This window comes from Castor canadensis, chromosome 12 (assembly GCF_047511655.1).
Source record: "Castor canadensis chromosome 12, mCasCan1.hap1v2, whole genome shotgun sequence".
Classification (NCBI taxonomy): domain Eukaryota; kingdom Metazoa; phylum Chordata; class Mammalia; order Rodentia; family Castoridae; genus Castor; species Castor canadensis.
The window spans coordinates 64,968,595-65,040,683 of record NC_133397.1 but is presented as its reverse complement, the minus strand read 5'-3'; the positions used below and the strand labels follow the sequence as shown (position 1 = coordinate 65,040,683).

The 72,089-nt window shown below is 41.0% G+C and overlaps 1 protein-coding gene, 1 long non-coding RNA gene and 1 other non-coding gene across 6 annotated transcripts; 1 reads left to right on the top strand and 2 right to left on the bottom strand.

Moving 5' to 3' along the window:
• Nucleotides 1-26,766: 26,766 nt before the first annotated feature.
• Nucleotides 26,767-26,839, bottom strand: Trnaa-agc (transfer RNA alanine (anticodon AGC)). The gene has a single exon. It is a non-coding gene; the product is annotated as a tRNA-Ala (tRNA).
• A 10,190-nt stretch (nt 26,840-37,029) lies between these two features.
• Sema4f (ssemaphorin 4F) lies at nt 37,030-63,294 on the bottom strand. Of its 4 annotated transcripts, none has more exons than XM_020181753.2 (14): nt 63,028-63,294; nt 60,456-60,607; nt 59,796-59,855; nt 59,464-59,562; nt 55,397-55,490; nt 45,666-45,785; nt 45,417-45,568; nt 44,611-44,789; nt 44,253-44,400; nt 43,923-44,136; nt 43,674-43,783; nt 43,399-43,559; nt 39,926-39,984; nt 37,030-39,326 (listed from the first exon to the last, which is right to left on the bottom strand). In XM_020181753.2, exons 1-14 carry the CDS (start codon nt 63,170-63,172, stop codon nt 38,716-38,718), a joined length of 2,304 nt encoding a protein of 767 aa, XP_020037342.1. In that variant the 5' UTR covers nt 63,173-63,294; the 3' UTR covers nt 37,030-38,715. The 4 variants fall into 4 exon arrangements, with proteins under 4 accessions (XP_020037342.1, XP_073906168.1, XP_020037349.1 ...); XM_074050068.1 differs by lacking the exon at nt 37,030-39,326 and adding an exon at nt 39,343-39,572; XM_074050067.1 differs by lacking the exon at nt 45,666-45,785 and having other exon boundaries at nt 45,417-45,550.
• Nucleotides 63,295-63,418: 124 nt separating this feature from the next.
• Nucleotides 63,419-70,492, top strand: LOC109697873 (uncharacterized). Its single transcript, XR_002213469.2, has 3 exons — nt 63,419-63,545; nt 64,506-64,586; nt 69,179-70,492. It is a non-coding gene; the product is annotated as an uncharacterized lncRNA (long non-coding RNA).
• Nucleotides 70,493-72,089: the final 1,597 nt, after the last annotated feature.

Below are 72,089 nucleotides of genomic sequence, written 5' to 3'. Positions count from 1 at the left end.
CCTGTACTGTGTGTAATTAAGTATTTTCTAGCTTGTAATAATAACAATGGTAATATTGAGAATGGAAGAGTGAGCTGAGATGGAAAGCAAGAAGTTAAAGAAAAGGGGAAAACAAATATACAGACTAGAGGGAGAAAGCAGAACAAGGTATCAGACAAGAGAGTTTCAAAGGTATAAACAGGGAGTGTTAGTGTACTAATCGACAGTAAGCTGAACAGACAATAGAGTGACAGAGAGAGGATTGAAAATCAAAGATAAAAAAATAAAAAATAAGTATATGAAAGTAATATCTATTTATAAAAATGAATTAAAATAAAATGGAAAATAGAAAAAAAAAAAAAAAAAAAAAAAACCAAAAAACTTCCAAGTTTATATGCAATGCAATTTCAGTCTTAATAATTTGGATGTCCGTCTCAATCTCCAGTCCTGGAGTTGGTGCCTCAGATGTTGTTCTGTAGTTGTCTCATCAAAGGGGATGCATAAAGTAGAACAAAACTACACTCACACACACACAGAAGAAAAAGAAAAAAAAAAAAAAAAAAAAGCTCCACCAAGTGTCCCCAGTTCAAATGCAATACAGTTTCAGTAAGTTTTTCGGCTTGCAGGTGTAATTCGGTTGTTCTCTCATCAAAGGTAGGGAGACAAAGAAAAAAAAGCGTCTGGAGGCAGTTCTGAGAGTGGTATCTGCAACTGTGGCTTGCCTGCCTGCTGCTCTCTGCCTGTAGCTGGCGGCGTTATTTATGCAGATCTCTGGGGTGAGCTTAGCACTCACCTGGTCCCACAGGCTTTGTTTGCTCAGAGTTCTGCTGGGGGGGGGGGGGGGGCCAGCCTCTGCCACAGGCTTTTCCCTTTCCAAGCACTGGGAAAGGTGACACTGCCCCGCGTTGTCAGGCCTGCGTGTTTATTTACAGTTCACGTGGGAAGTGGGTCTTCCCTCCTCTCACAAGCGTCCCCGCTCCTGGTTGCTGGGCGCGCGCCCCGCTCCCGCCAGAGCCTCTCCAGCCCGCCCCGGCTCGGCTCGTTTATTTACAGTCCCGGGAAGGATTCCCTTCCCCCAATCTTCAGCGCTCAGGGCGCCCCACCCTCTTTCCTGCGTGTCTTAACTGTTCTTATTGCTTAGTACTCAGTTTCTCTTTTTTTCCCGGGTGGAGGTCAGTCTGTCCAGGGGGCTATGCTGCTCTGGCCCAGGCTTGTCTGTGGGGGAACCGCGGTACCGCGAAGCTCACCTGGTCCGCGTCTTCCCAAGCCGTGTGGGCGCCGGCCACTGGCGGCCCGGGGGCCGTCCTCGGTTCTCCGTTTAACGTGAAGTGGAGATTCTCTGTGCCGGCTGGAGGTGTGGTGGAGTCAAAGTTATGCCTTTTCTCGGTGATTATGCCTGCAAAGTGTGTCTCCAGCGTCTCTCCAAGATTTCACTATAGGAGGCTCGCTTTCTGCTTCCTACCTCTAGCCGCCATCTTGGAATTCTTATGTGAGAATTAAATGAGATAATATGTCTGCCATGCTTAGACACAGTAAAGACTTCATAACTATTAGTCTTTTAAACTTTAACTAGTCTTTGCTATTTTTAACATTCTGCTGTTTGGAAGATTCTGATTTTTAGAATTCCAGGTGACCAATCCTCATCTTTTGTTCATTTTGCATTTATCTCTAGTAAGTCATATGTGACCCTGCCACACTCTTGGGAGGTAGGTGTCCTCATCCCCAGTTTAAAGATGAAGAAACTAAGGCTCAGAGTGGTTTAGTAACTTGCCCGATGTCAGCAGCAAGTGGAAACAGGAGACACACATTTTCCCAGGCCAGGGCTCTGTTTACTATTTCACAGCTGCCTTTATAGTGCATCTAAATGCGATGATACAGATTTTATTTTATAATTCTTTTCCAGATGATTATGCAGTTTTGAAACTTTTCAAGTTATGACAAATTCCTAATCAGACCTCAAAATTTCAACGAAGCTAAAAAAAATACACTTAGCATCTGTAGATTTGGGCCTTGGCCCATCCCCTCCAACACTGAGGGATGACTGTGAAGTTCTCTAGTCACCCTTATTTTACTGATTAAGAAGCAAGCGAGGAGAGCCAGGAGTTAACTTCCCATCTCTGTGCCTCATTGGCATCACACGGCTAGTAAGCAAGCTAATAAGACTGGGACTTGAACCTGAGAGAAAAGACTAACCTCTGTCCTATTCTGCCTCTCAGGAGCACCAGAGCATCTGTGGAAGTGGCAGCCTGCTCAGGAGAAGCGCCTGACATGGAAAAATAAGTGATGTGTGTTTGCACATGCTTCCCACATGAACCATCTTGATTCCTTCTCTTTATTTTCCACCTTAGTGGCCAAGACTTGTACCAGAGTATCTTTGGCTCTTTCCTTGCTGTGTCTGGCATTACTAGCCCTGACTCAAGCCCAAAGTGCTCTCTGCCCTAGTTCCTGGCACGAGGGCAAGGGATAGTATCCAGTGTCATGAGACCACCTCACAGACTGTCACTCATCTTCCCAGCAAATGGCATCCACACTACCAATGAATGGTTTTGATAGCTACCAGCCAGGAGAAAAGACTTGTCTCTCCCTCAGCCAGTCATAAATGCCCAGTCACAGGGAGCAGCTGCTCCCTGTGTGCTCCTGGGCACAAGGGCCAAATGTTTCCACTTGGTTCATGCAGTCCTAAAGCCCCCTCATTCCTTTACCTATGTCCCCATTTGTCCCTTCCCATCAAGCCTTTCAGAACCAGATCTCTTATCATTGGTCAACATAGCTAATTTGCTTCTGGGGTCTGAACAGTCCCAGTACTTTCAGCAGTAACTGTACAGACAGTTCCAGATCATCCCATGGCTTCTGTGCCACTATTTTTTTCAAGTTTTTTAAAGGATTCTTTAGAATTCCAAACTCATTTTCCTGTTATAATTAGATCTAAATAATCAGGAGGCCCTGTGGCAAACCCTGAAAACCACTAATCACATGTTGGACACCTGCAGGAAAGACAGTGGAACATCACTGCTCAATGCCAACATGGTACTTGAGGAAAAGCAACTACAACTGGCAAAGGCCCAGGAGCAGGCAGGGAGGGATTCTGAAGGGGAGTTCAGGGTGACAGCTAAGGCTATACAGCAAGAGCAGAAGAACAGTCAGGAAAGTGTGTTAAAATGCAGATCTGAAGGCCCCTCCGCTAGAGATTCTGATTCCTTGGGTCTGAAGAGAAGCCCAGAACCTACAAGACCAACTGGATCCTCCTCAAAACAAGAGATCCACAAATAACACTCAAAGAAAGGCTACTCAAAAGACCAAGAGCCCCTGAGAGATGGACCCAAAGCAAGAGGAAGCCAGAGTATTCAGAGAGGAAGAAAGACAGAAAGGGGGACAGAGAAAGCATGCTATGAATGAAAACAAATTCAAACACCCTCTCCCCACAATCCCACATACTGGAGGGTTTAAGCTTTTTCTACTGCTCACAAGCTCTACATTCCAAAGAGCAATTATAGCAGCCTCTGTTAAAGGTTTGCAGGACGGGCAACACAACAGCAGGTCATTGCATTTTTCATTCTCTTATTAGAATTACGTTTATTTTTCTATCTCCACAGAATAAACAAGTTTTGAAAACTAGTAAATGCTAATTAATATATAAATGATTCATAGCCCATAATCTTCCTAGAGATAATGTTTACTAAGCAACTTTATTGAGGTATAACTGATATCCAATAAACTCTCCACATCTAAAGAGTACAATTTGATAAGAATCCACATACAGATTCGCCTGAGAAACCATTCTCACAATCAAGATAATAAGCATATCCACCTTCCTCAAAAGTTTTCTCATGTCCTTTTATAATCCCTCTCTCTGCATTGTGCCCTCTACCATGTCTAGGCAACCACTAATCTGATTCCCAATGCAAAGGATTACTTTGGATTTTAGAGAATTTTATATAAACAGGAGTTTATGCATCTTTTTTTGTCTGACTGCTTCCCACCCCATTGCCCTGCCATGCTGTGAATCAAACTCAGAGCTGAGTGCATGCTAGACAAGTGCTCTATCACTGAGAAACACACCCAGCACTTCTCCTCCCCCTTTTATTAGATACAGGGTCTCCATAGAGGCTGGTCTCAAATTTAATCCTCCTGCCTCAGCATCCTGAATGCTGGGATTACAGGTGTGCCACCATACCCCACAATTTTTTTATCCACTCACATATCAAAGGATACTTGGGTTGTTTCCAGTTTTTTTTTTTTCTATGACCAATAAAGCATCTATCAGCTTTTATCTAAATTCTCTATATGGATTTCTGTTTCCATTTCTCTTGGATAAATAGGCATGAAATGATTAGATCTATCCATGCTTGGTATTTGTTAAGTTTTCTAGAAACTGTCAAACTGTTTTCCAAAGTGGCTGTACCATTTTATCCAGCATTGTGTGAGTTCCAGTTGCTCCACATCTTTGCTAACACTTGCTATGGTTTGATGGTTTTAATTTCAGTAATTCTGAAATTATGGTTTTAATTTGTATTTCCTTAACAATGAGTGATGTTGAGATCTTCTCATCTACTCACTTCCCATCCATAGATCATCTTTGATGCTGTCATTGTTCAAATATTTTGGGAGAAGCAAGGTTTGTCTTATTTTAATTAACTTTTCCCCACGATAAAATCAAGAGCAGTGTGCTTAATTTATTGTCTTATAAAAATATTTCACTTTGTGTCCTTTATTCCAAACACACAAAATTGATAAAGAAAATACAAACAAATGAAACTCAGAAGAGTTCCCCATAGAATAGCATTGCATGTTTATATAGTTAATAAACAGCTCAATGATAACTTCTTTTTTCTTTTATTATTCATATGTGCATACAAGGCTTGGGTCATTTCTCCCCCATGCCCCCACCCCCTCCCTTACCACCCACTCCGCCCCCTCCCTCTTCCCCTCACCCCCTCAATACCCAGCAGAAACTATTTTGCCCTTATTTCTAATTTTGTTGTAGAGAGAGTATAAGCAATAATAGGAAGGAACAAGGGTTTTTGCTGGTTGATATAAGGATAGCTATACAGGGAGTTGACTCACATTGATTTCCTGTGTGTGGGTGTTACCTTCTAGGTTAATTCTTTTTGATCTAACCTTTTCTCTAGTTCCTGGTCCCCTTTTCCTATTGGCCTCAGTTGCTTTTAAGGTATCTGCTTTAGTTTCTCTGCGTTAAGGGCAACAAATGCTAGCTTGTTTTTTAGGTGTCTTACCTATCCTCACCCCTCCCTTGTGTGCTCTCACTTTTATCATGTGCTCAAAGTCCAATCCCATTGTTGTGTTTGCCCTTGATCTAATGTCCGTATATGAGGGAGAACATACGATTTTTGGTCTTTTGGGCCAGGCTAACCTCACTCAGAATGATGTTCTCCAATTCCATCCATTTACCAGCGAATGATAACATTTTGTTCTTCTTCATGGCTGCATAAAATTCCATTGTGTATAGATACCACATTTTCTTAATCCATTCGTCAGTGGTGGGACATCTTGGCTGCTTCCATAATTTGGCTATTGTGAATAGTGCTTCAATAAACATGGGTGTGCAGGTGCCTCTGGAGTAACCTGTGTCACAGTCTTTTGGGTATATCCCCAAGAGTGGTTCAATGATAACTTTTAAATCAAATGCTTAGCCAGACCCAACAATTGTACTTGATTCTGCTTCAAAAAGCTTTGTGACCTAATAAATATAATATCTAGGAAAAGGGCATATTCAAAGCTTCAAATTAATAAAGTAAAAGCAAACTCTAGGAAAAATTCAAAATGCAAACAAATAACAAAAAGACTTTCTCAAGAGCCAAATACTGCACAAAATAATTCAAAAACTGGATTACATAGTATGATTGACTATTATAATGGAATGCTTTCAAGTGTGTAATACAAGCATATAACATATGCTGAGCTTACAAAATAGTGTCTTCATTATCCCATATTATCTTATAAAATAACTTTTTTTCTATCTCAAACATCAGAAAGTAGCAAAAAAACTGACCCAAAAAAAAGGCCTGGAAAATTACATTTGGCTCAATCATGATGCTTTCATATCTCCAGACAATAATGAAATCATCCAGGAGGTCCCAGAAAAGCTGTTGACAACTTAGCATCTTCATATTATGTAAATATTCTTTGTTTACCAAAAACAGATCCAGAAATGGTATTCATGCTGAGTAAGACATAGGCCTGCAGAACAAGTGAAATTTGTAGCAACATAAAAATGGTCTCTACAAAATGCAAATATCGCCTGTGGGTGGGTCAGTCTGCCCGAGCTTAAATTTTTGCCAATTCCCTGTCAGCTTAGGCCTGTTTAAAAAACAGGCATGTTGTTCTTGAGTGGCTTGAGATAAGACAATCTTATCTCTGAGCTTGGTGATGTCTTCACAGGGTGAACAGCTGTGCTGTGTTTTTACTTTTTCCATTGTCCTTTCTTCTTTTAACCTTCTGATTTCAAGTACTTTCTTCAGAGAGTGTTAGGATAAGATATAGCTTTCTCCTATCTCAGAATGTTCATTTCCTCCTTTATTCATGAATGGTATTTCCAACAAATATAGGATTCTGGGCTAGCAGTTCTTTTCTTTTGGAACTTGAAAAATACTGTGACACTTCCTTCTGGCCTCCCTAGTTTCTAATGAGAAACTTCTGACTATGGGCAAGATGTCATTTATCTCTTTTTGCTCTGTTTTAATTTTCAAATGTTTATAAGATGCTTAGGGTGGATTTCTTTGGGTTTTTCCTACTTGGGTTTATGCCTCTTGCAAAATTTGGAAGATTTCAGTCATTTTCTCCTCAAATTTTGGTTATAATATCAGTTCTAAATTTTTCATTTGGTTCATCTTTATATAAATTATTTGCTATTACATTATTTTATTTGTTTTAAAAAGCATGTTTAACAACAAGGGGATTGGACTTTGAGCACATGATAAAAGCTTTAGCACACAAGGGAGAGGTGAGGATAGGTAAGACACCTAAAAAATTAGTTAGCATTTGTTGCCCTTAACGCAGAGAAACTAAAGCAGATACCCTAAAAGCAACTGAGGCCAATAGGAAAAGGGGACCAGGAACTAGAGAAAAGGTGAGATCAAAAAGAATTAACCTAGAAGGTAACATATACACACAGGAAATTAATGTGAGTCAACTCCCTGTATAGCTATCCTTATATCAACCAGCAAAAACCCTTGTTCCTTCCTATTATTGCTTATACTCTCTCTACAACAAAATTAGAAATAAGGGCAAAATAGTTTCTGCTGGGTATTGAGGGGGTAGGGGGAGAGGGAGGGGGCGGAGTGGGTGGTAAGGGAGGGGGTGGGGGCATGGGGGAGAAATGACCCAAGCCTTGTATGCACATATGAATAAAAAAAAAAAAAAAAAAAAGCATGTTTATAGGGCTGGCCAAGTGACTCAAGTGGTAGAGCACCTGCCTAGCAAACATGTAGGCCCTGAGTTCAAACTCCCAGTACCAACGGAAAGAAAAAGCATGTTTATAACTACTTTCTTTAAAATTTTGTCATCATCTATGTCATCTCAACATTGGCATTTGTTGATGTCTTTTCTCATTCAAGTTGAGATTTTCCTGATTTAAATTTTCTGTTTCATCAGGCCATTTCTGACACTGTGCCAATAGGAAAAATAGGTTAATGCCTCATTGCTGGCATGTGGGGATGGAAGTCTACATTTCTCACTTGAGCTCCATGAACACTCTGGTGGGAAAGGAGTATCTCATTACTGCTAGGACAGAATAAAGTTTCCAGCTCCCCACATGACCTTCCCTGACATTAAGGGGGTGGGGGTTAAGAGGTATTACAGGGGACATCACTCCAGCAGGAAAGGATGAAAGTGCTTTATTATATACTGGGTATGGGTAGAAATACAGGCTGCTACTTGGCAAAGGTGATAGAGATAAGACCATTGTTTTTATATGGGTTGTATTTTTCTGCTTTTTTAAACACCTGGTAATATTTGTTTGGGTGATAGACATTGTAAATACTACTTTGTTGGGTGTTAATATTTTGGTATTCCTATAAATATTCTTGAACTTAGTTCTGGGTTACAGTTATACTATTTGGAATCAGTTCAGTCCTTAAGTTGTGACTTCACATTTTGGGAGTTCTGGATGGAGGGCTATTTATTCTATACTATGGAGGTAAGACCCTTGCCTTAGATATACTACTGAGTGTCCCATGAATCATGAAGCTTTCTGATCGGGCTGGAGGGAACTGGCACTGTCCCAGCCCTAATTGAGCACTGAATCCAGTTGCTTCTAATCCTCGAAGATGTCTCCTCCCACACATGCTACTCAGTATTCAGCTGAATGGATTTTGAGGAGACTCTCGCAAGAGCTCCTGGGTTCCCTCTAAGTGCAGCTTTCTGCTCTATGGTCATCTGTCCTGCAAACTCTAATTGCTTTGGTCTCCCTAGACTCTTACCTCTTACCTAAAGTTTAGAGAGTTTGCCAGGCTCCACCTGGGTTTCCCTCCCTGAACTGTAGCCTAGGGACTCCTTCAAGGCAGTAAACTGGAACAACTGAAATACTCTTTCATTTGCTTCTCACCACTCAGGAATCACTTTCCTTTATTGCCTGGTGTCCATGTCTTGAAAAACATATGTCTTCCATACATCCTATGTGTTTGTTGTTACTGTTGTTTCAGGCAAGGGGGAGAATCTTAACCTGTCACTCCAACATAAAGCAGAAGTCTCCTAGAGAAGTTAAATTTTTATTTCAAAAAAGGAAACCAATCTTTCCTAAAAGTTGCAAGAGTATTACTGATAACAGTACAAAGAACACTTACTAAATACCCTGTGCCTAGATTCACCAATAGCTAATATTTTGTTTCATTTGTTTTCTAACTACAAAGATAGATATAGATCTACACACATCATTGTTTATGCTAAACAGTTTTAAAGTAGACTGCCAACATCATACTTCTTAACCCTAAATACTTCAGCATCTATCTTCTTTTCTTCTTCTTTTGTGTGTGTGTGTGTGTGTGTGTGTGTGTGTGTGTGTTTTATTTTGTTTTGAGGTGCTGAAGTTTGAACTCAGGTCCTCACACTTGTTAGGCTGGTGTCTACTACCTCAGCTCTTCAACATCTATCTTCTAAGAACAAGGATTCTTTTATATAAATAGAGTATAAATTAACAAATTCAGAAATTTTAGCATTGATAACAAGCTATAATTATTCTATAATATATAATCTTATTTAAATTTTGCCAACATAATTTATAGCATCTAGTTTCCAGTCCAGAATCCAATTCAGAATGAAATACTTTCATTTGTCAAATATATATTTTAAGATATAAGCCAAATCAATCTCTAGTTGGTGAAGTGCCAGGTAGTAGAGTTGGGTGAATGCCAGCCCACTTTGCCAGGCTTAGCCTGGGATTCCACCTCCACAGTCCATATCCCTAATTTGTCCCAGTTTCTCCTACATCTGTCCTCTGTGCCTGTCTCCATCTTCCTCTCCATTGCCCCTGGTGTTCTGAAGGCTTTCAAGTGGTGGGGAAGAGGAATAGTACACCACAGGTCCTACATGGACACTCTACCTAGTTCCTGCAAATAGGATATCTCTCCTTCTTGTTTGGCTTTTTGATGAATGTGAAGTGGAAATGCTCAGTAATGCTCAGTGGAGCTCAAAGGCTAACAGAAAGAAAATGAGGAGATTTTAAACAAATGGACAAACTCAGGACAAACAAAATCAATGAGACAAAAGTTATCTTGCTAGAAAATAAATGAGGTGCAAAGTGATTAGTAGTGCTTATGCCAGAAGCCGCCTACCTACTCCAGACTCCCCATCTGTCCACACCCTTTTTCCTTGCCGTGGCACCCACGCTTTGGCCTTCTGAAAAAAACCTACCCCAACCCTAACCCTGAACTCTGACATCAAGTCCACAAGAGTTCTCCCATCCTGATTACACAACCAGAAGTGCTCCTCTCTCTATGTCTCCACAGCCTTCCGTTTGTGTGACTAGTCTGGGTGGGCCTGGATCTGAAGTCTTGTTTGCAGGTTCTGACCCACTTCTACACTGTAAGTTCCTGTGGCATCTTGGCAAAATTTTTAATATGTGTAATGATAAGTTCTTTGAAGTCAGACCTGTTTTCAAATCCCAAAGGATGTATGACACTGGGGTAGTTCCTAATCTTCCACAGACCTCAGTTTCTTTATCTATAAACAGGGGACTAATATCCCATGAAATAAATTGTGCAAAGGACTCAATCCAGTAGTCTGTACATTAGAAACTTTGAATAAATGTTAGTTCTCCTCTTCTTACTCATTTTTGATTTCCCAAAGCCTAAAAAATGTTGCTAGCAATTTTTATGTATATTATAACGGCTTGTAATTACATAACTAATTCACACTCATCATAGACAAATCAGAAAATATAGAGAAGCAAAAAGAAATAAAAAATAATCTGTTATCTACAAACCCAATGATATTAGTACATAAATTGGTATATATCTTTTTAAACTTTAATAATACAGAGGATCTTCAACTTACCTGGGATTAAGTCCCCATAAATGCTATCTTAAATTGAAAATGCTTTTAGTGCACCTACCCTACTGACCATGATACCTTAGCCTCGCCTGCCTTAAACATGCTCAGAACACTTACATTAGTCTATAGTTGGGCAAAATCGTTAACACAAAGCTTATTTTATAATAGTGTTAAATATCTCATGTAATTTATCTAATACTGACCTGAAAGTGAAAGACAAATGGTTGTATGGTTATGCTCACACTCCATTTTAACGTAAAAAAATCATAGGTTGAATCATTGTAAGTCATATTGTCAATACATAAATATTAATTATTACATACTGTACACAATGCTTTGCAATCTTCTTTATATGTGACAATATATGACAAACATGTTTCATTGTCCATAAATAAACTTATCAGTATCATCCATTGTGACTACAGAGTAATCCTGGAGAGGATGTGTCTCAATTCACTCAGCCAATCCCCTACTCTTGAACATTTAGATCATCTAAAAATTTCCCACTATTTCTAAGCAATTGTTATGATGAACAAGATTGTAAATCGTTATATTCTCATTCTCAATTAAACTCCTAGGAGTGAAATTGCTAGGATAACAGAAAGTGAAAACACACATTGCCAAGTTGTTCTCCAGAAAGATGATATCAATTTTTATTTCTAGTCAGGACACATAGAGATTCCTTTCTTGTCTTTTACATAAGGAAAATGATATTTAAAAAATTTGAGACAGAGTCTGGCTATGTGCTGAGGCTGGTCTCAAACTCATGGCCTCCTGCGTCAGACTCCTGAGTGCTGGGGTAACAGGTGTCTGCCACCACACCCAGTGATATTTGTTATTTTAATTCCCTTTTTGTAAAAGTGATGTCACTTGTGTTTAGCAAATGTTGAACTGCATGATTGTACTTCTCTGTCCATCTTGACCCTCACACCAAGTCCATCTACACATTTGCTAGCTTTGTCCAAACATAATTTGCATGAAGCTGACTGACCCCTGGCTATGAGAGAGCTGAAAAACCCAAAGGATAGAGAAACAAAGACATCTGCAGTGTTGAGAGGAACTGATGGGGAGTAGGGCAAATCATGGGACTCTGGAGCTGGCAGGAATGAAAGTCAGGATTTTGTGGGACCAGGTTTGGAGATGGAGAGAGGATGAGAAAGGACAAATTTAGTGACCTCTAAAGGCACTCAGAGCTTTGCCAGTGGGAGTATTATTGAAGATATCTGGATACATTTGAATCCAGCCCACATTTCTGAACAAGTCACAGTTTTTACCTGCTCTTATGTCAGCTCTTTATGCAACATTTGTTCCTCATAATTGTTTTCCCTCGTTTCCAATTGGCTAGATAATAACAAGGAACATTTCTGGGCGCTTTCCACATGCCAGGTGCTATACTCTTTTCATGCATTATCTAATTTGACCCTTACAATGACCCCATGAAATTTCACTAGCAAGATCCTCATGTTATAGAAAAGGAAACTGAGGCTCAGAGATATGCAAGGTCACATAACTAATAAGCTGAGAAACCAAGATAGGCAGGCCTGCCTCTCTTCAAAGTAACCACAATATTTTTCAGGGACTGCTCTGCCCAGTACATGAGTCATACTTGATACTATTTCAAGTTGAAGGCCAAATGGCCATGAAAAAATAAAAGACTCCAAAGGAGAATGGGAAAAGGAGCTTAAGAATGCCACCTCCCTCCTCTTCCCTACTTTGTCAGAGCCCCTCAGCCCTACCTCAACAAGCAGGAGTGAATTTAATTTTATTTGACTCCTGGAGATTTGACACTCATTTAGGCCCAAAGAACCAATCTGTTTCCTGATTCACATGGGACTAGGGGGCTGGGGATGTAGCTCAGTAGTAGAGTGCTTGCCTAGTATGTGCAAGGTCTTGGGTTCAATTCCCAGCATGGCAAAAAAAAAAAAAAAAAAGACACAAGTAAGTAAAATAGGTACTAAGAACGCATTCTTCTCAGGTTCTATTTGAACCTGACCACTGACCCCCCAAGCTTGTATATGTGTTTGTAAGGGCTCCTGCAGCACAGACCACAGTGAGGGAGACTTGGCCGTATCTCTACAGAACAGGTGCAAACTCAAAGCCTTAGGAAAAAGCTGCAGAAGGGCCTTCCTGTCAGCACCTCCTGGTTAACCCAGGGCAAGCCATGCGCCCCACCCCCTTCTCATTCTAGTGCTACAAGATCTGAAGGCAGAGGCTGAGTCTCTAGGGCTTTAGTTCTTACTAGGATCAAAGGCTGGACCTGAAAATTTGCCCTTTCTCCAGCCAATTCTGACTAGGCCAAGGAAGAAGCCACTGAGCCCACTGACAGTTTTCTGTTCCTGTTGCAGTGTCTCCTCATGACAGCATCTTCCTGAAAAAAGCCTAAGTTAGTGTTTCATTCTGGCCATTGCAACATGAGCTGCTTTCTGGCAGTTGGTAAGTGGCAGGGTAGGAGGAGGATTGCTGTGCTATTTCCCAGCTGAGTTCCACTCCCTTCATGAGACTTTTCCAGACCACTCCTGCCAACAAGTGCTTAGGCTACATCCCTCCCCTGCTCTGCAGCTTCTCTGGCCTTCTGGAATATTGCTAGTCTCCATCGGTCACACACATAATGCTTGTTTGTCCCATCACTCATGGACATGTGAATGCTGCCTTGTTTCCTTAACCAGATTGGGCATTTCTGGAGGGCTGAGATATTTTTGTATCTTCCCCAAGTTTAGAACAGGGTGTTACGTGCCTTCCCTGATCACGCTGTTTAAACTCCAAATAAGTCATCTACTCCCCTCTAATATGAACTATAAACTATTTTGTTTAATATCTTGCCCCCATTAGATTGGCTCTGGGAAGACAGGGATTTTTGTCTGTTTTGTTCACTAATTTTCTCCAGCATTTATGACAGTGCCTGACATGCAGTACTTGTTCAATTAGTACATTTTGAATTAATGGATAAATTAAGTAAGAATTATGATATAGAACTGGCAGTGTGGCTCAAGCAGTAGAGTGCCTGCTTTGCAAGCACAAAGCCCTGAATTCAAGCCTCAGTACCACCAAAAGTAATAATAGCAATAATAAAATAATGAAGTGAAGCCCCGATATTTATGGGAAGATGACCACTTTCCATTTGAACTTCTCAGTGAGTATTTAATGTATTTCTCTGTGAATTTCAGGAGAATTTCTTTTGGATCTCAAATCAATTTTATTTTTTACTTTATTTCTAACTCAGAAAATCCTGAAAGAGAGTAATCATGAGTAGTTAACTAAGTTAATTAAGTTTTTACTCTGTATCAGTGACTTCATTTATTCTCATTCAATCAACATACCCCTCTTCCTAGGTTGAAACTGTTAAAGCCACCATTTTACTGATGAAGATCTGAATCCTCTAGAAGGCAAATGACTTGCTTAGTCTTACAACTAATAATTGGTGGAGTGAGAACTTTCTTTTTATTTCCTTTATTCATATGTGCATATAGTGATTGGATCATTACTTCCCCCTTCCCCCCGCCCTCTCCTTTTCCCCCACCCCCTCACTTCCAAGCAGATACTGTTTTGCCCTTATCTCTAATTTTGTTAAAGAGAGCATATAAACATTAATAAGGAGGACCAAGGGTTTTTGCTAGTTGAGGTGAGGATAGCTATATAGGGAGATTCCTAGTTTTGCTTCCATGTACATATGTGTTACTTTCTAAATGGATTCTTCTCGAACTAACCTTTTCTCTGGTTCCTAGTCCCCTTCTCCTATTGGCCTCTGTTGCTTTAATGTTTCTGCATTAGTTCCTTTGCATTGAAGACATCAAATGCTATCTTTTTTTAGGAGGGAGGGTTACCTACCTATCCTCAAACTTCCCTTGTGTGCACTCGCCTTATCATGTAATCAAAGTCCTATCCCCTTGTTGTGTTTGCCCTGGATCTAAAGTCTGCATATGAGGAAGAACATACAATTTTTGGTATTCTGGATCTGGCTAACCTTGCTCAGGATGATGTTTGTGGAGCGAGAACTTGAACCCAGGCCATTGCAGTTGATCAACAATCTGCTTTTTTGACTGAACAAAATCCATGTTTCCAAGACTCCCTTTGAGTTTCCTTCCCTGAGGTCCTCCAGCCCTGGCCAGATCATACAAGCCTTCTCTAGGTTGAGAGATTGGGTCTGGAGTTACCTGGGAAGGCTTAAAAGTCAGCTACTCACCAGAGAAAGAACAGATGATAAGTTTATGGCAGGAAGAAACACTAAAACAACAATTTTTGATCCAGGAAATTAGGTGCTGGTGAGCAGTTTTAATTTCACCCTACACATTAACTGGATGAAGGTGAGTGCAGATGGAGCAGGCAGAGAAAGGAAGTAAATTTTGGTCATTTTGAATTTGAGAGATCATTCAGTCCTCAAAAATAGATATTCTGTAAGCAGTTTGATATAGAAATCTGAAGTTCAAGCAAGAGGCAAGAGATATAAATTTGGGAGTCAACATGATCAGAGAACCTGTCTAGAGTGAGTGCTCAGGGCTGCCAAACTTGCCTTTTAGCTGTCAGAAGTTTAGTCCTAAAGCCTGGGTCAAGTGGTTTTTGAAAGGTTGCTGAGTGCCACATAGAGGTTTCAGAGTTCCCTGAATTGCTGCAGCTGCTGCGTTAGAAAGCTCAAGTTTCTTATATGTCCCTTCTCACTGGAGTCCTCTTGGGATCTCATGAGTGTGCCTCATCAATGGCAATGGTTCAATCTTTGGTTAACTCCAAAGATTGCCTCTGAGATTCCCCTTGCCCTGGAAGCAGCTGACTAAAGCACCCGTAAATGGACACATTCTTTTAGATATGTTAAAACCACAGTTCAGACCTGGGATCTAACCTACTTTTCAGATGCTTTCTCTGACCTAACTTTGTGGTGACTTTCTTTGATTCAAACCAGATGATACTGATTTTTATAGTGTGATTTGAGAACCTTCGAACTTCCTTTCTTTTTATATTCTGGGCACCGAATGTACCTTCCTAACTACTCAGTTAATACTCAGCCCATTCCTGCCCCAGCTTGAATGGAGATGAAGATTGTGGAGAATGAGGGCACTGGGGGATGAAGGGGGGTGGCTCAGATAGTGTGACCAGAGCTCAGACAGTTGACAAGGGCAACCTGAAAAGTACTGACTGAGGTAGGAATAAAAACATACTTTAGCAGCAGTGAGAACCTGGCTGAGGGTAGAAATCATAAATTTGTTCTACAACCAGCCAGCCTGGCTAAGGAATTTTCTCTCAAGCAGAGGAAACAATAGCAGGGATGACTTAAGGTTAGGATGTGACTTGACACATGTGCATAAGGAGAGCAAGTTATGGGTCACTGATGAGAATGTAGCTGAAACAATTGGCAATGGGTCCCAGGCTGGATAAGGAAAGGAAGGAAAGCCAAAGGAACTGATACACAGTGTCCCATCCCAGCCAAGCTGTGGATGCACCAGCAAAGACCACTAGAGGATAGAGTGTGGGGAGGGGCAGAATATAGGAAAGGCAAGTCCAGGACAAAGGAGAGTTATGCAGTTGACACCCCAATGCCCAGGTGGGTTCAGTGCCCCCAACAACCCCATCCTCTCCCACAAGCCAGGCAACAAGAGCCCTGCACAGTCTCCTCCGGCCATACCACACCCCATCCATCAGAGATCCCCAGATATCAGGCCTAATGAAGCCTGAGTTTTCCAGTAACAGTTCAGTGTCTCCAGCTGTGTGTCTACAGTTCTACCTTTTCTTTTCTCTCCTCCTCCTCCTTATCCACTCCCCCCTTTTTTTTCTGAGCAGTACTGTGGTTTGAATTCAGAGTCTCCCACTTTAGTTATCTTTCAGACAGGTTTCACATTTTTTGCCAAGGCTGGCGTGGACCACAGTCCTCCTGCATATTGCCTCCCACATAGCTGGGACTATAGACACCCACCACTGTGTCCAGCTTATTGATTGAGATGGGATCTTACTAACTTTTTGCCTAGACTGGTCTCAAACCACAATCCTCCCAAACTCTGTGCCTCCTGAATATCTGGAATTACAGATGTGAACCACTTCATCCATCCCTTCTCCTCCTTATCTTTGTATTTTGACTTCTCTTCCTACTATTTTTTTTTTGAGACAAAGTCTTACTATGTAGCCCAAGTTGGCGTCAAACTCATGATCCTACTGCCTCAGCCTCCCCAGTGGCTAGAATAATAAGTGCATACCACCACACCCAGTCAGTTTCATCTTTTACTGGAATGTCACTGAGGTATCTCACAGCACCAGAGGAATAGCTTAAGAATTAACTCTCAAGAAATCAGGAACCAGTCAGACTCCAGGGGCATCAAAGACTAGAGGCAGGGACTTAGAACCATCGCTCCCTTTTCACCCTCTTTCTCTCCTTTGCTCTGCAGGTTACCTTTGCTCTCTTACTGAAGAAAAGCAAGAGCATGGACTCTGGAACCAGATGCCCAAGATTCTAATCCAAACTCTGTCTCCAGTTTACCAACTGAATGGCCTTCATCAAGTTCCTTATCTTCTCTGTGCCTCAGTTTCCTTGTGGAGACATTAGTACCATCCTCACAGGTTACTTGAGACATTAGTACTGTCCTCACAGGTTACTTCAAAGACACTTGGAAGAGACTCTCCCCTCCCCAGCTCTGTTTTATCTAAGAGTTTTGCATTAAGGATGTTAAAAAGCTAGTTAGCTCCCAAGGTCGAAGGTAATAAACTGGGGTCCCATTCAGGGAATCCACAAATCCAAAAGTCACGGGCAGGGGTTGAGGGACAGGACCTGTAGCACTACTAAGAGTCAGGCATGTCATTTTGTTAGGAGTGGGAGAACCTGTTCCAAAATTTGGTATTTACTCTCAGATCCTTAGTTTACTATTGCTCCCCTTATTCTCAACAGATCACCACATTCTCTATGCCCATGGAAAGATAGCCATCTTGCTCTTCACCCTACCCCAACATTCAGATCTGTCTGCTTTGAAACCCCTCCACATTGCCTTTCCTCCAGCCCAGTGAATGAGGTGTCCTTTCCTATTTAATAATGCCTCCTGTTGGGCATGGTGGTACATACCTGTAATCCCAGCACTTAGGAGACTGAGGCAGGAAGACTATGAGTATGAGGCCAGCCTGAACTACATAGCCAAATTCTGTCTCAAAAAAATCAAAAGTCAAAATAAAAATATGCCTCCTACTCTCTTTTAATGCCTTCACATTCTTCCTCAAGACTGTTACTCTATCAGCCATCTTCTTCCTGCCCACATATCTTCCACCTCGTCCTCTCTCCTGGCTCCTTCCCATTAGCTCAGATCTCTCCCTTTACCCCCTTCTTTAGATCTCCACCTCCCTTCCCCACTCCTATCTCAGAAAGTTGTTTCCACTCACTGACCTCTTCCTCCCTTCCCATTCTTTCTTCTATACTCTGTTCTCCAGTTTCCACTCTCACTTCTAAAAAACTGACACCCTCTCCACAATTGCCAAATGTCTGGGCCTCTGCTCCATTAGACACCACTGCTACTCCTATTTTAAACTCCCCCCTCCCTGGGTTTTTACAGTAATGCTCTCCCCAGTCATTATGCTCTCTCTCTCCAACAACTTCTCCTTGTCTTTTGTGGGTTCCTCCTCCTTCCTCTGCCATCCCTGAATGATCCATTGTTCTCCAGGTTCCATCTTCTCTTCATCTTACAGTTTTCCTCCATGATCCCATATACTTTCAAGGTTTCAAGCAGTGCCCCTCTACACACACACAGTATAATGATTCCGATCTGTACCCATTTGCTTAGTTCTCCCTCCAAATATCAGATTGCCTATCCAACTGCATAAATGGCATCTTCACTTGGAGGTCCCCCGGATGCATGGTAAACTCAGCAAGTGGGCTCAGAGGAGTTCCTAAAACCATTATCACATAGAAAATAGTTGAAGACACAAGGGATGTCTGGTCCGCAGTGGTGACTTCCATGGTCATGGTAGTAAAACTGCCATAGTGGATAATCTGGACAGGAACTGGAGATATTCTATAGGTATGCCAAAGGGTCAAATGAAGACTAGTGATAGGAAAATTGGAAAAAATAAAATTTAGCTACACCTAAAGAAGAATTTCTCAAATGTCAGAGTGTGTCAAAGTAGATTTGACTACCTTATAAGGTTGTGAGAATTTGGTCAGTGAGAGATTTAAGAACCAGACTCTAAATTCCTTCAAACTTCAGGAGTCTGTGATTGAAAATACAAAACTGAACATATGCATATTTGACCAAATGCAGTAAAACCTGGTGAATACTGCTGCCAGTCGGGCATTGGTTTGGTGGATGAATGCTCTAAGCCCTGAAATGGAAATAACAATAGGGCATTTTACAATACCTAAAAGAACAGAAGAAATTGAATGAGCTGTCAAGAGAAGAAGGCCTAAAGAAAACTTGCCATGGCATGATTTCTCAGAGTATTTGTACTCAGAGTTTTATGTATGTGTAACAGTTCAGTGGATGCAAATTTTGTATTACCCATATTGCAGCAGGACCTTGATGTAAAATTTCTGTCAAGGAACCTAACCAGGGATAAGAAAGGACTCTGAATCTGGAAGGAGCATAATGGCCTGACAGCCAGGCAAGGGAACACTTTTGTGCCTGAGTCTATAGACATCTTCCTTCTAGGTAGAGGACAAAAGATTGGAATTGCTATTTGTAATGGTTCCCCTTACAACCAGCCCCATACATGTCTATGAGACAAAGTACCCCAATGCCATGACAGCTCCATCCTTGCCTTTTCCTGAGGCCACCCCTTCCCATAATATGTATTGAACCTATGTTTTCTTGCTTATGTGAGTCCCACAACCTCTGTCTACTTTCTCCCTGTTTAGACCTTCTCACTTTAAATAGAGTTCTCTGACTTCCATATGGTTTTTTCATACCTGAATTTCCCAACATTACCATATCCTTCAGACTGATGATTTGACTGGATTCTTTCACATCATATCATCCTTACCTGGGTCCTACATTTGAGAAGGTTCTTCTCTGGAGGAACTTATGGGCTTAAAGGAATGTGCCCCCTCCCCTGGAGTCTAAACCTCCCTCTGGGACATCTCCAAGTACCTGGGACCCTGGAATTGCTCATCCATAGATCCCTAAGCCTACTTCCAGGGTCTGGAAAGGCCTTGTCCCTGGGTATGGAAGGTAAACATTATTGTCTGTAAATGGACTCCTAGATCTGAGGGGTAGCTGAGAACAGTGCACAAGACTCCTTGAAATATAAGATGAGATCTTCTATTTGTATTCTTGCTCTGGGCTTTGCAAATCCCAGACATTGCTGGTACAAAGGTGAATGAGGTCCTGTCCCTTGCCCCAAAGAACACCAAAGACACAAGCAAACCAAGGCTCGGGGTTGTACTTAAATTCAAGATTGTTTCTTCTGTCTTAAGTTTGGAGACTGGAGCCAGCCTTCAATATGCAACTTTCTGCTTCCTCTGAATTACCTATATCTCCCCAGCAGAAAGCAACTGCAAAGTGTTCACCTCATAAAATGCTCTCCTGCTCAAACTTACCCCCATCCCAGAAAAGGAGGGAACAGTGAGTACTACTTGCCCCTGTGTGTGCCTCAGTGCCCTCATCTGTCAAGTGGAAATCATAATAACTACACCCCATGTCCCACATGATTACTTTGAAGATAAATTTAGAAATGAGCACCTGATTTCCCAACATCTAAGGCTATTCTAAGCAATGGCTTCTTGAAGAGAAATGCAAAGAAGAGCTAATTTGGGGTGAGAGACATTGATACTCTGGACCATATATTGTACACTAGCTGTGCCAAGTTTTTAAGTTTAAGCCAGTTTCCCATGTTACCTACAATGTCTCAAGACTAATGTCCTTTAGTAGATGACAATTTGCCAATTGGTAGGTAGTCAAGAGATTAAACAAAACTTAATATTAGTCCAACCAGAGTATAACCTAAGGAAGATGAACCTCTAGTGAGGTCTAACTCTGTCTGTGGGGAGACAGGCCCTTTTCTACTCTGCTGATGGGAATGCAAAATGGCAATGACCTTGTGGAAGGCATGTGGACAGTATTTATCAAAAAACCACAAATGCAGTGACCTTTTGACCTCACAAACCCATTTCTGGGAATTTATTCCACAGGTACACCTTATTTCCACAAGATGACATTTGTACAAGTTAGTTTTATAGCAGCATAGTTTGCAATAGCAAAAGATTAGAACTAACCCAAAGGTCCATAAATAGACTAGTTAAATAAATTATGATACATCTTTACAACCTAATATCCTAAGAAGGAACAAGGAAGCTTTCTATGCCTTAGTGTGGAAAGATTCCCTTGATATATATTACTTGTTTAAGAAATTATGTGAAATAAAAAGGTATGTTAGCATGTCTACAAAAAAACACTTTAAGAGATTAATAAGAGACAAGAAAGGAGGATTTTCAATATATATTCTTTTATATTGCTTTTATTTTTAATCATGTGAGTATTTTAACTTTGCAAAAAAAAGAAATTAAGAAAGAAAGATCTCTCCAGAAAGGCAGAGTGCTGGGCTGACTGGCAAAGAATTTCACTTGATCCTGGCTGTGGGCCCCTAGCTGCCCTGAATTTCCTCAGCTGGAAGACAGGAGGGGGTGGCCCTGTCTGCTTTTGATTCCTTCCAGCTCTCTATAAATAAGACATCTTCCTGGGTCATGCCCTGTTTTATACCATTGCTACCTTCTATGCCCTTTTGTTTGTGCAGACAAATGCAAGTTGATTGAGCAGGCTTGGCACCAATTTCCAGAGAATTCCCAGCATCTACATTTGGATTCTTCCCGCTCTTGGATTGCATTTGTAATTGCCCATGTTCATTTGCTTCTCTCTTAGGCTTAATTTACAGGTTTTTAAGTTTATGCTTTAACTTGGATTGATCTTTTTAAAAGCAGTTTGGTCCTATAAAAGGTAACTTGTAAAAGATTTTAGTAGAACATCCTGTTTCTTGGGTGATTACTCTCCATGTGACATATTCCAGTTTGGTTTTGTTCATTCATTTGGAATTATTTCAGTTAAGGGTTGTGGGGACAAGGGTAATAGAAGCCCATGAGTATAGCCTATGGAAGATGATATGAGCTGGATTGTTCTACTGTGTTTTGGGACAAGAAAGTCAAAGCTGAGGGCCAAAGAAGAGCCCTCCAGGTATAGTGCACTATACCTGGAGGCTTTTCAGTGCTCTGTGCCAGACAGAAGCACTGCTGTGGTCTGAAGTTGTATGCAGGAGATATGATCTGTGAAAGGCATGGAGACTGAGGCTTGGGCTAAAGGAGGATGGAGAAGCTCCATGAGTATAAGACACAAGCTCCACAGTTGGGTCTGGTCCCAGCTCCAGAGGAGACAACTGTCACATGTGGCCAATTGCCTGATGCTGATATGGACAGTGTTGGTATAACCTCCTGAGATGCTTAAGATATATCCCAGAAGGACAATTTTCTTTTCCTTTTAAAAAAATCGTTTTGGCCCAGGAACTTTGGATTCTTAAACTAAAAAAAAAAAAATCTTAAATTCTTAAACTAAAAAAAAATTCCTCAGTCTAACAATTATGCCTCTTGGTATTTATCCAAAGGAGTTGAAAACTTATGTCAACACAAAATGCTCCATATGAATGTTTCTAACAGCCTTATTCATAATTGCTAAAACTTACAAGCAACCAAGATATTCTTTAGGTGGTAAATGGATGAATAAACTGTGGCAATCTAGACAATGGATTATTATTCAACAATAAAAAGAAATAAGCTATATAGCCACAAAAAGACATGGAGAAAACTTAAGTGCATTTTAATAAGTGAAAGAAGCCAGTCTGAAAAGTCTACATACCATATGAGTCCAACTATTTGACATTCTGGAAAAGGCAAAACTATGAAGACAGTAAAAAGATCAGTGTTTGCAAGAGTTTAGTTGAGAGGGAGGGATGAACAGGTGGAGCACTAAGGATTTTTAGGATTATGAAAAAATAATACTGTAATGGTGGATATATATTTGTCAAAACTAGTAGAATGTACAACACCAAAAGTGAACCCTGATATAAGCTATGGACTTTGGGTGAAGATGAAGTGGATCAGTGTAGGTTCACGACTTAAATAAATGTACTACTCTGGCAGTGGGTGTTGACAGTGGGAGAGACTATATGTGTAGGCAGATGGTATATGAGAATTCTCTGTACCTTCCTCTCCATTTTTGCTATAAACCCAAAACTTCTCTAAAAAATAAAGTCTATTTTTAAAAATAAATCCAATTTACGTTCACTCAAACACAGCTCTTTTCATCACATTTATTTCCAGGTGCTGATCATAAAAATTTTACCTTTCCAGAAGTGGAATAATTGTGTGGGTTGATTTCTGCTGTCACATAAGATTGCTTTATAAGCCTTGCTTTAAAGTCTTCATAATGATTATTTTAATAACTTAATAATGTTCCATTGCATAGATACACTATAATTTAGTTAACCATGTTCCTGTTATACTGAAGTTCCTTGTACATCTAGCTTTCATATCCTTAGACAATTTTCTTTAAAATAAATGCTTAAGAGGGACATATCTAGGTTAAAAGATATAAACATGTTGGATGTTCTTGTTATTTCTTTCTCAACTTTATCCTATCTCTTGCCATAGAATCTACTAATGCAATTAGGCAAATTATCTGTTTTGTTTACTGGCTGTTATTTGGAGGTCAAGATTTTATTTTGTTATGTACTAGAATAAACTTTTTAAAATTTGGGTTTAAATCACTGTAACCATTATTTAATTTAAAAAGTAATACTATCACCTTGATACACATAATCTATTATATTCTTAAATTCTTTTCTTGAAATTTTCCATTATCACCTACCAAACCTTTTCTTTATCATTTTCCCTGGAACCTCATTTCTTATAAAGTTATTCCTCCACAATGCAAATTAAAACCACGCTAAGATTCCACCTCACCCCTGTTAGAATAGCTATCATCAGCAACACCACCAACAACAGGTGTTGGCGAGGTTGAGGGGAAAAAGGAACCCTCTTACACTGTTGGTGGGAATGTAAACTAGTACAACCACTCTGGAAAAAAAATTTGGAGGCTACTTAAAAAGCTAGACATTGATCTACCATTTGATCCAGCAATACCACTCTTGGGGGTATACCCAAAAGACTGTGACACAGGTTACTCCAGAGGCACCTGCACTCCCATGTTTATTGCGGCACTATTCACAATAGCCAAGTTATGGAAACAGCCAAGATGCCCCACCACTGATGAATGGATTAAAAAAATGTGGTATTTATACACAATGGAATTTTATGCAGCCACGAAGAAGAACGAAATGTTATCATTCACTGGTAAATGGATGGAATTGGAGAACATCATTCTGAGTGAGGTTAGCCTGGCCCAAAAGACCAAAAATCGTATGTTCTCCCTCATATGTGGACATTAGATCAAGGGCAAACACAACAGTGGGATTGAACTTTGAGCACATGATAAAAGCGAGAGCACACAAGGGAGGGGTGAGGATAGGTAAGACACCTAAAAAGCAAGCTAGCATTTGTTGCCCTTAACACAGAGAAACTAAAGCAGATACCTTAAAAGCAACTGAGGCCAATAGGAAAAGGGGACCAGGAACTAGAGAAAAGGTTAGATCAAAAAGAATTAACCTAGAAGGTAACACACGCACAGGAAATTAATGTGAGTCAACTCCCTGTATAGCTATCCTTATCTCAACTAGCAAAAACTCTTGTTCCTTCCTATTATAGCTTATACTCGCTCTACAACAAAATTAGAAATAAGGGCAAAACAGTTTCTGCTGAGTATTGAGGGGGTTGGGGGGAGAGGGAGGGGGCAGAGTGGGTGGTAAGGGAGGGGGTGGGGGCAGGGGGGGAGAAATGACCCAAGCCTTGTATGCACATATGAATAATAAAAGAAAAAAAAAAGTTATTCCTCCACAATAGAAATGAATACTCTAATTTTTGCAAGTTTTCCATGACTTGATTTAGATAATAAGTTGTAGACCTGGAATGCACTTTTGGTGTGTGGTGTGAGCTCCAGGAACGGGCAACAGTCTTGATTAATTATATTTGTTTTACAACATATACGATCCCTCCCTTGAGGAGTTAGGTAAGCAACATTAGTTACCAAGTGGGAGTAATTATTTACAGGTTAACCAGTCAACATTCACATTGCTCCATAAAACTGGGCTTCAATTTTTCCAGCCATGATTCTTGATTTATTTCCTATAGCAACTAGCTCCATGCCTTCCACATGGCAGATGTTTCATAATAATATTTGTTAATTTGACCTGACTTGGCATCAAAATGAGCTGTTATTTTGAAGAATAATCCAGAAACTGAAATGTTTTGCTTTTTAACCATCAGGACATATCCCTTCTGGCTGGTCTTTCCCAGCACTCTGTGAACTTCAGACTGAGGATGCTGATAAAGCTGGGGGTGGACATAGCTAATAAATGGGTGTGGTGTGGAGCAAACAGACTTGGCTTCTAATTCTGCATCCATTTTCTAGCTGGAGATCTTTAACAACCTGACCCGGGGTTCCTCATTTTCTAAAAAGAGCTCAAAAAAGTTCCTGGCATGGTTAAAACAAGAATTAAAAATAATACACTCAGAGCACCTAGCGCAGAACCTGGCCCTGAGAAAGTGCTCAATGCCTAAAACAGTTATCATCTTCCTTGCTTCCATTTCTAGACCATAAAAAAACCTCAAGAAGATAGAGGATGGTCACAGTGAGGGGAAAGCATAGATATCAAGAAGGAAATGTAAGAGGTATGGAAGACATACACACACACACACACACACACACACACACACACACCCCAGTTCTAGGCTCAAATGTCTTTTCTGAGAACATGTAGACATAGATCATGGCCAATTTATCTGAACTCTGTTTATGTGAGTCTATCAGTTTATCTGTTTGTCACTCTCTGAAAGGCTGAAACTTCCCAGTTCATTTAAACTCACACAGCAATCCCACTTCTGAGAATTTCTTTTAAAAGAATATGCATATGAAATAATGCATTTGTATGGTTACTACTGCACCAGAAGACTGGAAACACCTCAAATGTCTATCACTAGGAGACTGCCTGAATAAACTATGACACAACCACACAAAGGAACACTCTGTGGTTATTAAAAAAAAAAAAAAGAATGAAGAAATGCCCATGAACCAATAGTGGACTATTTCCTAGATTATGGGTAAGTAAAAAGAGCAAGTGTAGCACAGGTTATAAAGCATGCTGTCTTTACTGCAAGACTTCCATGAGCATTAACTTCCCCTTCCCAGATTGCAAAATCACCTACACGGGATTCATCCCAGAATCCAAGGCAGGTTCTACATCAGAACATTAACAGGCTGATGGAGAAAAACTATACCATCATTTTAACAGATACCAAAAAGTTAGTTGTTTGATATAATTCACCACCCATCCTGTTTCTCTTAAAATAAAAATATAAAGCCCTGCTAGTGTTAGAGAACACACAAAGAAATTCCCTTACTACTATAAACTTATTAGCAACCAAGAGGGAGAATGAGAAATAACAGGAGAATACCTAAGGCACTGCTGTAAAATCAGAATGAGTTCTCTTCAGGCTTGTTCTGGAAATTCTAGACAGCCGGCTGAAATAAGAACAGGAAGAAACAACTTTATTATTATTTTCAAATGATGTGATATTAACCAACACAGGAGTAGCTAAAATAAGAACTATTAGGCAGGGGAGAAATGACCCAAACACTGTATGCACATATGAATATAATAAAAAAAGAAAAAAAAATAGAACTATTAGGCAACAAAATCCTATCCGGCTATTGAAGATGATGTAGAAATACCCTTATTTTTGTAGAAAACCATTTAAGATATGGTATCAAATGGAGGAAGCAGATTACAAAATAATTTCATACTATGTTTTCACTTAAAATATGTTTATAAGGGGCTGAGTGTGGTGGTTCATATCTATAATCCCAGCTACACAAGAGGTACAAGGAGGAGGACTGCATTCTGAGGCCAGACCTAGGCAAAAAACATGGGACCTTATCCAAAAAATAACTAAAATAAAAAAGGGCTGGGGGTGTGGTTCAAGTGGTAAAGTGGCTAGCGAGTGCAAGGCCCTGAGTTCAAACACTAGTACCACCAAAAAGAAAGAAAGAATATAATATAATTCATGATTATATGTTTATGTTGATTGTATACCTAACAAAAGGCCTTGAAGGAATTCACCAAAACTTATTTGAGATTTTATCTCTGGCCTAAGGGGTACTTTTCTGTAACTTTCAGTATTTTCTGAGTGCTTTATTATGAGCACATTTATTTTATTATTTTCTTTTTTGGTGGCACTGAGTTTTGAACTCAGGGCCTCATGCTTGCTAGGCAGGTGCTCTACCACTTGAGCCACTCCACCAGCCCATATATCATTGATGGGCTTTTTTTTTTTTTTTTCCTTCAGGACTGAAGGTGGAACCCAGGGCCTCATGACTGTGAGGCAAGCACTGTACCACTGAGTCACATTCCCAGCCTCCCAAGTGATCATTACTTTTTTTGGTGATACTGGGGTTTGAACTCTGGACCTCACACTTGCTAGACAGACACTCTACCACTTGAGCCATCCCACCAGCTATTATGAGCATATTTATATAACAATTTTAAAGACTAATAAATCTCTTTGTTAGTCATCTGAGAAAACAGATGTATCTACTTTGCCAAGCCCCTCCCCTCTAAAGGGAAGTCTCAGATTATTGGTTTCTGAAAAGGTCTCATCTGGGCTCAATTTCCCGGGTGACCCTGGCGAAAGTGTATATACCCAGTCCTAGACCCTCCTAGCCACTTGAAAAGAGCTCCCAGGTCTCTGAAAGCTTCCCACCTTGCCTGAGGTTGAGGGGCTCCTCCTTGCAACGCATCTACAAGAAGCTTTTGATTCCCCAGTGGCATATTTGGAAATCATTCTGGCAGCCTCAAGCCTCCAAAGGCCAAGGTTCTCAGTCCCACTATTAGGATGAAGGTCATGGAGAGAGCATGCCAAGTCCATCCACTTCCTTCCATGTTTCTTGGGGACCTCTCTCTTGACACTGTTCCATTCTGCTACCTTATTCTTGCAGGTCACATTTCATGAACCCTGTGCCTGCCATTGATCACTTCATCTTAGACCTATTTCCTGGCACGGGTGGCTGCTGTATGTGGTGCGTCTAGTCCTCTTATTCTCCACTTCGTATCCTGAAGGTGTGAGAAAGCCCCTACCAGGTCTCAATTCCTCTGAGAAGGAGACTGGATTGGCCATCTTCCTGTGTCAGCTTGAGTCATAACCCAGCAATCCTTCTCTATACTTGCCCCATACCCTCATTTTCCTTATTGTCCCAGTACCTACCACACCATTACAGGTCAGCTCTATAAAACTGAACAGCATTCACTTCAAATTGCTACAGCACTGGAGTGAGTGACCAAGCCACACAGGATCCCAGGGTAACTCAGTACAATGAGATCAACTCTAGCCTTGATTATCTTGGGACTTTTGGAAATACTGGCATAGTCATTCCTTATCTACCCAGAACCAGCTTCCTGTCAGTATCCTCTTTCCATAACTTAGTTATGAACCAGGAAGAAATATCCAAATACACTTCAAATAGACTTACTTCAAACCTGGCCTACTTTGTGCTCATTTCTGCCTAGCTTGATTATTTGATTTCCAACTCCACAGTATTTTAGGAAAAACAAACCAGAAAGAGGAAAGTAGCAGCTACAAGGTAGGCATCAGAAGTGATAGCCTGATATTGATAATATGCAAGGACTCGTAAAGTATGCAACCTCCAAGAAACAAATCAAATAGCCCGATACCTTTGATATCACCACACAGCACAGAAACACATATTTATAAATGGAACCTCAATTTACACACACACAAACACTGGTCACCTTCAGCATGTTCCTGAGGATGTCTGGGTGTTTCCAAAGAACTCCCACAGCTCCAAAGGCTGCCTACCATGCTCAGAGTTGAGAGGGCTCTTCCCCAAAGCAGCTCCACCAGAAGGTTTTGCACAATCATCTACACAGGCAGCATGGCTCTGTTCTCATAATTTGTATGGCAGTGCTCAAAAACCGATCTGAATGTATTTTTATTGTTGATATATTTACATACATATTAATATATTTAAAACACACAGTATTTGCTGCATATTGCTCATTCCTAGAACTAGCTAGAGGAATGGGAAGAGAAGTGGACAAATTTGTTGTAATGACTTAAGTTTTCTGATTACCTTCATCTTTCTTATCTGTAAAATAGAGTTAATAACATCTGGGTGAAGCACTTAAAAGATTACCATGAAGCTCTAATAGGACAGCTATGTGAAAGTTCTATAGGAAGCATAAGAATGTGTCTTACTGTGGTAATTCCCCTTACGTAGACTGGGTCATGGATTTAAATTACAGGAAAAAAGTACATTTTACTCAAAAGTTAGATCGAAATTAGGCAAATTTGAGCAGACAGAAACAATTGACATGGAATTGGGCACAGCTCCAGAACTTCCCACTGGCGTTAGAGATTGGTCATTGTCAAGGGAAGAGCGACACCTACTGCACACAACTGTACTGCAGTTGACCCGGAAGCCAGAAGCTTTCAAACTGCAGTCATGACCACTGAGCAGTTTTAGTCAGGCACGAGATCCTCGCTTTACTATTACAAAACTAAAATTTCTTAATAGCCAGATAGTATCTTCTTTGGAAAATCCCAATATTCTTCCTTTTCAAAATTGTACTATTTTTCATATTCAAATACAATGCTCATTAGTTATAAATATTCAAAAAAAACTAGCTTCAATAGCATTATTAACATCTAGCTCAGAGATGCTGCTACCACCTTATCATCTTTCTCTTCATTCTTCACCTCTTCTTCCTCCTCCTTCTCCTTCTTTGGTATGTTTTATCCCACACAATTTTATGATAGTAGAAATGCATATCAACACAAACAATGAAAAAGTGCTGCTTGTCTAGCCACAGGAACACACCTGTGGTCAAGCAAGTTGGGCTCATTATTCTTTGTGCTAAAGGAGAATGCACACCTTAGGGGCTTGGGGCCCTTTCAGTAAGAAAGGGTTAGAATCCCTACGGGTTTGGAGAATGATTTAAGGGAGCAGGGCATTGTATGAATTGGATGTTTCTGGGAAACAGGGCTATTCTATGATTGGCTACATAAATAAGCCTCATGTAGGAGGGAAGACTAGTACAAGGCTAAAACCAATGAAGAACTGTTTAAGAAAAAAAAAGCCATGTTGATAATATTAGCCAGGACAAGAGGATGCTTGGTCATTTTTGTTGTTTGCACAATGTTCTTGTTTGTACCTGTGTCCGAGTTCACACATGGTTATGGAATGGCCTCATTTTCATCTTCATCTGTCATCAGCACTGATTATCCTTATCCTTTTGATATTCTGTAAAGTCATTCAAGTTCAACAGAACACCCAAGCCTGGCTATGAGTGCCAGGCCAGCTCCTAGTTCTCTGAAACTACTTAACAATTTCTTATGGGTTTTTTCTTTTCTTTTTCTTTTTCATTTAATAATGTTGTGGACATTTTTTTCATACCAATATTGAGTCTTATTTAACCAAATATCTCTTGTTGAGTAATTGCCTTTTTCTAATACTTTAGACTTATAATTAATACTAAAAAAGAAAATCTTTAGAAATACATCTTTGCACAGGCTTCAGAATCTGAGAAACTTGAGACTTAGTCCTAATTCAAGTATAAACTAACTATATGACCTTGAATAAGTTACTTCTCTGAGCCTCAGTTTCTCCAACTGAAAATGTGGCTAATTATAGCAGTCTTCTGGGATTGGTTTAGCCCAATGGCCAAACCATATCTAGTAAGTTATGATGTTTTGGGACTTTATTTTTATTATTAGTTAAGGCAAGTATTACAATTTAGAGCACCAGAATAAGTGTCACCCAGGAATGTTTGAGTTCCTTCACTCTTGAAGGAAGAGCAGAGAGGACCTACCCATGAACAATCAGACATAAATTGGAGCCAAAACAAACAAGGGCCCAACCAGGAGTTCAGAACATAAAACAGAGAGAGGTCACATGAACTCTGAGAGGGGGATAACCCAAATCCCCACCTGCAGAGTATGAGTCTGAGTGACAGAGGATCCCAGAAGCTGTGACTTGTTACTACAGAACCAAGGGAACTGGAGCTATGAGGGCCCCTGTAGGAGTACTGACCAGGTCATGGTGTTAGCCTTTCAGCAAAGTGTTAGATCTTTCCATTACTCACAGTGAGCCAACTCAGCAATGGCCATATTCATTCAGTCAATAAATATTAAGCAACTACTGTGTGTCAAGCACTGTTCTAGGCACTATAGATATAGCATTGAACAAAACAGCCATGGTCCGGGCTCTTGTGGAGCTGATAATTCAGTAAGAAGGAATATGAATAAAATAGGATAAATAAGCAAACAAGAAAATATGAGTTAATGATAACTTCTATGCTGAGAAAAAGGATGTGATGTGATAGGGAGTAACTGAGAACTACTTTATATTGAGTGACCAGGGCCTCTCTATGGAGGTGATATTTAAGAGAAACCCTGAATAACCAAAAGAAGCCAGGCTTGCAAAGATCAGGAAGAACAACTCTTTAATTGCCTTAAGAATAAGCTTGGTGAATCTAAAACATTGATGGCTATTGCCTGAAGTGAGGGGGAAGAAAAAAATATTTGGGGAAGGTAGACAAGAGTCCTAACAGACAAAACCTGTAAATTAGAAGGAAAGATTTAGACTTTATTCTGAATGTCATTGAAAGCCATAGGAAGGATTTAATTTAGAAGGAGCATGATTTGACTCATAATCTTGAAAGATCATTGTCTATGTCTAAGAAAGCTTTAGTAAACTGTTGTTATGATTTGCCCAGCCAGCTTTATCATGTCCATTCTTCTGAAAATTTAATCTTGCCCTCCTTGGGCATGTATTTGACTCAGGCCTGGCCAATCATGGTGTCCCATTTCCTTGGACATTGTCATTGGTTCAGTGTGGGCATGTGTTCTAAATGGGGCCAGTCAGAGTCTTTCTGTGACATTCTTGCTTTGGAGCTAAAGAAGTAGCTTAGCTTCTAGTTGCACTGCTGAAATAATATTTATATCTTTTCTTACGGCATTGAATCCTGATACCAATGACTGGGACCCTAATTCCTAAAGTATTTTCTGCAATCCTGAGGGCTACCTACACCTTATCTTCTGTACAATGATCTACTAATTTTTGTTCTTACTTAACCCTATCAACTTTATTTATTTATTGATTGATTGATTGATTGATTGCAGTATAGGGATTTGAACTCAGGGCCTTCACCTTGAGCTACTCCACCAGCCCTATTTTTGTGATTTTTTTTTTTTTTTTTTTTGATATAGGGTCTTGCGAACTACTTGCCCAGACTGGCTTCGAACCATGATGCTCCTGATCTCTGCCTCCTGAGTAGCTAGGATTACAGGCATGAGCCACTGGCACCCGGCTTAACCATATCACTTTTAAGAGTCTTCTTTAAAGCCAAGTATACACCTGTAATCTCAGCACTGGAGAGTCTGGAGACAGGAGGGTCATAAGTTTGAGGCCAGCTAAGCTGTAGTGAGACTCTGTTCCCCGCCCCCCCCAAAAAAAGAGTCCTTTCTAATTCAGCATCTCTTTCTCATCTGGGTGTTTTTTAAACTCTCTAGTCACCATTTCCCTAAAAGGAAATTCATTTCTATTGTGGAGATGGAAGAGAGAAGAGGCATTGGCAGGTGCCTAATAGGAGAGGCAAGCAGGTTTACTGAACACAAAGATTTAGTACATGTTTCCCCTCAGTAGAGAAACAAAGAAGACATCAGCAGCTCCTGGTAAGCAGAAGGGAACTGTGGCTATCATTAAGGCTGTTCCCAATGTTTAGGTCTATTGTCTGGGAACAAGGCTAAAGTAGCCCTTCTCCATTTGCTTGATCCCAGGTATACTCATGTGACTTGTTTTGGTCATTGAAATATAATCCGAAAATATATGAGCTTCCAGATATAAACTTTAGGTGCCAGCATGTGGCTGGCCAAGTTCCCTTTCCCTTTGTCTCTACACTTACAGACGCTCATGTCAAGATGAGGCCTCCAGGAGCTTCCATTTCTGAGTGACTATGATACACATATGAGTAAAAAAAAATACATGTTTTAAGGCTTTGGGAGTTTGAGGTTGCTTGTTATTGCATCACAACAAAACCTGTTCTAACTGGTTAGTGATAAGTACCCTCAAAGAATAAGAACTTATCAAAGTCTCTAATGACAGCATTATCACAAACCTTTGTAGAGATTACAAGTGGTCCTTAGTTGACTAGGACCCTCTAGGTTCATGTTGCATTCTTTATGAAGAGGTTTGCCTAGGAATTATAAGATGATAACGATATATAAGTTAAACATTATGATGAAACTACGGGCATAATGCATAAATCCAATAAATCTGAAAGGTGATCATTTTTGAGTCTGGTAAAGGATCAGTTTGATAGACATGTGTGGGGAGAAGCTATTTCACAGGAGAATGGTTCCTGTAAAGAATTGAAAGGAAACCCTCTTTCTTCATTTTGGGTACCTAGTGCTCATTCAACTCCATCCTGTTTATAGCTATTCTGTTCTCTCAATCTATAGACAGATTCTTTAGTTGGTGGTGGTGGTGGTTTTTGTTTGTTTTTTGAAGCAGGGTTTTCTATGTAGCCCAGGCTGGCCTAGAACTTGTAATCCTCCTGCCTCAGCCTCCCAAGGGCTAGGATTACAGGCATGTACCACCACACCTAGTTTATAGTCAGGTTCTTAATGCACATGCTCCACTCAGATCATTTCAGAAATGCTGATATTAGTATAGTGGGCAGGATGTTTTTCTCCACAAACTCATTGTACAAAAATTATTTTATTTCTATCAATGAAATCAACCTTGTTCTCAAGGTCTAATTGTTTAAGGAGTGAGATTTAATCTCAGCTATATTGGAGGTAGTTGTCCCTTTCCCTAGAATTGCACAAGTATCCATGGGGCTCATGTCACTCCTAGTAAAGGGCAGGAGAGCCTGGTTTTTATAATTTCTGCTGAGAAACTCATCATCCAAGCCCACACAGACAAAGGGTGGGTGACTCCCTTTTTGCATACCAAAGCATGGGAACATTTTCCCACAGTTCTCTAGGCCCAAACTGCAGCACACACACATTCCATCCTACCAGAGGTCTGTCCTGTTGCACGGAAGCAGGGCACAGGTCCACATCACTCAAGGAGTAAAGCACTCTTCCCCTTGAAGCTTATCTATCAAGCACACGTGTCTTAGGAATGCTGAGAATGAGTGTCAAGTCCATGTTCTTGGGCATGGAGGGGAGAATTCAAATGGATCCCTGTGAGGTGATTTGAAGCCCACCCCTGACAGACATGCAATGTCCTGTGGAGGCCTGAGGCCTAAGCTTTCATAATAAGGTCTCAGCCTCAACCTTCCTGAACAGACCAGTCCAATTAGCCTCTTTTACCTCTAACTTTCAGGGAGTCTTTGGTGTTTTTTAAATGTGCCCAGCATTTGTTTCAATAAGTGTGATAAGACACACAGACACAAAAATGACTGTCACCAAGGAAGAAGTTTATACTCTCACATCCCAGGAACAGGAGACAATGGCATGCCACACAAAGGGCCACGTGGAGGACCAAGGTCCCAAGAAAATGTGGCCAGAGCCTTCACTGTGGTGTCCTTGGGAGAAAACAGGTGAGGCAGAGTAAGCAGCTTTAGGACTATCTAGTTTGGATAATGTTAGCAGGTTATGCCATACAGGGGCTGTATCTAGTTGTCATAACTGGCCCTAAGATGATTAGAATGAGGGGACAGTATCCCACAGAGAAAGCGGAGGACAGGTTTGGGTGCAGTTATGGATTGGTTTGTATATGAAAATTCAACTTCAAGTGTATCCTTTACTAGCTCTGGGAATTGGCTGCCCTGAAAGAGGCAACCTCTCCAAGTCAGCAAGACTCCAGATGTTAAAGCATCAGAAATACAGAAAATAAAAAGGCATGGTGAATACACCTGGAGTGAACCTCAGTCCTGAGAGGATTTTATTTCTAGCCCACTCAACTCAAAGGACTCACTGGCACCTAGAAGAGAGATGTTGCTCCTTTGATCCATTGTCAGTTGCAGGATCCCTCTTGCCCCAACCATGCCTCCAGCTGCAGGTGGTGGAAGCCTTTAATTTGCGGTTCAGCACTGCCACCATGTCTGGAGTCCATGAGATGGGTGCCAGTTGAGACACAAATAAGCATTACCATATTCATCAGGAACAGGTCTATGATTCACTTGTAGCCCTAGTGTGTCTAGGGAAAACCCATCTTATGGGTTGGAAGCCTTTGAAATCAAGAGTCCCTGGTTTGTACCATTTCTCCACAGAGCCTGGAGTAGCCCTCTGAACCTAATCCCTTATCTTGGCTTTTCTAACCCCCACTGCCCACAACTAACATCCCCAGGGAGCTAGATCATTCTGTTGCTTTCCCTCTCCAACCAATACCTGGTGTTTCATATCAATCCAGATAGGTCTTTCTAGAACTCCATCTGGTATCTACTGGCCACATGACTTGCCATACCACAGAGAGGCTGAGACGGTTAATCTTGTCAACTTGACTGGATTGAAATGCCTAGTATATTGGTGAACTACATCTCTGAATGTGTCTGCAAGGACATTTCCAGAGACAATTAGATCATGAGGGCTCTGACTTAATCAATGGTTTAATTCATTGATGGATTCAAAATTTGAATAGACTATTGGGAGATATTGGAGCTGTGGAAGGTAGCACCTAGTTAGAGGAAGTGGATCACTGAGGACATGCCTTTGAAGGCTGTATCTTGGTCCTGGTCTCTTCTTTTTACCTTCTTTGCTTCCTTGCTACCATGAAGTGAGTTTTCCCCATCATGTTCTCTGTGATGTTTCTGCCTTGCCACAAGTCTAAAAGCAATGGATCCAGCCACCAAGACTATAACCTCTTAAATCATGAGCTTTTAAATTGTTCCTCCATTACATTATTTCTCTCAGGTATGTGGTCACAGAGAGGAAAAAACTAACACATAGGCCCCACCACAGAGAATACAAAAAGTACAGAATTATTTCTTTGTTGTTTTTATTGCTAGTTTTCCTTTCAGTGAGAGGAAACAATCTTTAAAAATTCCAACTATAGCCAGCACCAGTGGCTCATACCTGTAATCCTACTCAGGAGGTTCATGGTTCGAGGCCAGCCCAGGCAAAAAGTGAAACCCTATCTCAAAAATACTCAATAAACAAAAAAACAGGCTGGCAGAATGGCTCAAGAGGTAGAGCACTTGAGCAAGTTTGAGGCCCTGAGGTCAAACCCTAGTACCACCATCAAAAAAGAAAAAAAAATCCAAACTTGCCTCTGCTACCAAAAGGTGAAGTTTTATCCCAGCTGAGATTTGTGCCAAGAATCATGACCAATTCTGATGGGCAGAGTAGCTAGGAGGGTCAGGGTCCAGTAGGTACTAAAATGAGCCCTTTCCTTTTATCACTAAAGTCATCAGTCAACTTCCAAGGCTACTGGGAAATAGGGAAGGACTCCTGAGAAAGGAAGTGGGTCTACCTCTTGTTGGAGTTAGTGGCTCCTAAAAGCCAATAATGAGCATCTCTTTCTACCTCTGCACCAGTAAGGTCACATTGGTAGCAGCAAACCACTGGTTAGGGGTGACAAGCTGAAAATAACAACCACAACTTACAGACCAGGGATCACAGTCAAAATCAGAGGGGAATCTCAGAGTGAGGAGCAGAAAGTGAGTAATGTTCAGTATGGAGCTAACACAAACAAAAGCCCCCAGCCACAGCTGCTGTAATGTGCACAGGCCAGGGAGCCTCTGGCTGTCAGAACCCTAGCGTCCCTCCCTGCAGGAACAGGGAGCAAGACCTTTGTCGTCCCACCTTAGTGCCCTTATCCATGGACCCCATCTCTTCCTATCCCCACATAGTCCAAAGACAGTGCAACCAGGTATTTACCCTATTTCTTGTTGGTTTTGCATCCCCATGCTATCCCTCACACGAATTTTCCACCAACAAAGATGTGGCTCCCCTCTCTTGATAACTATGTTCTCCCTCACTTTTTTCCTACATTCCTTATCCCATATTTCTCCAACCAGAGCCACAGGCCAATTACCACATAACCCAAATCTACTGTCACTTAGCCCTTCCTATCCTTAAAAAAACTCTTCTCCACCCTCTCCCCATAGAGACCCTAGTCCCCTTGAACATCTCCCACTTTCTCCCCTAAAGTGCAACCAACCCATAACTTCAAGCAATTAGGGCAGCAGTGAGGATGAACCAAAGAATACAGAGCCTTCCTCCACTCCCATATATAGAGCCCAACAGGTCACAAAGGTTGGACTCATCTGAGGTTTATAAAAGCCACAGATCTGCCTAAAATCTTGACACTGTTGGCTATGATCTGGCCAGGGATGAACCAGGACAAGACATCGGTGAGGCAGTGGCTCACCTTCCACTACATGCAACTTTAAAAGATTACATGTGTCACAGTTATATGATTAAACCAGATGATTATGGTATAAACCAATATTTATAATAACAACATCTACTGGTTTAGATAGTGCTTTATTGTTTATACATTTTCTCATTTAATCCTTGCAGCAACCCTGAGGTAGGTATTATTATCCCCACTTTACAGATGAGTAAACTGATGTCCCTAGGTTAGTTTACATGCTGGAAATCATACACTTATTAGTGGCAAAGCCACTGATAATTCCAAACCCAAGGGGACTCTTGAGTAGTTCACAGGCTGCTGACAAGGAAAGTACAGCAGAAAACTTCAGCTGGAAAGGACTGGACCATTTACTGGAGTTTGAGGGGGGTCCTCACCAGGGATGAAAGAGGCACATTCACAGGCCAAGACCAGGACTAAGCAGGAGACACCTAGAGCACGTGGGAAGAGGTCCAAGCAGGAAGAGGTCTGGGTATTTGATGAGAGTTGACATTGTCTTCAAATATGCACAGAGCCCAGCTTCCTTGGACTGGAGAAACAGGGCTTCCAGCAGTTATAAGTTCAGGGACTGACAACAGGCAATAGGGTGAAGCCAAAAGGGGGTGCCACAGAGTGGCACTGCTTTGACATGGCCAAGTGCACTGGTCCTTTAACTGTGTTAAGGCCTTGAGCATGTGAAGAAAACCATAAAACCTCCCTCCAGAAAAATATAAACACACATTATACAAACATTTTACATACAATTTCAGAGAGTTCCTGGGCCCCATGTGGGAGACTCCTGCTTTAGGACAAGGGTGTCACCCTGAGTAAAGTTACTAATAAAAACCTATCTTTAGCTACTTGTATTTCCTGCAACTATTCCCCTTTTGTCATCCCCTAATATTTAGAATGTCGTGAAGTTCATTTTTAATGGGAGCCAAATAAAGGGGCTCACTGTACACTCCAGCCAGGCAAAGAGCAGCTGAGGCATGGCAGTGGTGGCAGCCAGAGGGCAAAAACAAAGAGAAGGATGGAGTCACAGGTACCACTGCCCTTCCCACCCAGAAGGTCACTTTGGGAGCTATTCTCTACTCAAATGTAGAGAAGTATTATGGGGTAATGGGGAAAGGGGTGGTGTTTTGGTTCCCTCACTGGCTACAAGGTGTAACATTCTACAGGCATTGCCTCCCATTCCAACCTTCTCCTCTAGACCACCAAAAGCACCTAAGCACCAGCCCAGTCTTTCATGCACATGTGGCCAGGTCTCCTATGAACACCAGTATATTTACACACTTCCCTTCATGGAAGAAGGGAAGCCAGTATGGGGGAGATCTCTGGGCAGAGGCTCCATGTTGCCACACAGGGATCATGCACTCCCCATGGAGAATCAGCTAAACTGGAGAATCAGTATGACCACCCTGAGAACTCAGTGCACACTAGCCCCCAACCACCTCCATGGCTCTTTTTTCTGTCCAGGGCCCACCAGAAAACAAAGTCAGATCTATGTCCTGTGCCCAATCCCCAAAACTGACAGACCCAAGAGAAGAGACAGGGCTGAAGAGTCACGGGGACTCAGTGATGGGTGGGGCAGAGTCCTGATTCACCGTAGAGAACAATTCTGATCTCTCATGGGCATCAGGAATCAGGCAAAGGCCTGGCCCCAAACATAGCCAGGCCAATAGAGGTACACACTGTAGTCCAGGTGATCCTCAGACTCAAAGAGTCTGTGCCCAGCAACCCTGATCTCAGTAGCCACTTAGTCACAGAGATCACTCATGTACTGGTGGCCATTTTTCTACCTCTAGATGGACGTTTCATCACATGTGGCTAGAGGAGCCCCAGTAAGCCGAATATGGGCTGGGCTAGGGCAAGGATCAAGCAGGAAAGGTGGAGGGAAACCACCAAAGCCACTACCCCTCTTGGACAGGGCCAGGGGCAGCCGCTCATCTTCAGGAGAAGGAGAGGGAGGGTCTTGGCTGTAGCTTGTGGTCCCAGATGGTGGGGCCCCCAAGTCTAAGCCCACCTTGTCTCTAGCCAGAAGTTCCCTCTGTCTTCTGCGTTGCTGGTGCCGGCCAATCAGGAGGAGAGTCAGAGATGCTGCAAGAACCCCCAGGAAGAAGCCAGCCAGTCCAGCTCCCACTGTGTGGGCCTGGCTTGGGGGACTCTGTTGGCTTCCCCATACCAAGCTATAAGCTGCTACCACACGGGCTGCCCCACCCTCCTGACACTCACAGGCATAAGCACCCATGGCCCCTGGGGTCACCACCACCTCTAGTCCATCCCGCCGGGAAGTAAGTGCAGTCACTCCACTGGGCTGGTGCCACACACAGGATGCCCATGCCGAGCTGGGGGAACATGGCAAGACAACATGCGCAGCTGTAGCCACTGGAACTTCAAACACTACTGGACGTTCTGTGGAGAGACAGCATAGGCACAACAGATGATGAGGATGTAGGCTGGAAATGTGATGGAGAGAAATGTGGTGTGATATCAGACAGGATGGAGCCATGGCACAAAGCCAAGAAAGAGGATTCCCAAAGAGGCTGAGGTTCTGGGTCAATGGCTGCCATGTCTTCCAGGATTCAAGTTTTTAAATGGGTATAAAATGGACAAGTTGGGGCCAGGCATGTAGTAGCATATGGCTGTAATCCCGGCTACCTGAGAGGCAGAGATAGAGAGGACTGAAGTTAGAGGCCAGCCAGGGCAAAAAGCTAGCAAGACCTAATCTCAACAAACAAGCTGGATATGGTGCTATATGCCTCTAACTCCAACTATGTGAGAGGCACAGATAGGAAGATTGTGGGTGGAGGCCAGCCCAGGCAAAAAAGTATGAAACTGTATCTGGAAAAAAAACTAAAGGCAAAAGAGCTGGAGGCATGGCTCAAGTGTAGAGTCGTTGCTTAGGAAGCCCAAGGCTCTGAATTCAAACCCCAGTACCACCAAAAATTAAAAATCAATAAAATGGACAACTTTCTATCTACTTCACCTACATTTCTCTAAACCATACAGACCTCCAGGCTCTTTGGGACACAAAGAAGAGACATCTGCTGACTCTATGTCTTGGACCATCCTGCAAAGAAGAAAATACTTGGTAAATCCAATGCCAGCATTGGCTCCCACCCTCCTCAGCACCACAGACCATTCACTCACTCGTTATATCCTCTGTCATCTCCATAATCACCCCAGAATTAGTCATCAACACATTTTTCCCAATACATCTAATTCTCCTTATTACATTTGCCATGTCAAATTCTACACATATTTCTAGTACACCGTGGTCTGTTGGAAAGATATTTGGTGAGTGGATGCTTTAAAAGAAAAGGGAAGCCAGTCATGGTTGTTCATGTCTGTAATCCCAGCTCTTGGGAGGCAGAGGCAGGAGGACTGAAAGTTCAAGGACAGCTTTGGCTACACGGTGAATTCAAGGGCAGCCTTGGTTACATAATGAGATGCTATCTCAAAAAAACAAAAAAGGAAGGGAAGGGAAAGAAAGAAAAGGAAATCACGTAAAAAAAAAAAAAATGGACCTGGTTGTCCATAATCACAAGATTTCTCTGGAAAAAAAATACCTAAGAACTATAGTGGGTTAGTTTTATTTGTTGTTTTTTTCTTTTTGTTGTTGATTAGTTGGTTGGTTGGTTTTCCTGTGAAGAGAAAGAGTAAATTTGTTTGTTTGCTTGGTTTTTTGTTTTTTTGTGAGACAGTTTCTCAACCTAGACTCAGCCTTGAACTCATGATCCTCCTGCCTCAGCCTCCGGTATGCTGGGATTATAGGTGTATACCACCAAATCAGGTAGTAAGTTTCTTTTCTGTAAAACTGAGATGACTTTTTGTTTCATAAAAGTGGCTCATCTCTACAAAAGAACTCTCTTCAATGGCTATTGATATATAGCAGCCTCTAATGGATCTGTTTCAAATAACACAATCCTGGCATTTCCAGGATTTCAGGAGACTACAATAGCAAGATGATTTGTTCACTGCTGACCTCTTTGGCACCACTCCCAGAGGTGGGGAGGCCCACTCAGGCTGTCAGTAGGGCCCAGGTAGAAGTCTGAACACCTGAAAGCTTTGACCAGAGATAGACTTCACGGGAGTGCAAATGCCTTCAAAATCAATTGAGGTCCCTTAAATGAGCTCAAGACTGGTATGAATAGATAAAAGTTTCTTGAAAAATGAAAGCTGATTAATCTAGTTGAGAATGGTGAATATGGGAAGACCGTATGTATAGCTGCAACCAAAGGAACCTCACAGTCTGGTTTTCTTTCGTGTGAATTAAGATATGGAGGGTAGAATGTATAGATGTACAAAGCTAGGCCCCAGGCACATGCCCACACCCCACACCCCCATGCTCTTCCCTATACTCCAAGCCCACATATATCTCAGAGGAACCCTTGAGGGCCAAGTACAAGGAATATCTAAGACCAATGAAATTCCTATTTTAGTAAACAGTAAAACAACAAAGGAAAGAAATTGTTTTGTCTTAAGAGATTTAAAGTTCTCCCAAAAGAAACTTAAAAGACCAGGTCAAAATTCTTAACCAAAAATATAAAGCTGACCAAGCCTGCCATCCAAAACACTAAGTCTGATCAAGAGACAGCACAAGATTTTATACATATAATTCAAAGTGAGTATCAGAAGAAAAAAATTAAGTTTCATGATAGCCTGATTATATGTCAGTTATCATTTTAAACATTTTAATTCTGTTTTGGCATGTATTAATTAATGTTTTATTCCCAAAGACAAGCATTTTTACTTAAGGATTTATAACCATGCAGTTCTGTAATGCACTAGAATTCGGTATATAATTAGGGTTCTTCGGTATGCAAATTAACTGGGCTTCAAAATAGGAAATCTCAAGATTAGTTTGAAAAGTACTTTAAAAACAAACAAAAAACTTTCCAAACAACTGACCCAAAATACCTGTTGAAATTGCTTTAAGAAGGCAGGGAGGGAGAATGAAAAGGAGTAATGGAGCAGTGAATTTAATCAAGGTATACTGTAGAAATATCACAATGAAATTCCTTTGTAAAACTAATATATGCTGATTTTATTTAAAATTAAATTTAAAAAACATGAAAAAATACTTCATTGGTGGGGATTTTAAATACTGAAAAGGAATCTCAGCCTAAGAAATAAATAAACCCACTAGAATTGATGGAAATTATTTGAATTCTGACTTAAACGGACTTATTACTTTAAGTATATGCAACTGGGGAAATTGGAACATTGACTGGATATTTCATGAGAGTAAGTAATTTAAGTTTTTGGTATAATGGTAATATTGCCCATTATATAACAAAATGGATGTATTCTTTAAAAAAAACAAACCTATGTTATAGATAAAGAAAGATTTATAAATAAAGTCATAATGTCTAAGATTTGCTTCAAAATAGTTGGAAGTAAGTAAAGGTGTTGATGAAACAAGATTGGCCTAAACTGAAGTTTAGGAATGGATATACAAAAATTCATTATATTAGCAGCTCTACTTTTGATTATGTTTTAAAGTTCCTATAATAAAACATTTTAAGAGTCCTTATATGATAAAGAGCTATATTGAAATATTTAGGATAAAAACAATGTCAGGGACCTGCTTCCATGTGATAAGTATTCTTAACCTGTTGCTGAGTAGCAAATGGATGGCAGGAGCCCAAAATGGACATGAAGGAGATCAATTAGAAGTAGTCCAGTTAAAAAGTGATGGTGGCTTAAGCTAGAGTGGTAGCAGTAGAGGTGAAGACAAGGGGATGGACTGAGGACGTATTTTAGAGCTAGAATCAGTACAATGTGAGCACTGTCTGACTTGAGGTCAAGAAGGATATAAGTCCCTTTACTGAGATGAGAACAAGAGGAGTGTATGAAGGAAAGAATAAACAACATTGCACATTTATTTGTTAAGTCTGAGTTGCTTATGAAGCATCCAAGGAGAATATCAAGTATATAATCAGATAGGGATTCTGTAGTTTAGCTAGAGATACACTTGTGGTTATCAGCACTAAAATGGTATAGGAATTAACAGGAATGAAGTCAATTAGAAAGAGTGTAGAAGTATAAAAAGAAGGGGTCCAGGACTGAACCCTGAGTAATACTAACTTTCAGTAGCTGGATGAGAAAGGAATCAGTAGGGAGAGGGGAGTCACAAAAGGCAAGAGGAGAAGGGACGGGATGACTGTGAAGATACTTCCAAGAGCTCTTGTAATATGAAAACTGGTGTCTACCAGAGACAGAATCAGTCCCACTGTCTGTCAGTCACTGACTGACATGGACTTAGTCTCACTGCCAAGGAAGCTCTAGCCATCTAGCACAGAGGCAAAGATATTAATTAGGTAGCACCAGATGGACAGGCAAATGAGTTAGTATAGGCTGACAGGTAAGAAACACAAGTGATGCAGACACTAACAGAAGACAGGAGCAGAGAGTGGCATTGGCAGATGAGAACAGACATAACTATGGATATCAGGCAAGAAACCAGTGCAACCACACTCACCCTCGGTGTTCCCCAGCATGAGCCACACACGAATCTAGCCGGAAGCTCCAGGCACAGACAGGGTCCTGGGCCAATATGCACTCTGAGCAGCTCTGGAGACGACCACAGTTTGTTGTGCTCACTTGTGTCACCTCAGTGCGGGAGCCAACCAGCAGCCAGCCCTATAGAAAGGGGGCAGAAAAGGGGAATATGTTGATTCTTCCAGACATTAGAATCTTTAGCTGGCTCTAGACTCAGATGCCTCCCCAACAGACTCCCCCAAATCTATAACTCACATGGTAAAATTTCATGTTCTCAATTGGCTGTGGCTCAGGGAACAAGGCCAGATCCTCGAGGACACTGAGCTGAGCTCCAATTCGCACTGCTCGGTGGAGGTGTCCATCCTCTAGGAGGCAGCCAAGGGGGAAAAAAAAAGAGCATAACTGTCCTTATGCCTGGGATTCTAAGGTCTATGATGCCTTAGGTATCCTTTCTATGGTAAGAGTATGTACTATATGGGCAACTTGTTTGACTCTGAAATATACCTGTCCCCAGGTACAGTACATCATACTCTTTTCCTGAGAGGCTGGTCACCCTGTGCGCCACAACTCTAAGATAAGCTGTATCTGTAGTGACCAGAAGGGGGTGGCCCTCAGCTGGTCTGTCCATGAGCGGGTGGTCCCGGATAAAAGTGAGCACACGGTCAGGCAGAGAGAGTGATGAACCAAACTGCTGGAGCTTCATGTTGTTGGTGAGGCACTGTAGGAAACACAGGGCTGGGTGACAAAGTTTTCCAGGGAACAGGAATTGTCAATGATACTTGACTCTTGCCCTTACAGTAACTCTTTAATTTAGGCCTGCCCTGACCCTCTCACCTCTCCAGGTCTGGGCTGGGGCACCTCATTTTCCATGATGGGCAGTCCCCTGTTGCAGTCATGTTTTAGCTCTCTGAAGGGACCATTCAGTGCTGCTCGAATGTCTTGTGGTTGGAAGGCACAAAGAGCAGAGACAGCAGCCCCTTCCCTGGAAGAGACACAGGTTGGAACCAGACATCTACAGGGAGCTAGATGATAGCAACTCATCCCTTGTCAAATAAGGTGACTCTCAAGAAATGCATTGGAGCTACACAGTCAAGGGGGGGAAAGTCCATCCACTCTGAAGGAGACAGCACCAACTATGCCGACCCCACGTGTCTCCCACCCTGTAACTCTACTCCACACCAGGACCCCTCACCACTGGGAGGAAAAGATGCCATAAAAGACTGGAGTCCCTGCTCCAGGCTCAGGTTGAAGCTCAGCCATGTCCTGCAGGACACTGGAGGCCCGGCCATGCTCAGGCCCTGGACATAGCAGGTCAGCCTTCAGAAACGTTGTCCACCTCTGCTGGAGGGTCTTCCGGCCCCCAAGATCCCCCTGGGGTGACAAACACATGAAAAATTCTATTTAGAAGGCCAACACTGGAGAAGGAGCATAGAGCCCAATACAAATTTCCTCCCTGACTTTATGGCAGACACAGACAGATAGGGAGACAGACACACAGGAATACAAGGAGAGACATACAGACTGAGGAACTGTGGTGATAATGAGATACAAGGGCAGATGGGGTCACAATAACAATGACAGTGACTAAGTTAATGGTGCCACATAAAGTACCACTCTATGACATTTTATAGAAACTACCTCATTTGGTCCTCAAAACAACCCTTATAGGTTGGAATCATTATTCTCATTCTACAGATGAGTTTCCAAGAAGCTAAAGAACCTGTCCGGGGTCACAGAGGAAGTAGGTGGTGGAGCAGGACTTGAATTCAGTCTCTCACCTTAACCTCTACACTAGTCTATCTCCTGGAGGCAGTGTGTCACTAGAGCAATTTGGGTCAGAGAGGCCAGGGCCCCTCCCCCACATTCCTCAAGCTCCCAGAGAAGAAGCCAAGGTAGAGGAAAAAGCAGACACAGGAGAGATGCAAAGACAGACCCAAAAAGGAAAATACAGGAAGATACACAGCAAGAAACAACAGACAGCAGGGATAGCAATCTCACCGCACACACGCGGGCCACCCGTGGGACCTTAATGAGCTCGTATGAATCAAAAACTCGGGAAGTCTCCGTAAAGAAGAAGTAGATTTCATCGTCTCCATCTTCATCCCCCCACTCAGCTGGGCTCAAGACCACGGCTGCAACAAAGGCTGGGGCTGGGGAAACCAGTGGCCTCAGATCTATAAACATAGCCTGAGGCTACCTGGCCTCCACCCAATCTGCCTCCCAGGAAGCCCCTCTCCCTCTCCCCACCATTAAGCCAGGTCGGCAAGGTCTCTGTGCGAATCCAGTCCTCAGCAAGACCCATAGCCCGAGAGATAATTGGCTCCGTCCCCAGGTAGTTTTTCACAGTGGCAGCATAGAGGACACCCCCTGCAGGGCGACAGGGAGGAGATGAGCTGTCAGAGACCCACTAAGGGAAACAGAAGTGGTCACAGGCAGGGCAAGGGATTAAAGCAGGGCAGCAACTCTCAGAACTGAGCAACCACCAAGTGCCAGGCACCAATAAGCATATCATAGAGATCATGTGACTTACAGTAATTGTAGACACACTGCTCCAGGGTAGTGAGGAAACCAGCCTCTGAGGGAAAACTGCCAGAATGTCCGCAGGTGGGAAGGGAGAATAAGTGACTCTCATGGAAGTCAGGGGTGGGGTGGGGGGGGGGTTGTTGTTATGGTAGTACCCCTGTAATATGCTAATTGTATACAGACTCCCAAAGAGTAGCAATTGCTTTGCACATTGCAATTTAACTTAAGTTCTCTACTGTGGTAAAGTCTGAGGGAACCAGTTTTCTTTCTGAAATCAGTGGATGTCTGGGATACTGCTCTGGACGAAGTATACTAGACTCACTTGGGGACTTCATCCAAATGCAGATCCCTAGGCCCAGCAATCCCATTCAGTAGAGCTTGGGGGGGTGAGGTTCCCAACAACCTGAATTTCAAACAAGCAATTGGAGTTATTCCAATGTATCAGGCCTCACTTTGAGAAACATCAACCCAGGGGATGAATGAAAGTTTCCACATTGTAAGTGGAGGTTTCAGAGATAGCGGGGGAAGCAACAGAGGTCCTCCCTTCTGTGCAATGAAGAGGCAGGGGCATTCTAGCAATGGTTGGGGTTGGAGAAGAGAGAAATTGCAGATATTCTGGGAGGGAAAAGAGGAGCAGCTCTGTGGGCTGGATGGGGAAGAACTCTGGCTACCCTAAGCAACACTGCTAAGAACTCAGCCATAAGAAGGAAGAAACAGAATGAGGGTAGTAGATTGTCACAGATACCTGGAGGCATCTTGAGCATCACAGGCACCCTTAGAGAACAAGGTGGCATGCTTTCACCACCTATTATGTACAAGGCACTGTTCCAGGTTCCAAGCATATTACTATCCCCAAAGAACTCAACATTCCTGAAGAATGAAAAGTTTTCCAGGTACAAGACCTTAAGGAAGAAAGACAGGCAAGCAGCAAAGAAGGGAGCTATGTGAAGGAATGTGGGACACTGGTGGTTAAAGCCCAATCGGAAAGAGAAACTTGCCAGCAGGGCAAGTAAGCAGAGAAGAAGCTGGAGGGGTGGAGATGGGCACCCATCTCTACCTGCAGACTTTATCCTGCAGGCCTGCAGGAAAAAGAGTAAAACTGCACAATTTTTTTTTTTAAGGAGGAAAGCAACTTAATCAATTTTGCTTTTTTTTTTTTTTAAGAAGATAATGCTAGGCCAGGCATGGTGGTATAGGCCTGTGATCCCAGAAATTGGAATGCTGAGGCAGGAAGATCTTGAATTCAAAGCCAATGAAATGGGCTCCACAGTAAAAGCATGCCTCTAAAAATCAAGAAGAAAGAAAAGGAAGATAATGTTAGTTAAAGGTCATTCCATTCACACAGCTCAGGCAAAAGCAGAAGGCCTAAAGAAAGGCAGAGCAGAGAAAATAAAGGGGATGGGCTGGCAGACATTTCTGAATAGAATTCAGAATATTTCTGATTTGGAAGAGAATCTATCAACAAGATCTAAAAATCAGTTGAATATGAGATATGAAAGAATGCAGTAAAATAATGTCTCTTACGGTTTCTAGCTTGTAAGATTAATGGTAGAACATGGAGATATTATTAATCAAGTCAGGAAATAATAGCAGAATACTCCAGAAGGAGGCAAAAGGACAGGAAGTGAGTTCATATTAGATATGCTAAGGCTAAAGTACCTTCGGGACATAAATTAGAGATACCAGAAGGCAATTAAAGAAAATGGTCTGGAAAACAGAGCCAGAGTCAGCAAGCTGGGAGTCATCACACATCCTGCTTAAGTCACAACATGAACAACATGAAGGTACTGGCTGGTGGGGGGTAGCGTAAAGTGAGGAGACAGCATAAGGAACTTTACCACTGAAGGGAAGGAGCTACTGCAGGCAAATGAGATCAAGCCAGAGAGAAGAAAGGCCACTATGCTGGAAGCCAGTGCACAGACACTTAGCAAGAGCCATGGGAGCTCATGGTCACTGGGGAAGCAGGAGAGAGCAGGACCATGTGGAGGGACATACAGTTGTCTGAGTCATGGATGCTCCAGAGAAGCCAGGTGTCATAGGCACTAGGAAGATAACTAGTCTTGAAAAACACTATGCAGAGCAAAAAAGAACCAGGAGGCCTCTGAGGACAGCAATGGAAGGTTGGAAACCTCCTTGAGGATGGGGGATGGGGAACATTCCATCACTTGAGATTATGCAAAGAATTCAAGTTTTTTTGAATCAGGAGGATTTGAGTTTGGCCCCTGACTACTTAATAGTAGTATGATCAAGCAGGGCATGGTGGTTCTTGCCTATAATCCCAGCTATTTAGAAGGCAAAGGCTGGAGGACCAAGAGTTCAAGCCAGCTCAGGCGGACAGGTACTGAGATCTTATCTCAAAAATAAAATGCAAACAACAGGGCTGGGGGCACAGCTCAAATGGAAGAGCACTTGCATAGTATGCACAAGGTCCTGGGTTCAATCCCCACTACCAGGGGATGGAGTTGGGGGGAAAAAGAGTAGTATAATCTTGAGCAAATTAACTTTCCTAAACTTCAGGTTCTTCAGATACAGAATAAGAATAATGCCAACTTTCACCAGAGTAAATGCTGAGGGCTAGATAACAATTACAGATCCCCAGCTAGGACCTGGTACATGGTAGGCATTCAATACACATTAGTTACAGCTCTCTATATAACTTTGAAGGGTCATATGTTTGACATACTATCAGAAGGGAAGGAGGAGCTATTAAATGGCATCTTGTTCCCTTCCAGAGAATTTCAGTTAACAAAAACCAAATACTGGTCATAGGCCCCAGCAGCAAATGAGCCAATCCCCTGTATTCCCAAAGCTGGGGGGTGGGGTAGGAGGAGCTGATACAAACAAGCTAGATTGAAATTTTTCCTAAAGAGCATAATACACAAAACACTACGAAACCAAAACTCTGACAGAAGTTGTATCATAGATTCTATGAGAATAGAAGGAGATGTGTAGAAGAGACAGTTATGAGTATTTAGGGAGCATAGTTTAGAGTATTAGGATTGGGGTAAACAATCACTTGTATTTCAGAAATAATAAAGGACCACAGATAACCATGCAAAGACCCAACCATGGATGGAGGTAAAGGGTCCTAAAATTTTCTAAAGTTTTAATAGGGGAATCAGCAACAGTGGAAACTAGAAATGCAGAAGAGAACTCAGTCACTCTGGGTGGAATAACATAGGGTCAGAATTCAAGCAGAAGGGATCAGACACTTGGGAGGAAGTAGCAGAGCTCTCGCTTCTCCAGGAGTAAAAAGGGACTTGCCACACACTATTATACACTCACACACAGAAAGGACAGTATCCATCAGTCATGAGGACAGGAGGATCCTAATCGCTGGAGGACAGAACCACTGCATATCCAAGATTCCCCAAGACACTCTCAATTCCAAGGAGATGGAATTGCAATGCTCATATAATAAAATATCCCTAAATGTGAAATTGTTTGGCAATTTATTGCTGAATGGATCAAGTCAATAAACATTAAAATACATGTCTGGCCAGGCATGATGGCACATGCCTATAATACTAGCACTCAGGAGGGGGTGGTGAGAGAATCTTGAGTTCCAGGCCAGTCTGGACTATATAGTGAGACCCTGTCTCAAAAAACCAAGGGCTGAGAATGCAGCTCAGTGGTAGAGCACTGGCATGTGCAAAGCCCTGGGTTCCATCCCTAGCACTGGAAAAAAAAATTACACTTCTGGCCACTGGCAAAAGATGAAGTCATACCCACAGTGTTGAGTTTGGTGAATAAGCTAATTAAGAAAAAACACTGGGGATAATTCAGTACGATTTTTATTTTTTTAATGCATATATTTCTATATGTATACCAAAAATTGTTGGAGCTCTAAGTTAATAATCTTTGTTTCTAACAGAATTCAAAGTGCTTTTTATTTTCTTTATATGTTTTTTGTGCCCACTGAATGTTTTTGTAGTTAGCATCTAGTATTTTTATAACTAAAAAAATTAAGATGTTTGCATTTTAGAAATAAAAAACAGATTGAACGCCACAAAAGATGAAGAACCACAGCCAAACAGAAATCACAGTTATGTGTGAAAACAGATCCCTACTTTCCCAGATGGAAAGTCTATGAACACAGGCCTCCCAAATGTAAAAGCGTTAACAACCCCAAACTGACAGGCTAGGATGTGCGTCATGGCAGGCAATATTCACTTCACTTCAAATTTCCATTCTGATGTCAAAATGCTTTTTTTTTTTTTTTGAGACACTGTCTCACTTTGTAGCCAAGGCTTCTCTTGTATTCATGATCCTCTTGCCTTAGCACTAGAATTAAAAATGGCTTATTGGGGTGCTGGGGGCAGGGAGGGGACAGTACTGGTGTTTGAACTCTGGACTTTATGCTTGCTAGGCTTGCTCTACCAGCTGAGCCTCAGCTCTAGCCCTTTTTGCTCTGGTTATTTTGGGCACAAGGTTACCTCAATCCTCCTATTTTAGACTTCCCTATACAGTCACTGGAATGATGGGCACATACCACCACACTCAGCTTTTTTCCATTGAAATGGGGTCTCACAAACTTTTCTTGCCCAGGCTGGCCTGGAACTGCAATCCTGATCTCAGCCTCCTAAGTAGCTAGAATTACAAGTGTGAGCCACTGACACCCAGCCAACATGCTCACTTTTAAAGGAGATCAACAATAGGGATTATCTGCTCTAAGGCTTTAAAAAAGAAGATTCTGAATATGCCTTGGCCTTCATTTTCCCACTCTCTCTTCTTCTCACATTCAGATACTTTTCAGAATAGATAGCTCCAAATGTTCGTTCTCCACTTCCTTATCTAAGGACTGGGCCAGCTGGATACCATTTTTTTTTTGTCCTACTAGTGGGACATAATTAAATAGTTGGAGATGTAATGTTTATATTTCCCTCTGAAGGCCAGGTAGGATTTCTACAACTGTCTTGCTTCAGTGTGTGAATGCTAGTCTTGGGGAAGACATACATGGATTTAAGAGGTAAGTTTGGCCCCAAAGTGCTGGCAACAGCCAGTGCATACAGAACATTGACAGTGTTCCTTGGCAGATGCCTTATAACAAGGTGCATGAGACTGAAAGCAGTGAATAAAAAGGCACAGGATATATTCTCAAAGAGAAAAAGCAAAAGCTGCTGCCCACCTTCATGAAAGCCTGATTTATTACAGGATGTGGTAGGGAGGACCAAAGACAACCAGCTGCTGCCTCTAGCTTGGGAAACTGGATGTGTAATGGCACCACGTACTCAGAGGAGGGAAGGCTGGTAGAGGAATAAGTCTAGAGAAAGTAAGTGCAGACAATGAGATCAGTTTGGGAGATAATAATTTTGAGATGTCCTATGGGATATACAAGCAGAGATATCTGAACGGTAGCTGGATGTGTGATATATTCCTCTAGCCAATGTCCAGGAGGCAGGTATAGATTGAGGATGCATCAGAAAGCACTGGAAAAAGTAGCCATAGGGCTGGACTCTAACTACATAGAGTGAGAAGAGGCTCTTAAGTAGAAGCCTAAGACACCTATCAGCAGAAGACAAAGAACCTACCAAGGAGACTGAGGAGGACTTACTGAAGATTTTAGGCTAATATGAATGTTAATTGTCAAAATATTCACAAATTTTCCAAATTTGAATAGTACAAATAAAGACACTGAAATCACTTTGCTAATTTTATCTTAGTACAGTATACATATTTTAAAACTAGATTTATAAGGCTTTTCCCAAAAGAAATAGAAGTGCCAACAAACACATGAGAAATTATTTGACCTCACTAGTAGAATTGCCCGTCAAAATACTTATCAAATTGGACACTGGCAGGCACTGTTTGTGTGTTTGGTAACTGTATTACTTAGAGCTGACAACGGTGCAAAAAAATAGGTTTTCTCATCATTGCTGGTGGGACTAACTGGAGAACAATTTATACAAATCCATCAGCATCATCAAAATCTTTACAACCTTCAACCTAGTAATTCCACTTTTTGCATTGATTTATACACAATTAATCAGATTCATGCAAAAGATTTACATAAAAACTTGCATAAAAGGATTTCTGTCGCAGCATTTATAAAAGCAATAATTGGTTTTAAAATTGAATGCATAATTATACGGGCATAATTAAATGGTCTTACATCCATGTGATAGAAGAGTATGGAATTACTAAAAATCATGTTCTCAGTAACTACACAGTTTGAATGATGAGGAAATGCTTAATATAATAACAATAAATATGAATGATGATTCCAGTCTATTTATAAATACACATATACACATGGACATAATAGAAGAAAATCCTTAACATACTCCAAAATAATAATAGTGATTACCTGGTGAAAACAGAATTACAAATAAAAATTTCACTTTCTTTGTTATACATGTCCTTATTTTCTAATTCCCTACAATGCACATTGTAGCTTTTATAATTTGAAATAATATTCCTGCTATTATTTTCCAATAAGTGTCTCCTTACTAAAAGTTCTTTTTATTCCAAAATACCTCTATTAGTGCTGGTAAGTAGCTCAAATGTTAAGCCTGAGGCCCTGAGTTCAAACCCCAGTACCACCAAAAAAAAAAAAAACAACAGCCTATATTAAGTTTTGAGAACTGGGAATTTTTATTCTAATTCTTGTTTATACTAGCTTCTACACTGCCATTTTCAAAACACAAGAGCAGTGGGAATGAATCAATACTAAAAGCACCAAGTGAAGACTGGTACTTATGTAGATCAAGAAAAATTTAAATGATGGCCCAGACAAAAACTTACATTAGTTTTTACTATGATTTGGATCTGAAGCAGCTGGAGACAAACAGATGATATGTTAACTTGAGATAGCCATTCTAAACTAGAAAGTGAATTCTGATCACCTCAATTTTTTCTTTTTTTCCTTCTTTTAGGCAGCCCTGAATTTTATCAGCTAAAGAGAAAAAAATATTTGAAATCTTTTTGATAATGTTCTTCCCATTTGTCATACAATGATATCACTTGTGAAATTTCTCTTAAATCACATTGTAATATGAATTCACTTGCTGAGAGAACAAATTATTCAGGGGGATATACATTCGTAAAGCTTATTGCTTGAAATAAAGTATATTAATTGATTTCCTTACATTATTGCCATTAAGAAGTCATTTATGTTGATAAACAATTTTGCAGACTCCAGCAACATTTACAACGGAGTAAAACCCAGACATCTTTAGTGATCCCAGTGGCTGGCTCAGAGTTTTGTCAAAAACGTTGATGAGGAGCTGAAGGTGTGACTCAAGTAGGAGAGCACCTGCCCATCAATTTCAAGGCTCTCAGTTCAAACCCCAGTACAACAAAAACAGAAAAAATGTTGATGAGTTGATGAAAAGCCAAGAAAAAATAGCATTTATTCAAACGTGCATAAAAAGGAAAGTCATTAGCTGTATGACCAAGAGTGAATTAGTATGTATACTTTTAAGACTTTTCCTGAAAATAAAGTCATAAGGGAAAAAAATTTCACTGTTACAGTTCATGTCCCAATTTTGTTTTATATAAAATATTGTCCAAGATATAGATTAAAAATTTTGGCAGCAAAATTTTTGGCAGTAAAATTTTTGGCAGCAAAAGTCAGTGAAGAAAGAAAAATCAGTATGATAAATGATGCTAAATAACTGATTACCTAGAGAGGAAAAATTAATTTACAGCCCCATCTCACACCATTCATCAAAATAAGTTCCAAATATATCAAAGAGGGAAAAGTTTTAAGGAGAAAAATGTTTATCTGTTCACTAAGTGAAGAAGGACTGAGTTTAAAAAATACAAACACAAAGGAAAAATTTATAGAACACTAACATCCTAAGTACATGAACAGAGGATTTGCCAAAAAAGAAATAAAAATACTAAAACATGAAAAGTGTTCAATTTCACTAATATTCAAATAATAAAATTAAAATAAAGTGCCATTTTTAGTCTCAAATCAGCAAAGATTATTTTATGTGACAACAATACATTCTGGTATGTTTCTGGTATGTTTATGTGACAACAATACATTCTCATATGTTTCTGGTTTAGGGTGCAAATTTATACACCCTTTTTAAAATCTCAATTAGCAAGAAATAGTCATAAAATGTTCACACCATTTGATGTAGTAATCCATTTCTAAGACTCTTAATGAGATAATCTAAAATGAGGACAAAAAATTGTACACAAAAATGTTCACTACAGCAATATAGATAATAGCAAAAACTTTGAAGTAAACTAAATAACATAAGCAATTTGAAATTGTTTAATTTATGGCATGCTAAAGGATGAGCAATATAATGTCATTTAAAAAATCTCTTTACAAAGTATTTTAAATTATGTAAATTTTTACATGAACAGTAGTTCATGCCTCTAATCTCAGCACTTGGGAGGCTGAGGCAGGAAGAGGTCAAGTTCAAGAGCAGCCTGGGTTATATAGCAAAACCCTGCCTCAATAACAACAATTACATAGAAATTCCTATGATGAGTTATATGACAAAATTCAAAATTACATCTATGTAGTACAACATTTAAAACTGTTACAATACGCATAAGATTTCCATTAACCTGCTTGTTTGACACTATCATGAGGAAGCAGATGGTTTCCGCCAAATTGGGAAGGTGTATGTGGGTTAGTCTGACCTAAAGTACAGTTATGTGGTACAAAAACAATTTTCTCTCTGGCTGACAAAGAATTAAGACAGTCATTTTTCGGAAGAGATTTAGGCATGATCTGTGATGAACCATCCACACTTGAGGAACTATAGATGGTTTGTTCACAGGAAGCAACTACAGAAATTTATGTAACAGTCATTACCCTGAACAACAAAGGGGTAGCCAGCAAAACATCTGTTCGTAAGTGTAGGTGGGCATGCACATACATTAAAAAGGCTAGAAGGAAAAGATCCTAAAATACTAGCAGTGGTTTTCTGAAGAGATATTCTAGAACTGCATTAGTATGGTAACCGATAGACACGTGGGACTACTTACATTAAATTAAATAAAATTTAAAATTCCTTCCTTTGTTCACACTAGTTAATTTCAAGGACTAGTGCACAATAGCAAGTGACTACCAAATTGGAAAAAGAAGATCTACAATATTTTCATTATCATATAAAGATATTTTGGACAGTGCTGCTCTAGATTTATATTCTTCTTTATGCTTTTTCCAAACTTATTACAATATGGATTGTAGTAGATTTCTCTTATAAACTGAAAAAATAAATACTATGAGAAAAGAAAATGAGGTTAACAGAGGAAACATTCACACTAGAGGTACAGAGGTCACATTCTCTAGAGAGAGCCTTGGGGAAATAATACCCTGAGGGGAAAAGCAGGTGGCCACAGGCACTCAGGGAAGAACAGAAAGGCGAGAAAGAGACATGGGAATAATAGACATTCTAAGAAAAGGACAAAGAAATTCCAACAGCAGGGGTGAGGAAGGCAGTAATTAGAGCAAGAAATCATAGGGTCTTGTCTCTCCCACTCACCAACCATAACAGCTGCTGACCGCTGAGCTGGCTCAAAAGGACATTTCCCCCGGCCACTCTCAAGTCTTTCCACCTGCTGGAAACTGGACACATCCTACAGATCAGAAGGGGGTAGTTGGTTTAGGGTTATGGAAAAGGTTCATGGTGAGAATTACATAGATAGTCAGATGAAGGAAAAGTCAATTCCCATTTATCTCCCATCTCCCTACTACCATCCCCATATTTAGTCACCTACTCCTGACTCCTCCATCATTTCTCATTTTCTATCTCTGCTATTCCTTTTTCATCAGTTTATTCCTCTTCTCCCAATTCTTTTATTACCCATCACACATTCCCTGATAAAGAACACCTAGGATGGCTCTAGAAAACACTAAAAGGCTGGACATGGGCCACTTTGTAATTAGCTACAGAATGTGCTATAAGACAAAGAAGACCAGAGAAGAAAGCAGTCTCCTGAGGGCTACAGCCCTTAGGAAGGACAAGGAAAAGTGCAGCCTGATAGGGACCAGCTGAAGCCCAGGGGCCAAAAGCCAGCATCCTTATCTGAGGAAAAAGATGATGGGTCAGTGATTACCAAGATTACCAAGGTGTTCAGGCACTCTGAAAATGCTATTTAGTACCTGTTGTGGATGCCCTTCTTCCCTCTCACCTAAACTATGGTAGTAACCTCCTTTCTGTATGCTGTCTAGGCCCACCCTCAATTTATCTTTACAGCCACCTTAGCTTAATCTTCCAAAGTGTCAGCCACTAACTAGGTAATACATTTTTTTAGTAAGGGAATGAAAAAAAAGGCCTACTGTTGCCTAGAGTACAACTCTAGCCCAACCTATTTATTTTCTACTACTTCTCAAAATGATCTTTGTTCTATTCAATCCAAATTGCCTACTATTCCTGGAAAACAAATTATGTTTTCCCATCTCTATGCCTAAAACTGCTCCCTTACATATCACCAAAGACAGAAAAGATGAACCTTTTCTCAGTTCTCATTCTCTTCAACCTTTGCCCATCATTTGACACTTTTGATTCACTCCCTTGAAATATTCTTCTACTCATTGGCTCTTGAAACTCTATCTTCCTATAGTCCCTCCTCCTATCAAGTTATTGTTTCTCTCCTTTCTAGTCATGACATGTGCATTCTAAGGATCTATTCATAGTATCCTTCAAACATCTTATTCACGCTTATCTCTAGCCTTTCTATGCAAATTCTTCCCCAAACTCTTCAAGTCTAATGTCTTCAAAGCCATAGTCCATGTTTTCATTTGACTGCTGGACTTCCTTACAGAGATTGCCTATTGGTCCTTTAAAACCCAACACATCAAGACTATCTGCCTTCCAAGTTCCCCCAATGGCATCATGTCATAACCCTTGAGAAAGTGAGCCTCCCATTACCTAGACAGGATGTGATTACTGTGTAGTCAAAATGACCTTGAACTGGGGTCAGAAAAGGGAAAGCCCTTTCTAATATGTTCTCTGAGATTTTTCATTGTATTGTCATGTCAGTCAGCAGTCTTCTAAAATCAGTTCTGGTGAAGGCAAGTCCCTCAAGTTGAAAGCTAAAGCCAAACAGGAAGGCTCTCACTGAGTAGTAAGGATGGAAATGGTCCTTGGTCAAGATGGATAGAAGGTATATAAAGGACTTCTCCCAGACAGTAAAGAAAAAGGAAAAGAAATATGGTCCCTGACACATGAAACATGTCAAATGGTACGAGAAATTGAAGTCAGATAAGATCTTCTAAACTGAAGGATGGACAAGTAGATAGAGACAGACAAACCTAGGTTTAAATTTTGGTTCTGCCTCTGCTAGCTATATAAGTTAAATATAGTACCTAATTTCTCTGAACTTCAGTTTCCTTACTTATAAAATAGAAATAAACAAAAATAACAATTATGTGATGATGAAAATTAAACTTAATCATGAATGTAAAGTACATAGTACTAAGCCTATAACAGAGTAGATACTCAACTGAGTGGTTACCACTGTTGTTTTGGTGGTTGTTAGAAGCTAACATTTTTATCTATTAACTTCTGAAGTTCCCTCAACAAATTAAACTAAAATATTTTCTTCAATGTCTGATGAGGTGACCTTGAAAGACAACACTTCACTTGTGGAGCCGGTAGATACCGTCCTTTTTGTAAGAACCTTCATTTCTCAACATTCATCTCTGAGCAAGTTGTGTCTGGATTAAAGCTCTCAGAAATAGTTATACGTAGTCTCAATGTCATCAGTCTAGAACATGAGAGATTAAACATTAAGGATAAGGCAAGAATTTGGTCAAGAAGACTGGGGTTGCAAGACAGCAAAATAAGAAAGGTAAGGGCAGAAGAGAATGTACAAAGCAGGGTCAGGATGTAGCTTGAAGGGCTAACACAGCTGACCTCTTTCTCTTACAAATGAGCATTCACCAAGAATGGCCCCTCATTTTATGAGCCTATTAGCGAACAGAGTTCAGAGAAAGAGCCGAACTGGTGGACGTGCAGGACACAGAACCTCTTTGTTGCTAATGTCCCTCAAGAATGGATAGGAGTCCAAGCACAACCACCTTAACAGGTATGACCGGAACATTTTCCATCTGCATACCTTATCTAGGGTCCCAACGCACAAAGCCAAGGAAGAATGGCAAGCAAACCCTAGGCGACTAACTGGGAACAATCACATCAAGTATAAGCCCTGGTTCTGATACTCACACCCATGGAAACCCTGAGCCTGTGCAGACTGGAAAAGTACCATCACTGTCTTATGGACTTGGTGATGACTACTGGGAAACTAGACCCTCAACATTACCTGATGGAACACGAAGATTTTCACAACCCTGAACTGGGAAACCCTCTCAGGATGAGGGACTTTTCTCAGACTTTTGTAAGAAACCCATCACCTGCATTATGAAAAGGACTCTACACAAGTCCATCTAACCAAAGGGCAGCCCAGAGGAACTGGACTAGAGAAATCAAGAATATATAATTATAGCATCCTAATAAAGAGATATATGGGTGTTCTATAACAAACAGGGGTTTGGGAAGTCATACCAACTAGATCCAGCTGGATTACTGAATTACTGCAGACTGCAGAAGAGTCCAGTCAAAATCTATAGTTAAAGATCAGAGTTAAGAAAGGAAATTGTTGGGTTGGAAGAGGAAGAGAGTGTCTCAAGTGGTGGAATAAACTGCCTAGCAAGTGTGAGGCCCGGAGTTCAACCTCCAGTACCACAGGGGAAAAAAATAAAAGAAATAAAGGGAACTGTTTCACTGTACTGGATATGAAGAATAAGAAAGGTTTTTGCTCTACCCAGGGCCTAGTCACAGATGTGCTGTCAAAGGACCAATGCTGACTATTGTAAAACTGATGGGAAAAGCTGTGAGTTCAAAAATGGTCACCATCCCAGGGATTCATGTAGCTATGACTAGATTAGATTTCATTAGAGGTATACATGTCCCAAGACTGGTTTGAGGGTGATGAAGTCAACAATGAACAGGATCTAAAAGAACATGTTCTTGACAGAGTATCCACCCTGGAGGCCAGATCCAGAAGGGAGTAGCAAAAATCACATTAGTGGGCAGTAACATCAGAACCCATGAGAGCACAGAGCCACAGCCTACACAGAATGAAGCTGGCAGAAGAGGTAGGGAAGATGGTAAGACCATCACATGCAGGAGGAAAAATAGGCATGGGCTAGGGTAATTAAGAAATGAACCCAAACTACCTGGCCAAAGCATCCACAGGGCAAGGGAAACCTGAATTCCTGATTTCTGAAGTCTTTCTTGGATTTGTACTCTCCCTAGCCCAACCCTAACTTCCTTTACCTTCCCACTGTATCTCCTTTACACTTTGTATACTTCACCCTCTACAGACTGCCTCCCTCTCCCTCCCCATTCTTCCCTTCCTTGGTGACAGACAAAAGCTCCCCACTGTAAGGACATCCTCTACCCCCAAAGCTTATCATGCACAGTGGTTGCGTGAACCATGCCCAACACAGTCACTCACAGAAAACTTTTCCCACCCACCCACCACCCCCAAGTAACTTACACTGGTACAGGTTCCCTCTCCCTTTCCTCCCACCCCTGTCACTCACAATAACCCCGCACTTCGGATCAAAAGCGAAGGTGCCACAAGTGAGGAGGTGAGAGGCATTGACAATGGCGAGAATCTGGACAAAATTGTGACATTCGTCCTGGGGGTCAGAGATGGTTAGAGAGAATCAGAACCAGCAGGTATAAGGAAGGGCAAGGTAGTGTCAAGACAGTTAGTTGCAGCTCTGGAATCAGGGACGATGGATGATGCTGTGGTGTTAAGAGACTCTTCCTGGACCCGTCAGGATAGGAGCACTACAGGGGACTGACACCAAGTCACAGCTGGGCCAAGGTTTCAATGAACACTCAGGACAGGACCCAGGTTTTCACCTACCTCTTTCTTGCCTTTTTTCCTACAGTTCTGTCGGTGAGACTCAGGTACCATCCAGTCAATCTGAGGAAGGAGGAGTGACTGTTTTTTTCCCCCCTCAAACTTCACCCATCAAAACTTCCTCCAAGTCAAGGGACATGAGACAGTTTCATAACCTCTGTCAATTTGGGCATTTCTGAGATCCCCATAGAGCACTGTTTTTCACACTAGAAGTCCCTACCCATTAATGAGTAATGAAATTATTTGTGAAATCACAACCACATTGTCTTTAGTGAAACTGAAATAGAATATATCAGAATGTATCACATGTAGGCAAGTCAATACAGTTTTAAGAAAAGTTTCTATCAGTACACACTGTGTAAGGGGTCACAATACTAATGAGTGGTCAAAAAATCTTGCGAACTGTCTCCCAAGAGTATTGTAATTCTAATGATCCCTCTGCCCAGTGTCACTTGAAAGCTGTCATTGTGGCCTCTTCCCCATCATCATGAACCTCCCTCAGGGCCTCCCCAGTCACCATGACCCTCTGAACCACTTAGGTGAAACAATAGTCACTGCAGTTATATCTTTAGATTTTATGAAACTCCCCCACCCTCAGCCCATAAAACTATAAACCTGATCACATGCTTTGGAGTCTGGATCCTCCCCACTCTCATCTCTCACCCTGCGGTGTCTCTCCCCTGAGAAGGGAAGGGATAAAGCGAAGATGGTGTCCCGAGCACCGACATAAAGTGTGTGGGAAGCAGGATCCACAAGGAGAACAGAGTAATTGTACGTATGAGGGACAGCAAACCGGGTGAGATAGGAGTCAGCCTCTGGCAAGAAGAGAAGGGGAGAGGGAAAAATGGTATCAGCCATCTGTTCATAAGGGTTGGATCCACAAGGGCAAAGCCAAAGTGGCCAATTTTTGTTTTCTGCCAAGTACCATTGATTTGGCAGCCATCAGGGGAAAAAACAGAGCCTTGACAGGCCAACTATCTACCCATTCCCAGAAACAGACAACTGAGGAAGCCAACATATTTACCACACAATCCAGTCAAGTAGACTTTATCTATAAAAATAGAATATTTTTAAAAAATAAAAGCATAAATATTAAGTCTATATTTAGAGTCACAGCAATGTGATACATAATTTTAAAAGACCAATAAAAAGTATAAGTACTTTCCCAATTTTCTTTTTTTTTAATCACTGCTTAATAGTAACTTCTTACTTAGAAATGTTTCGCTCTTTTTGTTGTTGTTTTTCAATTGTTTTTGTTTAGCTGGGGGGGGTGTTTTGTTTTTGAGATCTAGCTATATAGCCCAGTCTGGCCTTGAACTTGAGAGATCCTCCTGCTTCAGCCTCCTGAGTGCTGGTTATGCACCACTACACCTAGCAATGTTTCGTTCTTTTACCAAAACATTAGGAGTGTATCTCTTTCACCCTATATGCTTGACCTTCCCCCACCCCATTCCACCCAGAGATAGAGCATGTAGTACAAAAAGTATGTGTTCCAGAAATGGACCAGCCCAGTGCTTGCTTCGGCAGCACATAGACTAAAACAGAAATGGACCAGCCTGCATTTAAATGTGGCTTTTCCACTTACCAGTTGTATGATCTTGAGTAAGTTACTTGCCCTCTCTGAACATCACCTTTCTCATCTGTAAATACCCACCATTCAGGGCTGTTGGAAGAATTAAGTGAGATAGCATATATGGAAGCACCTGGCATACACTACATTTCTCACAAATGGTTCCTTCCTTCCTTAGGCATGGGTTCTGCTTTGGCCAAATCTAAACCTCATTTCAGCATTCAAAACTCACCCATTTAAAGACTGTAACAAATAACTTTGCATATATTTACCTTCTCAGCTCAACCTCTGGTTCTGGTGACCCTATGTCTGCTGGGCTCTGCTTGCTTCATCTGCTCAGATGCCCCCAAGACACAGTGGCCACCAGCCCTTTCACTTCTAGATGTGCTGTTTTGAGCCCCATGTACCCCATTCTTCCATATCCATATTCACCTCAGTGCTACATCCTTCCTGCTCTCTCATGCTTAGTATAAGCCCTGAATTACCCAAATTCTTACATCCCCAACTCTGCTTTACCTTGTCATCTAAATCTCTCCGGATTCCTGGACATCAGCCTTAACTTTATAGTCACTGCTCCAGCACAAACGGAAACCCCAGGCTCTGACCACAACTTTGCCTTCTGGATTCCTAAGTTTAGGCTCTAAGTCACTATTACCCAGTTGTAAGATTTTGTCAACAGGTTGTCCTCTTGTCTTCACTCATTCTGTCTGTCTAAGGAGCTTATTCTCAGTACTCATCAAGAAGAAAACAAGGAGGCTGGAGACCTGGTTCAAGTGGTAGAGCACCTACCTAGCAAGTGCAAGGCCCCGAGTTTAAGCCCCAGTACCAAAAAAAAGAAAGAAAACAAGGTCATGGCACACTCATGCCCACCTCAGCAAAAAGTTTCTTAAGTGTGAATAGTCACTTTTAATCTTATAGCATCCCCTGGCTTCTTCCACATCTTTTCAAAAGATTATGACTCCCTCCCCCTTTTTTCCCTCTGAAGACTTTCAAAATCATTTAAGCATTAATTTAAATCAATAGTTTTACGCATGAATGGGCAGCGGGAGAGGGAATATTCAGGAAGTCAGAGACTTAAGGTTAATCTGATAATGGGAGGATGGGAGCTGGTGCGCAGATGTGAGCAGGATGGGAAGTGGGTTGGGAAGATAAGGCTGTGAGCAAGGCTAGAGGCTTAGATGGCTGTGGGAGCCTTGAACTGATGATAGGGAAATAATTTAGAAGATGGGAATGCTGACTGAGGACCAAGGTGAGTGGTTAGATTAGAATGAAAGGATGTAAGGTTTAGGAGTAGAATGGGTTTCAGTGACGTGATGGACATAGGTGTATGAGCGGGGGAATAAGGGAGAGAGAACTTCGAAACGGACAACCTCCGGCATCCCCCATGTCCTCCCTGGACTACAGTATCCACCTACGTAGGATAAAGCTCTGAACTCTTCTGCGGTTCTGGAAGCATCTGGGTGTGTCGGTGGTAGCTGAGGCGTGAGGACAAGGATGGGATGGGGATAGCAAAGAGTAGGGGTCTCATCCGGGTACCGGTGGGGTGTGGATGCCTCAGGACGCCATGAGCCCGCCCCAGGTTAGGAGGGTAGGTGGGTGTGGGCAGATGCGGGCGGGATCTGGGCGTGGTACGAATGGCTGAGCGCAAGGGCGCCCGCGACTTACCGGAGATGGGAAGCGAGGTCCTAGGCACCGAGCGGGGTACACGGCCGGACGCCGGGCCGCTCAGCACCACCAACAGCAACAGCGGGAAGGGCAAGGCCGGAGGCGGCCCAGGGTCCGGGCGGGGCCGTGCGTCATGGGTCAGCATCTTTGGCTCCGCCTGGCTGCCGGGTGGAGCGCGTCCAGCCGCCTGTGCTCAGGACCCCAGCACAGCTGACCTCAGCGCCACTTGCATCCCTTCTGCTGCGTGGTCTGCGCATGCGAGAAGAAACAAGCCCAGCTCCGCCCCCTCAAGAAGGGACCAATGGCCGACCGTCTTCTTCCTCCAGCCAATCGAGGTTGAGTAGAGGCAGGACGAGGAGGAGGGGCCCAATTCAGATAGAGGCGGAGCTAGACCCAGGTGTAGATGGAAAAGTCGTCTGTAATGGAGTGGAGGTGTCATTCCAGGGCCAGGAGTGGCGGGGTTTCCCCAGTTACTCCAGAAGCTCAAATACCTATATCTGTTCTAGTAGGAGAAATATGTGAGTAAATGGGCACGTTCACCAAATTTCTCAGAATCATTACTTTGTGCCAATAATATATGCATAATACATATTACATATAATAACATATATGTTACAGAATGGCTAAAAAAGGGTTTAAAAGGCTGCAGAGTTCAGAGGGTTATTTTGGAGGCACAAGCAGAGAGTAGACAGGGAAGAAAGGAATAGTCTCTGTAGGGAACTAGGTAAGTTTTACTAATCCTCAGGCAGAGTTGTTCCTGGCACAGAGTTGTCATATCCAGGGTAGAGTGGCAGACAGTTGAGTGTCAGCTTGAAGTAGGCTGTGTGTCTTGACTAAGAGAAACAACTGTCACTGGGGATAGAAGCAGAGTTCCCTCACTGTGGAAATTTTCTTGAAGGAGGCTCGTGACAAATGTTGGGTCAGTGTACTTAGCAGGCCTCAGTCCTGGGTGTTCCTTTTTTTATAACCCATGTGAAGGGGTTACATCTGGTGTGACTGATAAACTCATGTCTGGTGTTTCTGATAAGACTTTACATATTTATGAGTGTAATTATGTACTGGCACAAAAATACTATTTGTCACTTTGTGCCTCGTGGCATACTGGCAGATGGTGGTTGTTCACTTGTATAAACAAGATGTGGAGTCATTCTGTCTTGGTACTTATACTCAAAATGAAGTAACTTAGGCCAAAACTACTGCTTAATAAAATGGAGTAACTCAAGGCTAGGCACAGATTTGAAGCTGCTATCCTATATAATATAGAGCAACCAGAGAAGGCCTGGCATGTTCTCAGTACACACAGAGAGATACAATGAAAAAAAACAAAAATCACAATCCTTACCCTTTGGTAAGGACTAAGGTAACCAGGAAGTATAGTCATAGTGAAGAATGATCCCGGTGCAGAGGTACATCCACTGGAAGAGGACTGGGGTGATGCTTCTGACCCTGCTTTCCTTGTAATGCTTCCTCACTTACAGGCAGCTTTTAGTGGCCAAGTGTCCAAGATTTTCTGAGCCAGTCCTGGTTTGAGGCAGGACTTTGGGAGGACTCTCTTAAAGGTAAGGAAACTGAAGCAAGATCTGAAATTATATCTTCCTCCTGTCTCTGAGGGAACGCCTGTGAGTAAAGGTGTACTTCATTTGCCAGGTGCTTTACATACACGATCTAATTTAGTCTTCTTCATAATTCCGTGAGGATGATATGGTGGAGAAACTAACATTCCCAGAGTTAGTCTATTAGAAAATAGTGAATTTTGGATTTACTGTCTAATGCAGAGTTCACAACTTTCCATATGCACCAGTAGTTCTTTGTTTTTGAAACCTCTGCCCATTTAGGAATTCACAAGAGTCTACAGTCCACTTACCTTACCAATTTCTAGTTGCAGAATGAAAAACTTAGTGCTTAATCACAAAAAATTAGAAATGAAATGTACCAGTTGTAGTATGAGCCTATGTATGTGATTCATAAGTTACCAAAGAGTTTTCTATTATCTACTAAACTCAGTATTTTTTTACATTTAATTTGATATTCTGTCATGAATTACTTAAATGGCATGCATTTATCAACAGGACAACATTAATGAAGTGTCACTAAGCAGGCACTTTGAGAGGTAATATTTATATCTACTTTGCCAATAAATGCATCAAGAATTCCTACTTGGAAATTAAGAAGGTGAATATGGTTGGTGTGCTGTCTATACAAGAATGAATATAGAATTTTTAAACCTGTTGAAACCATTAGAAGAAAAGGGACTAAGATAGAAAGAAGAAAAATAGAGGAAATGAATCAAATGAGGCTATAATATACATGTTGGAAGTGCCACAGGAAACTCCCTGTGTAACTATCTTAAACAAGCAAAAATGTCATTTTTTTTTCTTTCTTTTACAAAACTGCAGAACAGGAACCCTGTGGGTGGCGGGGGGGGGTAGTATGGTACAAGTGGGAGGAGGAAGGAGATGGGGAAAGGGTGTAGGAGGGTGATATGGTGGAAATACTGTGTACACATGTATGTAAATTGAAAATCCAGCGGGGAGGGGAGAATGGTTGAGGGACTGAATTCAAGTATTTGATATATTGTAAAAACTTTTATAAATGCCACAATGTACCCCCACCCAATACAACAATAAAAAAAAAATAAGCTCCTACTTTGGTGGGGTGGTACATTTCTGTAATCCCAGCACTTAGGAGGCTGAGGCAGGAGGATTACAAATTCACTCCTGTGCTACATAGTGAGTTCTTGGCCAGCCTTGGCTACACAGTGAGACTGTCTCAAAACAGAAAAAGACTTTCTTGAACCATAATATTCATATTATAGTCTAGTTAAGAGGGAATTTAGGCTTAAAATAATGTTGATATAAATATCTACCAATTTGCTGAGGGATTATCCAAATAACTCACAACAAAATTTCTATCAATAATTAATTATTAAGCACTTGTAAAGATGTAAGTTACATAATTAGAAATCAAGAATAACAGCAGTAAAGACAAAGAACAACTTAAAGTATCATCTATGTCCTTTTAAAAACTTCAAGAATTTTATTCTACTTGCTCTGTGCATACAATAGCACACTTTATAGACAGCCAGTACTTCTCAGTAGTGATTAAATTAAAGGCCCAGACATCCAGAAATGAATTAATTTATTTGTGTGTGTTAGTTCTAATACCCTATAATAATTTCCTTGGAATAATTACCTGTAAGAAGCCCTTGGTCACAGGTAAAATGAAAGTCTGGAATTGCATCTCATTTTGTCTGTGAGAAACAAAAGACTTGCTACTTACTCTTAATAAATCATGTCATAGAATACTTTAGATTATACTTTGGGAAACAGTACACTGTTTGTCTCCTAAGAAAGCCCTCTGTCTTAATAAGCATTTGACTCCTTTGGGGAGAGTTCTTGAGCTAACCCTAACCAGATTTTTAGTCTTAATCACCTTTCTACTAGTCCCACAGTTCAGATTTGGCCATATTAGAGCCTTTTCTGGGCACCAATCTTCCTTTCCATCATCGAAACTTTTCTCTTTAACCATCCCCAGTACTGAAAATGGATCTTTAAAGATTCAGTAGGTATGTAGCAATATTGTAGCACTCATATTTGATCTATATATTTCCTCTCTTCCAGGGCTGAAAGAGTAATAATCACTCTAAAATTATGCCATCCATCATCATAATTCCTTACCCTAGTCTACTTAACCTTTTCCTTCCTCCTAAAGTCTTCTTTTCTTATGTAAACTTCTGTATCTTTCAAGGATCTAGCTATATACCTTAATTCCTTGGCTGTTTATCTCATTGTTTCCTTCATTATGTCACTTACAATTTGTAGTGGTCAAAGAGAAATAAACACTTCTAAAAATTGGGAAATCATTTGGAAAAACAAGATTTTGTTTTGTTTATCTGTTTTGGTTTATTAACTTCTTCAGCCTATTTTATTTCCTCATGAAAATACTCATAACCCATATTTCTTCTTAAGTTACAATGCAGCTTACATATTTTCCTTTGCCCTTAGTTATTTTGAACAGCTAATACTTGACACTTCTACTTCTTCACCTTCCAATTCGTTTTCATTCTATATTCAGCTACTTTTTTAAAGCCCATAAGTGGCCTTAGAGATGGGCAGTTAGTTGTAGTGGAAAGAGTTCAGAATAAAGAGTTTGAATTAAAGAAAGTTAGCAGTTTTGTCACTCTACAACTCTAGAAAAGTTATATATCTTTTTTAATTGAAATTCGGCTAAGAACCAATAGCAGGCTGGTGGAGTGGACTCAAGTGGTAGAGCACCTGCCTAGCAAGACCATAAAGCTCTGAGTCAAACTCCAGAACCACCAAAAAAAATTAATTAATTAGAGAACAATAGAATTGGGCATTATAAAATGCCCAATGTAAAAAATGCAGAATTTCAGGTCTCACTCCAGACCTGCTGAATCAGAATATGCAAGTTAACAAGATACCCACATTGAGAAGCACTGTTACATAGTTATTTTGGATAAAAAGACTCAGTTTCCCAATATGTAATATATAGATAATACCTGCTGTATATCGTTAGCATCTAACCAACATCTGTCATACAATATGTTTTACATACTTATTTCTTGTGTGACTCCTCCTGCTAACTTGTAGGCTTTGTGAAAGAGGGATTATTGTCAGTTTATTGTTGTATCTTCTGTATCTAGTATGGTGCCTGACACCTAGTAAATATTCATATTTTTCAAATGAATAAATGTGCATCTTGTCAAACTGTCATTTGTGTTGCAGTCATTTTTAATAAATTTTTATTAGGATATATTCATTATAGGGGGGATTCACAGTGACAATTCCGATAAGACATATTGTACATTATTTACATTGCCTGGCTCATCTCTCCCCCTCAACTCCCTCCCCATCCCACTTAAAGTGTTTGCAAGAAGTTTCTTAGTTCTGTTTCATATAGGTATGTGATGTCCATCTACCACAGACCATCACCTTAATCTCCTTTATTCACCCTCCCCGCTCCCACGAGTACCCCTCCCAACACACACACACACACACACACACTGTACAGTCCTGGTTTTCGTTATTAATATTTAAGTTGATTTTCAAAGGGGTGTCTCAATGTATGCCCATTGTAAGTAAACTTTACTTTGGTCCGTTCATTCCCTTCCATTACTTCCCTTACCACTTTACTTCCCACCCCCCATTTTTCAACAGCTTTCAATACACATCCTTGTATCCTCTACCTTCACATTTTAGTTATGTGATGTTCCTGATGCTCTATCATTCTCTTTTCCTTTCCCTCCTTCCCCGAGTTCCATAGAGTTGTAGTCATTTAATTACACTGCCACTTACAACTACTTTCATTTGAAATTATTGAATGAGACAGTGAAAATACAGAACATTTCTGTTACTACAGAAAGTTCCATTGGATTTTACTGCTTAGACTTTCACATTCCCTTTTTACCCATGTTGAATTCATATTTTTGTCCTTATCAAAATGCCAAGAACTCCCTATGCCATGTAAAATTAAGTTCAAATTTCTTGGTATAAACTTTAGAGTCTTTTACAGTTTCAAATACTTACAAAATACACACACATACACATACATGTGTACATATTTTATAAACTATGCAGGGAGAGTCAGTCAAACCCACCATGTGCATAGCATCCATCTGATCCATATTACATTGCCCTCATGAGACTTGAGGGTAAGAGTAATCCTCAAAAATAATCTGATGGTCCTTTGCTATGATGTGCATAATGACATCTTTTGTCTCTGACTGATAGTCTTAAGTCTCCTGTCATCATTCATGACACAATAATGGACCAACTATTAGCTTGTGAGTAGGATGAAATCAAATCCTGACCCAACAGCATTTTCCACTGAAAATTCCTTAAAAATCCAAATTTTAAGATATAATATTCCATAAGTAGATACACTCTTATTTTAAAACCATTACTGTGTTGTTGATTATTTTAACTTTAGCTTGCTTGGCAATGTATATTTGTCTCCTTTGATGATGTCTTCATGTATATATGTCTCCTTTGATGATTATTTCCATGGGAATGATTTCTAAAAGCTTACAGGCCGAAAGTAATGAAGCTTGCTTTATTTTTTCAGTGCAAAGAAAGAGATTTTTAATTGAAAATAAATATATAATATTAACAAATCTCTTTATCTTTAGGAGTCACTTCTGAAGGAGGTATAGCTGAAATTACTCAATCCAAGTTGAAATCGGGTGTCCTGACCACTCCTGGAGATTCAGACCTCATTTATCCTTGTTCCTTCAGAAGTTATCTCAGTTGGCTGCAAGTTCTCCTCAAGAGAATGCTATTGGTCAACACATTGTTACTCCGAGCCAGAAGGCATTGGCAGACAGTCATTTAACTGAAGAGAGTCTGAAAGTCGTAGATATTCCTGAACCAGATGACCAGAACACTGGGATACCAACAGCCCCTGCTCCTTCCTACTCACATAGAAGAAGCCCAGTAATTTATACCAAGAAGTCTTGCCAGAAGGTCATCTACTGGTCAGCCACTGGCATCCTATGACCAGAAGACTGGGAAAGCAACATTATCTTCTACTTCCTACCCACATAAAGAGAAGACCACTATTTTCTACCAGCAGGCATTGCCAGATAGTTATTTAACTGAGGAAGCTCCAAAATGTTCAGTGAATTGACGTCTCAAGAACTTTTTTTTTGGACATGCTGGGACTTGAACTCAGGGTCTTGCACTTACTTACCAGGCAAGCACTCTACCCCTTGAGCCATACCCCCAGCCCATTTAGTTCTTTTTCATATAGGTCATTGTGCTTTTTACCTGGACTGACCTTAAACCATGAACCTTCCAATCTCTACATTTTGAGTAGCTGAGATTACAGATATGTACCACCAGGCCTGGCTCTCGAGAACTTTTAATAAGTTGTAGGATTAAGAGCACATGCTGAGCACTGTGATAGGCATTAACTTGCACATACTGCTTTCCTGTGCTAGTATCATTAAAAAATGATCAGTTTTGTGTTGTAGTATCTCAAGTGTTCCTATGCTTTCTCTCCAGCTTGGAATCTGAAGTTTAATTTAGCACATGACCATGGATACCCCACTTCAGAATTAAATGATGATGACAGGAGGAAAGTACAAGAGATCAAGGCAAAGTTGTTTGGTCATGGGAGAACTGACTTCTCGGAGGTATAAAAGAAAGCTAGTAGTGAAAACAAAATGTGAAGGACTGGGTGGTGGAAGTTGAATCTCTCACTTGGGCACTGGAGACTGCAACTGAGTCTCATGATCTTGGGTTAATGTGTTAGGAGTCTTGATTCTTCAAAAGTTAAGATTTAAGAATTAGATTTTGTCAGTTTTTGTTTATGCCAAATTCATCTACTGATAAAATTTATGGTATAAAATGAGAAATGATTTGTTTTATCAATATGTTTTAAGATCAGAGAGATTAAATATCACCCTTATTTTTTCTTAACGTTGACTTCTTGAAATGCAGATGAAGCCCAGCTAGTCTCAGATATAATCACACATTCTGCTTAAGAACAGAGTTACATAAAAATAGCTTTCTTTTTAATAGTACTTATTTTCCTTCTCTTATGAATTATTTCATGAATAGAAACACTTACATGAAGGTTGAAGAGAAGTAAAAACAATTTCTGTACATCTATTAAACATCTTGAGAAATAGCCCACCAACAAATACCATTAAGCTATGCATGGTAGTGTGCACCTGTAATCTTAGCATGCAGGAGTCTGAGACAGTGAGATAGGAGGATCTAGACTTTGAGGCCAGCCTGGGCTATATATTCTAGAGAGAGAGAAAGAAATTCTTTGTTCCCCCTTCCACAGTCTTATCTTCTTATCTCTTTTTTTTCCCTTGGCATTACTGGAGTTTGAACTCAGGGCCATATGCTTGCTATCACTTGAGTCACTCTGCCAGTCCTTCTATGTGTTGGATATTTTTGAGATGGGTCTTGCAAAATTTTTGTCCATGCTGGCCTCAAACCACAATCCTCCTGATCTCTGCCTCCTGAGTAGCTAGAATTCTTATTTTTACTTCTCCTTACATGTCTTGAGTTCCCTGCTCTTCAGTATGGCTTTGAACTTTATATAGATGAAATCAGCCCGATGTCTCTTCTTTTGAAAATTGGGGTTTTTATAATCATATGTTTTTTAGATTCATCTATATAGATAAAGTACATATTTCATAGTTTTAGTATTACTGTATGATATCCTAGTATGTGTATACATCCTAGCTTATCCGTTCTTCTGTGGATGAGGCAGTTGTTCTGTTATGAGCAGTAATCATGTATAATAATACCCAGGGTGCTCTGCCGCCTCTGGAAAGTTATCATCTGGTACTGTCACTCAGATAACAATAGAAGGTCCAGGAAAGACCATGTTTTTAATCTGAGATTTTCATTACTGATGGTCATGGAGGTGGAATTCTAGGACTCAATACCCCAAAATGTTTTGTCCAAGAGACTATAATATAGGATTAACGCAGTCTATTGCCCACTGGAGTTGGTACACGTTTGTTCTTCCCCACCCTTGTGCTTTCTCAGCAGCCTTATACACCGAAAGTCTTGCAGCCTTATCATAAAGCCCAGAACAAACCGTGAGGCCGGTCATTTATGCAAGATGATTTAGATGATGGCATGGACCACGGGTAAAACTCAGCAGTTCCTAGTTTAAGTTGACCGCCCAAACCTCAAGGCTAGGCTACAGTGTTTTCTCAGAAGAGAGAAAACATCTTTTGAAACGATGCCCATGGACAATGAAAAATTTCAAAACTTTAGCTCACCCAGAAAACCAGTAACAACTTGTTGCCCTCTTTGCTCGGTGAGCAGCAACCTGACCCCTGTCTCTACCACTGCTGTCTTCTTCCTGCTAGAGATGAAGCCAGAGGCTGCAGGTATGACTCAAGTGGTAGAGCGCCTGCCTAGCAAGTGTGAAGCCCTGAGTTTTAAACCCCAGTGCCACAAAAAACAAACAACAACAAAAATAAAGCTGAAGTCAGTCAGCTCAAACTTAAGTCCCAATAAAGCTTTGGCTTAGTTTCTTTTCTATTGTTTCCATACCAAGAGATCCTGTTG

Bases quoted from the DNA above. Each gene is read 5' to 3' on its own strand.
- Sema4f (XM_020181753.2), bottom strand. From the start codon at position 63,172: ATGCTGACCCATGACGCACGGCCCCGCCCGGACCCTGGGCCGCCTCCG. The intron at 44,790-45,416 runs GTGAGATTGCTA...TTGTCACCCCAG, and splicing joins GGGTGGCCCGCGTGTGTGCG to GGGGATCTTGGGGGCCGGAA. The intron at 39,985-43,398 runs GTGAGTGTGGTT...TCTTCTTTGCAG, and splicing joins CATGCTGGGGAACACCGAGG to GATGGTCCAAGACATAGAGT.